A 72,089-nucleotide genomic window follows, 5' to 3' on the forward strand; every position below is an offset into this window, starting at 1 on the left:
GTCTGTGCTGCCACCAGAGACCATGCTAAGGCCCATGGTACGCACTGAAGCTAGAGACCGAGTGTCGGGTCATGATCTGTGTTCCTGCTGACTGTAAAGGCAAGGGAGCTACGTTTGCAGTGATTTTTGAAGGCTGCACACTCACAGTTGAGAAAGAGGGACATGGAAAGCTTTTGTGACAACCCCTACCCTTGTCCCCACCTTGCTTCCAAAAAGTAACAGCCTAGACAGAGGCATGAAAGAGAACTCGGAAAGAGTGATAGGGATGCTGGCGTGTAGTTGTACACGACTGAGGGCTTCTGACTGGGGTGCTGGTGAGAAAGAACTCAGTTTACTTAAGGGGCTGGCCACTGTATGTATATGGCAACACAAATTGGGCTTATGGACTTTTTTGTTTGTCTTCTTTTCCTTTTCTTCTTCTTCTTCCTCCTCCTTCTTCTGGGGGAGAAGGATACAAAAGTTGCGGGGAGAGGGGTAGACCTGGAAGCACTGGGAAGTGAGCGTTATTGAATTGCATGGTAAGAAATTACCAAATAATCAATAAAAGTATTACATTGGGGGAAAAAAGTGGGAACCAAGAAACATGCTTAGGTCCACATTAAGGTTGCCAGCGTTCTCAGAACCTTGATGATAACAGATTAGCTATGCGTGCTAATGCTACACTGACCACGTGTGCCATGGCTTTCCCAAAGACCACTGCACGGAGGGCTCTGCCATGCTTGACATCAGGAGAAATGAAGGCTGGAGAGGCAATGGGTCTATGAACTATCCCATGAATGTCTTTCTGACCAAAATGCAGTTTGGTAGGAGACACTGACCCCTCTATAGTATGTGTATAGCATGCGCACACACACATGCTCACACACACACACACACACACACACACGCACACGCCCATGCACACACGCCTACATGAGCATGTATATGGCCACACCCTCCCCAAAGTAACAAAAACGCAAGTGTGGAAGAAAGGAAATAAGGCCAGTAGACATTAATGTGATTAGCTGGAAAGAATTTATCCCAGTGGCAGCCTGTTTAGAACTATAAAGAGAAACAAGAAAAAACCAACAATAATGATATTGTCTGACTTCTGTCTTTGACAGATCAATAGAAGAAAAAATGAGAAACTGTGAATATGGTGTTTTATTCCACACAGAAAACAGTTTCCTAACATCCCTGTGAAATTTATTACAGGTTGATTTATGTGAGTCAACAGAAAATATCAACAAAACTCATAAAATACCCAGAAATGCGTCTTTTGTACCTAACCAAAATATAAAGTAATAATGGCAAATAGTTTAAAAAAAACAATAACTATTAGCAAGCTAAGCAACACTCAGTATCTGTCAAGTAGAAATTCAAATTTTAATTGTATACTTATACAAAAATAGCATGTAAAATTATTAAATCTCGGCAACAGTTTCTCTCACCAAACAGTTTACAATATTGCATATTCCATGATGCAACAAAACTTTAATGAGTTAGGTATTAAACCAAGGACTTAGATATACAACTACAATATAGTGCCCAGAGATGGTTGGCACATGCCTGTCCTCTCATCACTTGAGAAACTGAGGCAGGAAACAAAGGGATTAACCCTAACCTGGGCTACAAATTGAAACTCTGTTTCAAAAACAACAGGAGACCAAGCCTGTTAGTATTGTTATTATTTGTATTATTATTATTACCTACCAAACACTTGTGTTCACAGACTAAGACATGCTCTGAATGTTTTCGTCATGGTTTTGCCCCCGATGTCCCTGGAATGGTGATATGAGGAGACAGAAGGCCAGAAATGGTGACAGGATTAACTAGGTCTGCAATTTGTATCCCGCTAAGGGCTAAGGCACTTACTTTCCCCAAGCTGAGAAGCCTTCAGCCCTGATTGTAAATAAGACATTAATGAGAACATCAAAGACAACATTGAGATTGCATAAAAAATGAGCAGTTCACACCTATTTTTTTCCCAAGTTAACTTTGTTTCGGCTTAAAAACCTGATAAATGTTTTCAATTAACAGTTACAGAAAAAGAAAATTATATTGCAAATTCATGCAAAATCTTCCTTCAAAAAAAAAAAATCACTTGCCTAATTGCACAAATCAATTCTTCAGACTGAGAAATCGGCTCCAAAATAGAACGTACAGATGTTTCCTAAATTGTGATGTAGGTGAGTTGGGGTCCTCGGTGTGTTCGGCCCTGCGTTCTGTTTCGTGAGGATAAAATGAAGTAAGTGTCATTGATTCCCAGTCTTCCAGGACCCCGTGTTGCTGCACAAAGCGCTCAGCCTGGTGCAGAGGACATCTGCGCATTAAGGACGCGCCCTCGTATTTATAGTGCTTCCGCCTCTCTTGCAAAACGAATAAGAAACCCCTTCGTCGGGGAGAGTGTGAGCTGGGGCTAGGTTGGTAGAAATCCAGAACTGCTGCTGAAGAGATGGATGAGCAGCTAAGAACACGGTTGCTCTTGCAGAGGAGCCTGGTTTGCTTCCCAGCACCAATGTGATGGTTCACAATTATCTGTAACTCCAAATCCAGGGGTCGTGGAAACGCTCTTCATCATCACCGTCATCATCGTCGGCGTCATTTGCATCACATCTAGGAAGATCTCAGTGTGGGACTGTAGGGCCTGGATGCTAAGCTGCCTGACTGTAGAGGCCATTGGACGTTGGTAGATTGTGTCTCTGTTTGGGACCCCCTCCTATGTGTGTGGTGTTGAGTTAGTGAGCTTAGTCTGACCTCTTCCTAGCAGTACCTAGTTGATAAGCTTGCCACACTATCACAAGTTTATGACTCTCATGAGTAGTTGAGGGCAAAAAATCTATCACAAAGCTTCATGTAAGACATTAAATTTTCAAATTATTGGAGGAGAATGTAAGAGAAACACTTCACAATATATTCATAGGGAAGGGCTTTCTGAATGGGACTCTGATAATTCAGGAAATAAGGACAAGGTTGGCTCAGTTCTCAAAGAGGACTGCATCAAATTAAAATACTTCTGGGTGGGCTGTGGTAGCTCATGCTTATGCTGTCAGCATTTGGGGGCGGGGAGTAGAAGGATCAGAAGGACTTGGGGCCATTGTTGGCTATAATGTGTTTGAGACTAGCCTGGGCTACATGAAACCCTGCTTTGAAAAGTCTTTTTTATAAGTTTCTATACAACAAAACAAATAATCAACAAAACAAGGGGAGAGTCTGAAGGATAGGAGAAATATGTCAAGTGTCCATCTAATAGAGGAGTGATACACGGGACATATAAAGAGCTCAAAGGGTTAAACAGTGGAAAGGGATTCATCCAGTTCATGGATGGTCTGGGAATATGAACAGAGTGTTTGCAGATGAAGATGTACAAATGGCCAGCACAAACAGGAAAAATATATGTTCAACCCTCAGCCATCAAGGATATAAATGAGAGTACAGAGACTATGAGATAAATGAGTACACAGAGTCCGTCTAACCCAGGGAGAATGAACACATCCAATGCCAGGGGACGGCAGAGAGAAGACGATTCTTTCGATGGTTCTATGTTCCCTGCTGGTGGCAAAAACAAACCAGCCAGTAAGGAAATCAGTATGAAGGTTCCTGCCCCAATCAGGCATAGATCTTCCACATAATTCTGCCATGGCACGTCTAGGTACACATCCAAAATAATCAGTCAGCTCTCTGTAGAGACGGATGCATAGTCCTGTTTATTGTGGCTCTGTTCATTCACAAAAACCAAAATGTACAATCACTCTGGGGGCTTACCAACAGAAAATGTGGAGTATGTGTCCAATGGCATTGCATTCATTCATTTACGCACAAAGGGGTTTCTTCCAACCATTAAGAAAAATGGGATCATGCTGCTTTTTGGAGAATAGGTACAATAGGACAGTAAGTGAAATATGTCCGTCCCCAGAAAGCAGGTGGTGAATGTTTTCTCTAATCCATAAAAGCTAAGGAGAAAATAAGGCATGAAAAAAGGGGGACTACTAAGGATGGGAGTAGAATGATAAAGCAAAAAAGGTGATGGATGTGAGTTGGGTATCACACGCACGCATGGAAGGTCATAACAAAACACTTAATGCACATGGAGACATTCAGGGCTGAGAATGATAACCTACTTTTACATTTTCTGTTCTGTCTATAGGTCATCTGGATAGTCCAGAGATCTGGGTAAGGATTGACAAAGCTCCGCAGCCATCATTCGAGCTTCCCTAGTCTGTGGTGGTCTCTGCTTCTCCAGTTCCGTGTGACCTCTCAGCCTCTGCCAGGTGACTCCCAGTCTGATCACATGGAAACAGAGTTCCAAAGAGAATAGACTCACAACTGTCACAATGGCACCTCCACACTCATCTCTTGGCCAAAGTGAGTCACAGAATCAGGCCAGGGGGAGTTTCTGAGTTACATTTTGGGGCTTTTGCGTGTGAGTAGGAGGATGGGAGCCAATTCTGAATGCCAAGCCTCTGTCCAGTCGTTCCCCATCTAAAATGGTATACACCCTCATAAACACACATACACACACACACACAGGCACACACACACACACACTCCCCTTTTCTGTGCTGGAATTTGGCCTAGTTTGAACCTGTACAAGTCTGGTGCATGATGTCGTGATCTCCGTGAGTCCAGAAGTGCACCTGCCCGGTTGTGTCTGGAAGACACCTTTTCTCTGGAGTTGTCCGTCACCTCTGGCTCGCACACTCACTCCTTTGTTGCACATATCCCTGAAGCGTGAAGGGAGGGCCCGATAAGGACACCCCATTGGAGTGAGAGGGCGCCACAGTCTCTCATTCTCTGCATACGTGAGTCTCTGTGTTAATTACCTTCTACTGCAAAAAAGAACTTCTCTGATTAGAGTTGAGTGACACACAGGGTACAGCATAAAGAAAATGGGTTCATTGGCTTATGACTGAAGACCAGGGAAGTTCAGAGTCCGGGGGCAGGTACAGGGTGTTGGGTGCAGTGAGGGTTTTTGTCTTGTTAGGTGGGAAGACAAAGGGGCATATGAACACAATCAGGAGAAATGAGTCAAGAGTGAGGGACTTTGTTTATAAGCACCGCTGTGTAGGTACGCCATGATGAAATTCATCTGTGCATGAAGGACTGCCTTTATGATCCAATAGTCACTTCCTTCTAGGCTTTAGTTTCCAGGAAATGAATTTTGGGAACACAGTCAAATGATAGCAATAGGGGAACCATTCGGTTACTATCAAGAATATTTCTTTAAAGCAACAACTCTTTGATTTTCATTGGTGAACAGGACTCCACCGAATGGACACACTGCAGTGTATAGTAGCAGTTGCCCACTGAAGGATACTTAAGCTTCCAGTGGACAGCAGTCATGAGTAGAACTCATTTGTGCACAGGCTTTACTGACAAAGGTTTAGTAGACCCAGTGAGTTTTAAAAGTTCTAGTTTTCAGCACCCATATCAGATAATTCACCAATAAGCTCTAACTCCAAGGGACACAGTGCCCTAATTTGGCCTACATGTTCATCTGAACTCACATATGCTTATACACACATACATGCACACAAAAAAATAAAATATCTTTAAATGTCTTCAGGGTAAATATCTGCGAGTGAAATTATTGGGATATAGGGAAAGGCTTCATCTACCTTTATAAGAAGTGAAACACACTCTTCCATAATAATTTACCAGTTTAGATTTCCATTGGTTATTGTGAAAATTCTGGTCCCCATTCATCTTCAGTAATGCCTACTATTGCCAGTATTTTTAATCTCATCCAGTGTCACGGGTGAGTAGATATGCGTGTTAGCTTTAACTTGTATTTCCCTGGTGAAGAAATGTTTTCTCTGGCCTGTTGCTGTCTGTATTTTATCACCAATGAAGTGTTTGTGTTCTTTCTGTTTTCTTGTTAGATTTCTTGCTTTTCTTTTGAGGCTTGAGTTGTGTATATATGTGACTAGGAATCTTTAGCTGCATATGTTGTTCGAAAACATTTCCCATTTCTGTAGCTTTCCCTTCATTTTCATGACAAGATCTTACATGAGGCCAAAACATTAAATCTTTGTGAAATTCAACTTATTGATTTTCTCCTTAATGGATTATATAGTTTTGAAGACTTACACGTCTTTATTTTTGAAGTAGAATAATTTTATATTTAAATAATGATCAATTTTGAATTAATATTGTGAAAACTGAAATGCTTTGATAGATGGATGACTAATGGACGGTTGGTGTTGTTGAATGTATGATGATGGATGTATTGATAGTGACAGATGGGTGGATGTATAGACAGATGAACGGATGATGGATGGGTGATAGATGAGTGTATGATGGATGGATAGATGATGGTGGATTGATGGTTATGAATAGGTGAATGTATAGATTGACAGATTAGTGTATGGATACCTATATGATGGATGGATTGATATGAATGTGGGTATATGGTTTATAGGAACATTTATTCATCCAATTGCTTTTGTATCTTCTTCAAAAATCAACTGGCTGTGGGCTGGATAAATATGACTGATTTGCTAAGAGCATTTGCTGGCGTTCAGTTCCCAGCACCCATGTCAGTGGACTCAACATAATCAGTTGTACCTTGTGCTTTAAAGGACCTGATACTGTATTTTGTCTGTCTTTCTAAGGAGCACCTGAACTCATATGCACAAACCTAAATGCACACACACACACACACACACACACACACACAATTAAGTAAATCTAAAAAAATCTATTGACTGTACTTGTGAGTGACTATCTCTGGATTTCTCCCCTGTATTACAGTTGTATCCTTGTGTTTCTACATTAATGTCCTGCAGTAGTGATTCTTATAATTACTAGTAAATCCTAAAGCCAAGGACAGTAGCTTCTTCAACTTTATTTTTCTCTTTCAGAGTTCTTTTTGCTACGGTTAGTTTTTTCATTCTCAGATATATTTTAGACTAATCTTGTCTATAATTTTCTATTTCCACATTCCCAAAGATACAATTGATTTTTAAATACGTTTTTCTGTATATTATAAACTTTTCTGAGCTCACATTTCTAAGTCATTTTTATGGATTCTATAGTTTCTAGATCAAAATAGTATCTGAAGTAAATCTCCTTCATCTAGTCTGTTGTTCCACAAGTTAATGTAAAGACTCTGACTCTCTTTGGTTATTACTGTAGTAGTCTTTTTTTTCATCCATTTTCTTTCAAATTATTTGCAGACAGCAGATAGTTTGGTTAATTTCCCTCTTAAATTCATTCTGTCAATCTTTGCCTTTTAATTGAGACCTTAATCCATTTATATTTAATGCAACTACTGGTAAGTAGGATTTATGTCTGTCATTCAGCTACTTGTTTTCCATATATATCTTCTATTTTTGTTCCTTAATTCCTTTATTATATTTCTTAAACACATCAATATTCTTATATACCACTTCAATGCCATTGTCTTTTCTGTTACCGTATATTCTAGTTATTTCCATAGTGACTTTGCAGGAATTGTCATGTAAAGTCACACCAGTCCTTTTAGGTTTAGGTTTAAATATGTAAATTTAGTTCAACTAGTACACAAAAATTCTTTTTCCTATGATTTTCCATTCCCCTTCCTTTATACTACTATGATAAAAAGTTACATCATTATACATGACATAAGCAGCCACATAAAATATTAATTATCATTTTGTATATCTACCTTTTTAATCAAATCAGGAAAAAAAGAACTGCAATAAAAATATTTATATGAGATTTTATATTTACCCAAGTAGTTACCTTAACCAGTGGCTTTAATACTGCTTGTATATTTAACTTACTATCTAGTACCCTGTCATTTTAGTCTGAGCTCCTCCCTTTAATATCTTTATAGCGTTGGCCTGTAACAGTAAACTTCTCATTTTAGTTATCTGAGAATATCTTATTTTCTGTTTTTGTGGAGGATCGCTCTCTCTCCTCTCTTTCTTCCCCTTACTATTTCTGTCTTTCTCTCTGTCAATTTCTCTTTCATAAATAAAATTTTTCTTGATAGTTTTTTCTTTGTGATCTCACTGTCTTCTAAACATATGGTTCACAATAGGAGATCATCCACTAGAGACCAGAGAGATAGCTCAGCCATTAAGAGCATTGGCTGCTCTTCCAGAGGACCTGAGTTTGGTTCCCAATACCCACATGACAGCTCACAACCATCTGTAACTCCCATCTCAGGGAATCGAACTCCATCTTCTGGCCCCTATGAACACTGCACACATGTGGTGTACATACAGACAAGCAGGCACATGCAACACACAAAACAAAAACGGATAAGAAAAATGAAAATCTATTAGGTATGATTTACAACTCCTGAAATCATACTCCTTCCTCTTACCTAGATTGGTGGATTTCGCTGCTGATCATAGTTGTTTAGTGATTTTCTCCCTCTTTTGTAAAGTAAATTTGTAAAGTCAGCAATATTTATTATGTACCTACTTAGGTTTCAATTCAGTTAGTTTATTGGTCAGCTATACAGTTAGATAGAACTTTCCCTAAACGTTTGAATCAATAATCTTTGTTTACGGGTTCTGTGTGGATGTTGAAGTATGTCTTCAATGTCTTCAACATACAGCCCAGCAAAACGACATCTTGACCTCATTTCCTTCCTGTGCAGAGTCACAGTTCCCATAGGTGAGAGTGTAGGGCCTCCACGGGTCTTTACTGAGTATACAGAGTGCCATGTGTCTGTTTGGATTTCAAAGTCTGCAATGTCAGAACTTCTCCAAAATCCTTATAGATGGCCTGTTTCTTTTATATTGCTCAGTGTTAATTCTGTCCATTGCCTCAGACACTTACAATATTAAAACACTTGCCTATAAATGTGTATGACAAATTTCTCCTCAAAAAATACGTTTAGCATTCATGAATCTTAAATCAGTCAAATGAAAATAAGATTTTACCCAGGCAGGATGATGAACAGTTGTAGCCTCAGCACTCAGGGGTTGAATCAGGGAGATTGCTGGCCCTTCTAAGCTACATCACAAGACTGTCCCTGCCAAAAGCCAGGGGAGGGCAATCCACTGGCTAACTTAGTGGTATAGTACTTGTCCAGCCTACCCAAGGCTCCAAGTTTTCCTTTAACCTCGTGCCAAAAGGAAAAAAAATAGGTATACAACTCTGAGATGGGGGGTTAGAGGGCAGCATTTGGTGGGTCCAATGATGATGTCTCATTGATTGCTGGTTCCCGTTGGTATCAGCAGTGTGGGCTGGTATTTCTCAACACTTCTAAACTGAAGAATAAAGCTGAAGTAAGTTACAGAACCCCAAAGCTTGCTGGTCTCACACTAGGTTGTTGAAAGCCCTTGACTCATTTCCAAAGTTCAGAACATGTTGATTTTGACTGATCCTCTTCCCCCTTGGGTTTTATGCATTGGCTGAAGACTCCACAAAACTCCTGACCACACCCGTTTGTGTCAGTTCTTGCTCCACATGTGTGTTGTCTCAGTTGCTTCCTGCATATTTAGAATTGCTATGAGTTTTAGGTAGAATAAATTTTACTCACACGGTAATCACTTTGTCTGATATAAACAAATCAGCTTCTCTAAAGACAAAATAATGTTGGGCCTGGTATCCCAGGCCCAGTGAATACATCAACAGCACAACTCCTACACTTAAAGCTCAGAGAGGATTTGGAAGGGAGGGGGATAAAAACTGGAAGAGTCAGAGGAGCCGGAGTTCACTGTAAAAAAAAAAAAAAAAAAAAACAAAAAACAAAAACAATCCTCCTAGAAATGTCAGAAACTACAGCCATAAAGTCTCACCAACATGACTGCCGGAGCATAAGCTGAACAAAGATGATACCAAAAGCAGAAAGCTTATGAGACCTCAACACTGCACGAAGAAGTACAGGCAATTAAGGGATGCTGAGAGTGTGAGAAACATTCTTCCTTAGGGAAGAGAACACCAATAGGTTATCCAATACTAAATAGTCAGCCCTGAAAGCATATATATAAGTAGCATTATAAGCACTGAACATATTGTATTTATATATTTAGGAATATATGTGTATATATAAACACATATACATATATGTGTAATAATTTAAACAAAAGAAGCCATGAATTTGATAGAGAGCAAGAATGGAAACATGGGAGGTTTTGAAGAGGGAAAGAGAAGGAAAAAATAATAAAACTATAATCTTAAAAATATTTTCATGGTGTGTTAGTTACTTTTCTCATAGCCAGGACAAAATACCGATAGAAGCAACTTAAGAGAGGAAGGACTTGCTTTGGCATCTGGTTCTAGGAACATCAGTCCATTCTAAAAGAGAAGGCATGTCTCCATTTTCGTCAGCAGGAGTGGAAGGCAACTGTGGTTGGCAAAGATACAGAAAATGGGGCCCCATTTGAGGCTAAGCTTCAGAGACCCATGTCTAGTGGTTGTTTTTTTTTTTTTTTTTTTTTTTTGCCTGCCAGCTAGTACTGTGCCACATGGTTCTACAATCTCCCAAAACGGAGTTCAGCTAGGGACCAAATGTTCAAAGGTGTGAACCTGTGGGGGACATTACATTTTCAATCCATATCATATGATATGTATTTCCTGCGTCCTTTATTTTAAATCTGTACCTATTGTAGTATGTTGAAAGCATAATCAACTAAGCATAGGGGCCCATGCCTATAATGCTAGCACTCCAGAAGCCAAGGCAGAAGAGCAGTGCTTTTGAGGCCAATCAGAGTCACATAAAGAAACTCTGATTCCCCCAAAAGCAGACATTAAAAGTAGATGGAAACAGAAAGATGACAAGCTTCCTGTATAAAACACAGTTTAAAAATTCACTCTGACAATGTCTGTCTTTGGAAAGTCAGTTTTAGACTATTATTATGTGGTATAAGTGTTGATATGTTAATTTTAAGTATGTTATTTCATCATCAGACCATCTTTCATTTATTCTTTTTTTGTTGTTGTTGACTTTGATATTTTCGAGACAGGGTCTCTCTGTGTAGCCGCGGCTGTCCTGGAACTCCCTCTGTAGATCAGGCTGGCCTCGAACTCACAGATCCGCCTGCCTCTGCCTCTGCAAGTGCTGTGGTTAAAGGTGTGCACCACCACCACCTGGCTTTATATTTATTATTTCTAGTTTATTTAATTTTTCTTTTCGTCACTGTACTTTTTACGGTCTCTCTGTAGAGTCTTTTAACTTTTTTCTTTTAGCTTTTTTCCCCCCATTTTGATCAACCACAATGGTTCTCAACCTGTGGGTTATGGCCCCCAATGACTCTTTCACAGGGATTACCTATGCCCGTCAGAAAACACAGTTATTCACGTTGCAATTCACAACAGTAGCAAAATTACAATTTTGAAGAAGCAACGAACACGATTTTATCAATGGGGGCCACCACAGCATGAGGAGCTGTATTAAAGCGGAGCTGCATTAGGAAGACTGAGAACCACTGCTCTAGCGAGTATTTGACAAGTAGCCTTCTTCATGGTTGTGCTCAGTGTGTACTCTTTATCCTGAAGTCTATCCGTGTTCTAGTTTGCTGTCCGTTGCTGTGAAAACCGTGACCAAAGCAGCTGAGGGGAGAAAAGGGCTTATTTTATCCTGCCCGTCTAGGTCACAGTCCATCATGGAGGGAAATCAGGGCAGAAAGGAAAGAGAAACCGTGCAGGAACGCTGCCTACTGCCCCCTCACTGGTTTCTGCTCAGCTAGCTTTCGAATACAGCCAAGGCCATCTGCCTAGGAATAGCGCCGCCCACCGTCGGTAGTGGGCTGGGCCAGCCCTCCCACATCAATCATCCGTCAAGACAGTCTCTCACACATCCCTCACAGGCGGGTGTGAGCTGGGCAGTTCCTCAGCTGATGTTTCTTCTTCCCAGGGAGCTCCATGCCGTGCAACATTGACAATGAAAAGGAAGCAGGACATCTGTATCTGCGTGTTGCCAGCTAACACAAAGCGTAGAAATCTTACAGTTTATTTCCCTTTTTTAATTCAGTAGTTACAGTGGCCATAAACATTGTTTGCATACATTGGCAAGCCCGTCACACTGTGGAACACAACTTGATCGACCTTAGGTTACCCTTTGGAGAGGTAAGAACACTGTATTGCTCCACATTTTTGCCTTGCCCATGCTTTCCCAGTTTTCCCTTTGTTTTGAGATGCCTTCTTCCACTGTTTTCTTTCCATTTAGTGAATTTATTTCTAGGGTGACCTTCGCAGTGGCAAAGCCCCTTAGTTCCCTCATCTATTTTTTTTTATTTCTTCCTTGTTACTAAAGGATTTCTTTGTTCGATGTATATTTTAAGGACTGGCAGTGATTTTACTCTTTGAAGAGTATTGCGTCACCTCCCTCTGACCTTTCTGCTTTCCAAAGAGAGATCTGCTGTCTTTTGAGTTTTTAAAACTCATTTTATTACCATGAGCAATATATTTATTTCTCTGGCTTGGTTCAAATTTTAAGTCTGTTTAATTTTCAGACGCTTAATTATAATGCGTCTTGGCATAGATTTTGTTGTTTTTCTTTTTCTCCCCTTGCCCCTTGTTTTGGGTTTGTTTAGCTTTGAAGTTTATGCTGGTTGTCAATTTGGAAAGTTTTCAGCAATTATTTCTTCTCATTCTTCTGTAGGACCTGCCTCTTTCTCCTCTCTTCCCGAGGCTCTGATTAACAAAACAACATCCTTTGTGATGGCCCCCTCAGGACCCTGCGGGAAAGGGCCTTGACCTCTGGTCTTCTTCCTCATCTTTCAACATTTGCCTTCAGAGTTTTGACCTGGCTCTTCCATGCATTCTTGCCGAGACTTCTCTCATGTTTGTAGGAAGTAGAAAAGACAGGGAAAAGGTGCTTGCTCATCTCACACAGAACCAGGAGCAGAGACACCTCGTATTTAGGGACTATTTCTCCTATCAGGGAGGCTAGAGATAAAAGACTTATCTCTGAATCCGACTAGTTCACCAGCCTCTAAAATCTACAAAAATCTGCACTGTGGTCTGGTCACTGTTTTCTTTAATATTTATTTTTATCTTTCCAAATTTTTACCATATGCCCCCCAGGCAGAATAAGATCCCCTTTTCAAAACTGCCTGGAAACTCTCTTTCCAACTCTTCAAGTAGATCAGGGTATATTTGATTTTTCTTGTTACCACAAATGTATTTTTTTTACAGTTGGTCATTTATTAACAAAAATGGCTATTTCTCTCCCTCCTTGAATCATTTCCCTAAACACTTTTTCTGTTTTTATTGTTTCCTGGATGTTTGTCCAACACTATAGTCCACCCAGTCCCAAAGACAGTGCTTCTCAATTTCACATGCCAGTTTCTGTGTTTGTAAGCTCTCAAGGTATAGCCATTCCTAGTGGGAAGTTTTAATGGCCATAACAACCTGAAATTCCTCATGTGTCCAGGGCTCAGATGGGTGGCTTTGCTCAGGTGGGGTGGGGTGACCAGGAGGCTGGCCAATAGTCCATAGCGGCTTCTGACTGAAAGGGCTTCATCTACTTGGCTCCATCCTGAGCATTCTCTTATCTTCTACTAAAAGAGCCTAGGATTGTGTCTCAAGGGATCTTGAAAGCTGAGCTGGAGAGATGACTCAGTTGCTAAGAGCAATAGTGGTTCTTTTTCAGGATCCAGGCTTGATTCTCATCACCCACATGATGGATCATAACCTTGTGTAGCTCCACTTCTAGGGAATATGACACCCTCTCTGGACTCTGTAGATGCCAGGCATGCATGTGGTATATAGACATACAAGTAGGCAGAACACCTATACACATAAAATAGCAAGAAGAGGAGGAGAAAGAGGGAAAGGAAGAGGATTAGAAGGAAGATGAAGAGGAGGAGGAGGAAGAGGAGGAGGAGGAAGAGGAGGAGGAGGAAGAGGAGGAGGAGGAAGAGGAGGAGGAGAAAGACGAGGAGGAGGAGGAGGAGGAGGAGGAGGAGAAGGAGAAGGAGAAGGAGAAGGAGAAGGAGAAGAAGAAGAAGAAGAAGAAGAAGAAGAAGAAGAAGAAGAAGAAGAAGAAGAAGAAGAAGAAGAAGAAGAAGAAGAAGAAGAAGAAGAAGAAGCTGCTTAAAGTTACTGAAAGGATATGAGCTCCCTTGAAGCCTGTCCCTGGAACTCACACATCCTCTAATCTATTCTGTTATTTGAACTATGACACACACAGTTTATCCACATCCAAAGGGAAAGAGAATAGGCTTGGTCTCTTACTGGAAGAAACCCAGAACTGCATTCTAGGATTACAGACACAAAGAAAACTGGGGCAACTTTTGGAACTGGTCCATACTAACAATAACAGTTTCACACAATAAAGGAAGGAAGGAATGAAAAAGAGGGAGAAAGAAAAAAGAAGAAATAAAATGAAGCAAAAGATGGTCAGAGGCTTCTCCATGAAGCTGGATCCCAGAAAGACTTAGAAGCCCAATACATAGCTCAGAATCTAGAAAAAAACAATCAATGGACTCTAAAGATGGCATGGACATTAGCAATGTTCCTTTGAAGAGCATGGGAGACCTGGAAACTCCAGTGTTGGGGAGACTTCTGATCTAGATTTCTACTAGTTTATTCAATCCAAGCTTTAAAACCTAGAGTATTGGGGCTGGAGAGATGGCTCAGCCATTAAGAGCACTGCCTGCACTTCCAAAGGTCCTGAGTTCAATTCCCAGCAACCACCTGGTTACTCATAACCATCTTTAGTGAGGTCTGGTGCCCTCTTCTGGCCTTCAGGCATACACACAGACAGAATATTGTATACATAATAAATTAACAAATAAATATTTTTAAAAAACCTAGAGTATTGCTAGTATTGAGATTTCAGCCTGATCTCTCATTGAGGCTCAGAGAGCATGCTGGGAAGGAATATCCTAACTCGGGAGTCAGAATAAAAAAAAGGAACAAGAAAGTGGAAAGGGGGGATTGAAAACCTATGGATGTAGGCCTGGTAGCTGAAGCCCAAGTAGTGTCCTGATGTGTAGTGAGGAGCTTCGGGCTGCATTCCCACCTGGCTCTGGGCCGCCTGGCTAGCTTATGCTCCGAAATAACAACACACAAACTGTATTCATTTAAACACTGCTTGGCCCATTAGTTTCAGCCTCTTATTCACATCTTGACTAACCCATATCTAATAATCTGTATGCCACCACGAGATTGTGGCTTACTGGGAAAGATTCAGCATGTCTGACCTGGCAGCTGGCTCTATGGCATCTGTCTCGCTGAGGAGAGGCATGGCTTCTGATGATTAACTTCCCTCTTCCTCTCAGCATTCTGTTCTGTCTACTCCACCCACCTAAGGGCTGGCCTATCAAATGGGCCAAGGCAGTTTCTTTATTAACCAATGAGAGTCCTCCATCACTGATGAAATGTGTGGCTGCCATGGTTTCATCATGAACTTCATCCTTCAGGACCATGGATGACTGGGGTGCACTTGGAGAGCTCCTGCAATGTGCTTTAAAATCTGCTGTACCATCTTCTGGTGGGAGCCGAGAGCTTTCTCAGGAGACATCACAACAATTGATGATCCCAACAGGTTTCTTGTCATAACACGAGTCCAGAGGAGACGTAAATGGAATTCCATTAAAGCCAGATGTGAGGCATGCCTGTAGCCTTGGCACTTGGGAGGAGGAGGCAGGAAGAGTCCAGGGTTGGAAGCCAGATTCTGTTGCCCAGGAAGCTTCAGGTTAGCCCAGGCTACGTGACAATGTGTTGCAATAAAACAAACAAACAAAAAAGAGAATGTCATTGGCTTTTGTCGGCAATAGAAGAACACCTTTATTAGAGGGCTTACAAAGAAAATATGAATGTTACTTTGTCAATAGAAACCATGTAATCATGGATGTTGAAGTGCCATCTGTCCCCAGAAAATCCTTAAATATCAAATGTCTTCTTACTCTTTCTTAGAATCCATCCCAGACCCCTTTAGACCTCTCTGTGTCTCTGAGACATCCTAGCTGGAGGGTAGAGTCTATTCATCCCGGGACTACCTAGATCCTACCCCAAAACTGAATATGAGCTTTCCTATGCCTGCATCTCAGTGAGCTCCTCGAAGTCTTCTCCACTGGATTGAGTTTGAAAGCTTCATGGAATGGTCCTAGACACACTAGGGTGTATACAAATCCTCCAGGCATTAGTCACAGACAGAAATGACAGACACATTCATGTTGGGGCTTTTGGTGTCAGAACACGCTTGTGGGTGGTCTGGAGAGATGGACCACTGATTAGAGCATTCAAGCGGGCGTGGGTTCAGCTCCCAACACCCACATGGTGGTTCACAACCATCTGACACCCTCTTCTGACCTGCATGGGTACCAAGCACATGATGTACAGAAATACATGTGAGCAAAGCATTCATTATGGTGGATTGAAAAAAAATGGCCCCCAGCGGGAGGTGTGGCTTTGTTGGAATGGGTGTGCTTTTGTTGGAGGAAATATGTCTCTGTGGAGGCGGGTTTTGAGGTTTCCTATGCTCAGGATACTGCCCAGTGTTTCAATCAACATCCTTTTGCCTGCCTATGAAGATGTAAGGGCTCTCAGCTCCAACACTACAACTGCCCGCACGATGTCATGCTTCCTGCCCTGATGATAATGGACTAAACTTCTGAACTATAAGCCACTACAACTAAGTGTTTTCCTTTATAAGAGTTGCCACGGTCACGGTGTCCCTTCACAGCAATAAACACCCTAACTGAGACACAAAAGCAAATAGAATAAAACAAACAAACAAATAAATAAAATTAAAAAAAAATTCTTGGGGTTGGTGTGGGGAGGTCACCCCCAGGCACTAGGCTCAACTACCATGGCATTCTGCAAGTGGGGATTACATCGTGTGTCTTGGGACTTCTTTAATTTTCCTTTATTTTTTTAAAAACTGAAAACTGTGAGATTAGGTCATTGCCTCTGTGCTTCTTTCTGGAGAGCTGACACCCCCAGTGTGAATGAAGCTAATGATGAGAGACAGCATTTTAATGTTAATTAGAGAGTCCATGTGTCTTCCTTCAACAGAGAACCATTGCTCTTTTATGTACCAGATGAAAGCAGAGCCCTCGCTTGGAGGAAAACAGGGTACACAGTCAGAAGAGAAAGTCGTTTCCATTTCGTAATTATGCCGATAATTGTGGCTTTTTGTGGAAGGGAAGGATCTTGAGAGGGCAGGGTACTTGAGGCTAGCACAACTGCCTGGCAGGAAGCCTCTGAAGAGTCGCTAAGACCCTCTTTTCTGTCATTTAGTAAACACTGTTAGAAACTGTAATCTCAATTATCAAACAGACTCTCCACGACGTTCTCTGTGGCCTCATTAGATAACCAAGAGGTTAGGTAAGATGGATCTGCCTAGGCAGAAAGGGCAGAAAGCTAAGAGGAACACTGTCCCTTCTCCCAGGGTTCCCTACACCTTGCCAAGCCCCAGGCTGGAAACAGTGCACACGGGTGGTAGACCAGAGTCTTCCTGTTTGGACTTGAGATGTCCCCACTGGCTCATATTTTGAGCACCTGACCCCCCAGCTTGTGGTAGAGTGGACTCCCTTGCCTTTCCCGTGGTGATGGTCTGACATCCCTCCGAAGTCATGAGCCAGCATCAGCCTCTCCCAGCTTGACGGTTTCTGCCAGGCATTTTCGTTGCAGCAACGTGAACACAACTAACGTGACTCTCAGGCCACTTAAAAGTAAACATGAAGGGGGGAAATGTAGACAGCGTCATTGTCTATAGAAACCCAGTTTTCACATCCACGTGAATGGGTAGAATTACCTCGGGGGTCTGCGAATTGATTGCATGCATTTATTTCAGGTGTGTGTGTGTGTGTGTGTGTGTGGTCAGTGTAGAACTTACAGAAGTCAGTTTTCTCCTTCCTTCCATCATGGGGGGGTCTTGGGACTTGAACTCAAGTCATCAGGCTTGGTAACAAGTGCCTTTACCTGCTGAGCCATCTTGTCTACCCCGTGCTCAGGCATCTATATAAAGCTTCCAAGGCTCCCTCTTCCCATACTTTCCAGGGGGTAGAGTAGAGTCACGGGGTGTTATGAGGTTAGGCCAGGGATAACCTCTGTAACTGCTAGGAATGCATCTTGGTAGGATGAGGCAGAGAAAGGCGGAAAAGTCGTGGCCTAGGGTGTTTCATTGATCATGTACTCCTTACTTTTTAACCAATGAATGGGTAAAGGAAAACCAATCATGAGTAAGATGTCAACATACCATTTTCTTTGGGTTAAGTTCAAACTTTAAAAAATTTGTACTACTTCTAGATGTACAGAAATGGCACCAAAAGAACTTTCATCCTCCATCCCCACAGTCACACCTCATGTTTGCATCTTGTAGCCATGGTCCATGTATAAATCTTCCAAGTTTTACAAGGATTTCACCAACATTCTCACTAATTCCCCATTTCTGTCCACAGGTACAGTTCAGAATACTAAGCTGCATTCCATGTTTGTTCATTCTGGCATATGAATTTCCACATTGCTTGCTGACTGGGGAGATTATTAGTCAAAGATTGAGTCACAGTTCTTTGGGATTCGGAAGGTAAAGAGTGTGTGAGAACACACTCTACATGCCGGAAAGTTCATGCAGCCTCGTTCTGAGATTTTAAAAATATAGCCTGTTATGGTGGTACACCCTTTTAATTCCAGAGTGTGGAAGGCAGAGGCAGGTCAGTCTCTTTGAGATTGAGGCTAGCTGGGTGTTCATGATGAGTACACCAAGCCAGTCATAGCTACAAGGCCCTGCCTCAAACACAAACACACATGCACAAGACTGGAGATGCCTAGACAGTGGGAAAGACTTTGAAATCCATACCTGATTTATGACTAGACAGTCCATATGGGTGACACTCATCAGACAGCAGCTAAGCTATATCCCATGTGCTGGCAGGGATCTTCTGGGATGCTCTGGCCAAAATCAATAGCAGATTAGGCCAGTCAAGCAGAAGACTGACAAGGAGAATCAGGGAGTTATCTTTTCTCATAGACCCAATTTTAATTCTCTTTGTTATTGTGCAGATTCAGCCTTGGGGAATGCAGATCATACATACGTACAATCCAAAATCAGGAAGAATGATCTAAATAAAATCAAAACTGTTTTTAAGCATTTACCAATGGCTATAACAAGAGCATGGAGAAATGAATTGATGAAGGAGTTCAGGATTTGTATTTCCGGCTGTCGAAGCATGTATATTGATGGTCCAGTTAGCTCAAATGTTCAACACAGTGTTGTTAACAGCTAATTAGAAACAACATGATATTTGGCCAGGATTGCTTAGACAGATAAAGGAACATTATATATATATATATATATATGTGTGTGTGTGTGTGTGTGTGTGTGTGTGTGTGTGTGTGTGTGTGTGTGCGCGCGCGCGCGCGCGCGCATGTGTGTTATGTATAGTGTTCAGTATCTGTTATAGAAGACCCTTTAGTGACATGTCACTCCACATAGAAATGATAACAGCCAATCACATTTCTGTTGTGTATATAAACATATACTTGTGTGTCTTAAAAATTATTTGTCCTAAGTCTATTTTCTAAGTGGAAATTTTTATTGATATAACTTAGATACCATACAGTTTACCTATTTAAGCTATTTACTTGCTGAGGGTGGTGGCCCTCTTCAATCCCAGTACTGGGGAAGCAGAAGGAGGTGGAACTCTGTGATATTAGAGACCAGTTTGGTCTATATAGTCTATATAATAGTCTATATAGTCTATATAGTCTATGTAGTCTATACAGTCTATATAGTCTATATAGTCGTCAATATGGTCTATATAGTAAACTCCAGGTAAGACTCTGTCTCAAAAATATTTTTAAATAAATAAATAAATACTTATTCTTTACATCTCATATAAAGTGTGTTATGTAATATCTGATGTCTTTTTTAATTGCAGTCTCTTGACATAAAACACCTCTTTTTCTCCCCAAGGCCTAGCCAGATTGGAGTATGTGTCAGTCAGCACTTTCTGCCTTTTTATGACTGAACTGGAATATTTTACTCTTTGGACATGCTGGGTTTTATGTGTCCACTCACCACTGGATGGGCATTTCCTGTTTCCCCTCCATGGCTATCATGAATACTGCCACTATAACATTTGTGCACACATGTTTTTGTTGACCTAAATTTGTAAGTTTGGGGAACTGATTTGGGAATAGAATTGCAAGGTCCTGAAGTAATTCTCTACTAATAGGGACATTACTGAGCAACATAGCTCCAGTGTTTGCGTTTTTTTTTTTCAGAGACCACACCCTTAAATAAAACTGACTCTCTTTCTCGGCAGCTGTCAATCACCAACAGCTCCTGGTCTAAGGGTGGGGCTTTGTGCCCGCCTCCCCTCTCCATGCTGAACTTGTGTCTGGCTTGAGTTGTTCAGATCTTCCGTCACAACTGCTGACTTCCTTTGTTCAATTTTTAATTGGTTCCTTTTTATGATATGAGTTCTTTGCAGATGCTGTGTGGAAGTCCCAAATGAGATGTATGTTTTTCAAATATATTTTTTTCTACTTTCACATTCTTTTTCTCCATTTAGTAATTTATTTATTCGTGTGTGTTTGTTTGTGTTTCGGTGGGGATTGCATGTGTACGTGTGTGTGGTCTTTAAAAGCTTAGACAGACATGACAGCACCATCTGCAAGTCGTGGTATTTGTACTTATTCGTTGTTCTCACTCCCATTCTCCCCACCTGGATGTCCTGGCTGGAACACTTAGTGTGATGGGCTAGAGCAGTAGTGTGAGCAGATAGAGTCCTATGTATTTTATTATTTATTTTTGTCTTGGAGAAATGTGTGCATGCTAGGTGGTTTCTCTACCCTAAGCTATATTCCCATTCCTTTTACCACACTTATTATTTTGAGGATGATCTCACTAAGTGATGCAGGCTGGCTTTGAACTCATACTGCAGTCCAGGCTAACCCTGTTCTCATGATTTTCCTGCCTCAGCCTCCCAAGAATCTGGGATCACTAGAAGCTGGGATGTACCAAAAGGCCTAGCCTTCTCTATCTTCCTCTGACCTAAAATTCTTAAAATGAAAGTCTCTCTCTCTATATATATATATATAATATTTATATATAATATATATATATAATATTTAACTAAAAATCATGAAAGACCACCTATAAATATCTGTGTATTAGTCTATTAGCTACTTGATTATCTATATGCCTGTCCATCTATCATCTATCTGTCTATCTATCTATCTATCTATCTATCTATCTATCTATCATCTGTCTATCTATCTATCTATCTTATCATCTATCTATCTATCTATATATCTATCTATCATCTATCTGTCTATCTATCTATCATCTATCTCTATCTATCTGTCTGTCTGTCGGTCTGTCTGTCGGTCTGTCTGTCTGTCTGTCTGTCTGTCTGTCTATCTATCTTCATCATCATCACCTATCATATTGAGAAACAAAATTACAAATTTAGTTCAAAAATTTAATTGGCTTTATTTGTAACTCTGGAATCAAACAACACTCCCACAAAATGGAGTAAGTGTTCTGATTAGGTGAACATGAAAGGCATATTAAATTAAAATATATTTATGTAATTCCCTAATTCCCTTGCTTTCCCTTCAATTCTCCCCATTCCCTCATCCTTGCTCCCTCTCAAGTTTCTGGTCCCATTTTCTTTAATTATTAAATTGTTATACATATATATATATATATATATATATAGTATATATTACATATAACACATTATATATAAGTGTGTGTATATAAATATATACACACATGTTTGTGTTACGTGTGTGTGTGTGTGTATGTGTGTGTGTGAAGTCAGGGCTTTTTGTGAACACAAACCAAATCCATATTCAAATAAAAAAGACAAGATGTTGGTTCACTTTTATTTGGAACACTTAAGGCAGCAGATCTGTGGGTCATGACCCTCACAGGGGTCACATATCAGATCTTTTGAACGTCAGATATTTAAATTACCATTCATAACAGTAGAAAATTATGAAGTTATGAAGTAACAATGGAACAATTGTATAGTTGTACAAGATGAGGAGGTGTTTTAAAGAGTCCCAGCATTGGGAAGACTGAGAATCATTGGCATAAGGGTAGCCTTCAGAGTCCCAGGGTCACTAAGATCCAGCCCTCATTTCCCAATTCCACTCCCTCTGAAGTGGCTCCTTTCTTCTCAGGCAGAATTGCCTCCTGTGGCATCTCTGACAAGTCTGGAGTTATAAGCTGCAAATCTACAAACCCCAATGAAAGAAGAGCTTTCCTAAGTAATCTAACAGTCCAGGGCTGAGTCCCCTAGCTATGTCTCAAACCATGTACCTTTCCTAACCCAACAATTACAAAGAGGGGCCTGCGGCCCGATGCTACAGGCCAAGGTCACATGCCTATTCCTACAGTGAAGAAATAACATTAGCCTTACCTTAATCACAGGATCCAAGGATAGGAGAATAGGCCACTCTATAGGATAATTGGAATGTTGTTGTCACATGCAAGGTTGACACTAATGACTAGGCCCTCCCAGATGCGATGACATGGGTTTGTGATGTCAGAACTTGGGAGGATGAGAAAGAAAGATCATGAATTGTAGGCCAGCCTGAGCCATGGGCTGAAATGGTCACAAACAAACAAACAAACAAACAAAAAACCTGAAACAATAAAACAAACAAACAAAAAAATCCTAGGGCTTTGTTATCTCAGACTTAGGAGTTTTCTACCTGGGCACACTCTTCTGTCTTTAGGGTTCATTAGCTCATGTCTTCCTTACTCCCCATCCCCCCACACACCTGTTATGCACAAAGCACTTGCTGAACCAGCCAGAAAGCTGTCAGTCAATCACAAGACTGCCTACACATTTAAATTCAAGCCACGTGTAAAGACTAGACAGCTAGCCCAATGATGCATCACCGAGACTCTCTTCTGGCCTTGTAATGAGCCAGCTGATCCTACTGCCCTGACTCCACGGACAGGGCTTGCACTCGCCACTCTTTGTGGCTGTGGTGAAGCACTGGCCAAAAGCAGCTTAGGGAAGAAAGCGCTCATTTTGGCTTGTGGTTCCAGAGGGAGAAGCCCTACAGTAGGTGTCTTAGTTCCCTTTCTATTGCTGTGATAAAAACCCATGGACAAGGCAACCTGTAAAAGAGTTTATTTGGAGCTTACAGTTCCTGGAGGTTTAAGTCCATGATGTCAGAGTGGAGGTAGCAGGCAGCAGGTGACTGGAGCTGCTGCTGCAAGCTCGCATAGCACCCCCCCAAAAAAAAACAGGAAGCAGAGCGCTCTGTCTGTCTGTCTGTCTGTCTGTCTATCATCTATCTATCTATCCATCCATCCATCCATCCATCTATCTATTATCTATCTATCTATCTATCTATCCATCCATCCATCCATCTATCATCTATCTATCTATCTATCTATCTCTCTCTCTATATATATATATCTTTCTACCTCTCTATATTTATCTGTCTATCTATCTATCTATCTATCTATCTATCTATCTATCTATCTATCTATCTATGTCATTATCCATCAATCTACCACACTGACAGACAAAATGACAAATTTAGCTTAAAATTTAATTGGCACTCAAAATGGAACTGATCTTTTGAAGCCTCACCCCCCCCCCCCAGTGACGCATCATCTTTTCTAGAAAAGTTACATCTCTGGATCCTCCCCCAAACCATTTGGGAACCAAACATATGGGGGAAGCAGGGTAGCATGTGACTGGAGCAAGAAGCTGAGAGATCACAGCTTTAATAACCAGTGAGGGGCAGAGAGAGTGAACTGAAAGTGGAGCCAGGCTATCAACCTCCAAAGCCAACCATAGGGACATATTTCCCAAGCTTCCACAACCTCCTCAAACAGCACCACCAACCAGGGACTAAATACATGAACCTGTTCCTTTAAACCGCCACAAGTACTCAAACTTAACTTCCCATGAGCCAGAGTGCCGTGGGGCTCTCTGGTGAGACAACTAGAATTTCGTAGCAACTGCCCCCAAAATAAATGTGTAAAAGGAGTTTTACAGGAGATTGATACTGAGTGCAATGTTCAATGATGACAAAGGAATGAAAAACAGTAAGGATTTAATTATTTAATCACAGCTGATGCTTTCCCATCGGGCAAATACACAGAGAACCCTCAGCCAACCATTCTAGAAAGCACAAGGCTGTCAACATATGTGAAAGAGAACCAAAATGACCTCATTTCAGCCCAAGAGGATATCTCAAAACATGCCGTGGGCTTCATTCTCAGAAAGATCAATTTTTTTTACTAGAAGGCAATCTGTTTTTAAAAAAGTAATAAAATAAGGTTTAATTAAATAAAATATCCTATAATTAGAGATAAAAATTCATATTTCTAAATTATATATGTATACACACATAAAATTGTGACAGAGGGAAAAAATCTAAAAATTAATAGCTAAGCACCACATTGAGAAAGATAAAAATGAAGAGAGTGAATCAAAGAATATAGAAAAGGAAGCAATACAGATAACAAGAAAGTCAGAAAACAGAAAACAAAGAATCAACAACAACAACAAAGAAAACACCCTAAAATGTGCCTCTTCTCCCTTCCCCTCCCCCTCCCCATTTTCTCTCTCCCTTCCTTCCTTCCTTCCTTTCTTTCTCTAACTAAAATGGAGAAGCCTCTGACAAGAATGAACAAGGCAGGACAAGACGACACACAGTTTCAGGACTGGAAAAGTAGACACAACTGTAATATTTGTTCCCTTTAAGACAGGGTCTCCCTACTGTCACCCTGACTGTCCTGGAACTCACTATGTAGACCAGGCTGGCCTTGAACTCACAGAGATCTGTCTGCCTCTGCCTCCTGAGTGCTGTGATTAATGGCATGCACCAACACACCTCTTACTACAGGTTTTGTGCAGATATAAACATAAAACTTCCAGTTATTTTTATGTAAGCAATGGAAAACACTTGGAAGCTTACAGTTTTAAATTTGAAAACATAACAAAGGGGAATGTTTTCAGAAGTAAAATGATGACTGAAGACTGACTCCTATATTAAAAAATAATCATATATTTATATGAACAATGGATGCCAATGGAGTTGCATACATAATACATAAAGAATCTCTACAACATCCTCATCAGTAACAACATTTTAGGGATTAACACTAAACATGCACACAATATAAATGTCAAGTTATAGTATCATTAATCATAATAATTAAAAGAAGACAACCGGGCAAAAGACATAGACAAGACATGTCACACAGAAATACTCATCTAAAAACAGTTGCAATAATAGTAATCATTGTTAAAATGAAAGTAAATGTCAAAATGAAATCTAATTCTGCAGCCTGTAGAATGACTAGCGTCAACATTCAAAGGATACCAGATGTAGGGTATAATGCCAAGAAACGATCTCTTCAGACATTGCTGGCAGAATCTCTAACAGTAAACCACCTCGAAAAGACTTCAACTCAGAGCAGTAATTGTTTACATATTAAAAGACAGGGATTCTGACCTAAAACGTTTCTAGCAGAAGTACTTACAATTGCCCCAAACAGGGGACAACTTCATACCATCAAGACTAAAATGGTTAAACTAATTTTCTACATTCATATAATATCATATTATCTGCTGATTTCCAAATAAGATACCAAGAGACAAGTCAGTGTTGACAATTCTCAACAAATATTGCTACTTTACGTGAAAGAAGCTAGCACTAGTTAATGAATATTATGTGACTCCATTTAAATTAATGTTAGGAAAAGCAAAACTAATCCATGATGACAGAAATCACAGCAAGAGTTGCCCGAGGAGAGGGTGAGTGGCCATTGGCTGGAAGGTATACATGAAGGATTTTTTCTGACTAAAATAATGAGAGCATCCTGAGTTTTCCTAGGTCTCAATATTAGCTATACTTGTCAAAACTCATCACATCAAACATTTAATGGCTATGCGTACATTTTTTTCCTCAATGACAGTATCTTTCTAACCGGTCCTGTAAATGATCAGAGAAACAATTTGGTAGTTAGGTTTCCATGTACACCCACACATAAAAGCACATTTAGAAAATTAACCATTAGTCTTTAGCGGTTCTTGAATTCTGCTCATCAGGCACCGGACCTGTCTTGATAATTCTGCATTTTTCCACACTTGGATTATGAGTTGTTTTGGTTCTATACTGTGAATCGGATCCTTGGCTTGCAGCGCTGTATTGTGTGATTAGGGGACTTGGAAGGTCTAGCCTGTCTGGAGAAAGAAGTGCATAGGTAGCAGGTCTTTGGGGGGCTGCTGTTCCTGGCTTTTTCCTGCGTGTCCTTTCACACCGTATCTTGTGCAGCAAGAGGCACAGCCACCATCACATTCATCCCATAGCTTTGATGGTCCTCCCAAGCACATGGGCCCCGTAACTGGGATGGAGCCCTTTGAAGCCGCGAGCTGAGCTAAATCGCTCCTCTTTTAACCTTTCTTAGGTATTTTTGTCATGGCTAAACAATAGTCTTTGCTATAGACACTCACCTTCACCTTAATGTATGGGCCGGTGAGAAGTAAAGCAACCACTGTGAGGGGGGAGGCAGTGGGTACCTGGCAGGTCCTAGAGCCCACGCAGCAGACACTGTGGCACCTCCCGGGAGATCTTCAAATCCCTGATTTTGTTCTACTAAGCCTAATCTTAAGACTGTGGGAGAATTGGACTCTATCCTAATCCCAGGAGATTCGTTTTCCTTTCGTCTGAACAATGGAAATGTATCCTTGCTGTGTTGGTTTGGGTAGCAGTCAGGTGACACCCTGCTGCCCATACATATGTAAGAGCCTGCTTATAGCAGGGCAGGACTGGGCAGAGAAACTTCCAGAATTATCTCCTAGGTTTTAAGAAGGAACAAAGAAAGAGACTTTCTGGGGGGTTGGGGAGCAGGCTATGAGCGTTGCTGAGTGCAAAGACAATACCCGGGTTTTCTACAGATATCGCCCATCCTGGAAGCCCAGTCCAGAGGGAAAAGTCAGCTTCAGCAACAGTGCCAGCCCTTGGAAAGGAAAGTATGTCTTTGATAAAACTATCCAATCAACAAACTAGCCACGCATGAGCATCTTATATTCTAGCTTTCTATGTGAGATCATGAATGCTCTCTTCCCACACAATCTTAGCTTGTGTCAGTTTGGTTACTCTAGCACTGTCTGTCCCCAAATATGTCAACTCCTCTCTCATATAAAGGATCTGATAGTCCTGTCTAGGGCCACGAGAAGATACTGGAAAATGCTAAATGAGTGGTGCTTGAGTTCTGCCCTGAAGTGTCCTCCTTGCTTGTAGTGTCAATAGTGGGTTCAGAAAAGGCCATGCCATCTGAGGGAGGTAATGTCACCCAGGTCTCTTGGCAGCTGTAACAACACAAAGAAGGGAGTCACTCCACATAAATTTAGAAACACCAATCTACAAAGTCCCCTTTCTGGATAGCCTTCACTGGTTTTCCCAACTGAACTCTGGTCTTCTTCTTGAGTCATATAGCCCCGTTGGTCTGGAGACAGACATCATTTTACTGTTGTCTCATGGTGAGCAGCTAAGATTTCCCTTCAGTCCTCACCCACCCACCCATCCATCTGCACCCACCTGTAGAGAACCAGGCACTATGAGGCACAGAAACCACCCAGGAGGGGGGTACCCTGAGAGAATGGGAAGTTTCCAATGCACAGGTGCACATAGGGAGATTATCTGGGCCCCAATTTCTTGGGAAACTTCATCTTCTAGACTCTGTCTCCCTTTTTGTAATGGGGTGGAGATGAGGGAGTGACTGAATCCCCAGGGCTGACCCTGCATAGCAGCTAAGGCTTGCCTGCCTCGGAAGATGCCCAGCCCCTCCCTTTCTTCTTTGGAATTGAGTTGCATTGCAGGTGGCTGGGAAGAGTGAAGCAAGGAGCCTACAAGGCTTATAAGGAAGCCAGCTCTGCATAGGATTTCTTTTTCTCTATGAATTCAGGGTGTTTTGTGTGTGTGTGTGTGTGTGTGTGTGTGTGTGTGTGTGTGTGTTTCCAATAGAAAGGGCTGTTGGCTTTTGAAGGTTGTTTATTTCAACGATACAGGGAGGCAATAGGGATGGGAGTGCAGCCATTCTCAGACAATAGGCATTGTCTGTGCCCATACTATGAGGCCTGACACCACCCTGGTCCTTGGCCTCCTTCTGGGTCTCTCTGCACCTGGGGAGATGAAGTGGACAGATCCCTTGCAGGTTGTACAGCTCCAAGACTGGCAGAAGGACATAAATAATCAGTTTTCGGTCTCTAGCTTGACTATAAAAAGCGTGCATATGTTGTGTGCAGGTTTTCTTAAGGTAAGGGACAGAGCTGGGCAAGGCGACTTCTGGAACTGCCCATATGGGGAGGCGTCTTTCGCTGGTGGCTCTGCAGACAGAAATTGCCCATCTGCGCTGTTTGCAGGTGTTTTGAATGATTATATTATTAGCTTTGTCTCTTCAACTCTGCTTTTTTATGGTGGCTTTAGTATTGCAGGGAAAAAAAGAAGAAGAAGAAGAAAGAAAAAGAAACATAAAGCAGCCATCTGGCTCCCGATTTGTGATCATATTCTCTGTCAGGAGAGAGGAGAGAGGCAGCCCCTGCTCTTCAGGGGTGGAGTAGACCGTGGGCAGCTCTCGATTCTATTCTGCCTTTAGTGCAGGGAACAGGTTTGGGGTAAGTAAAATTTTTCATGTCACAGGGGAAGCTGGCTCATCTCCTCGTTTCTCCACCCCCGCTCCACCTGGATGCTTTGCCTTGGCACTCACCTGGGTAGTAAGATTGCCAATCAATATCATGTCTCTCAAAGCTAGCGTGGCTGGAAGAACAGACTGTGCATGTGGTTGTGGCCCTGGAGAATGGGTCCTGAGTTGTCCCTGCCACCCATGCTTCTGGGCCTTAATTTGATCTCTGCTGCGATTTGAGTAACTTTGCAGGGCATCCTGACTGCAGGTTGCAAGACAGAGATGTATGTGATTATCTGTGCATGGGCAATTCACCTGGGAAATGCTCTCTGTGTCAGATGGTGCACAAGCGGGGTTATTTAGGGCTGTAAAGTAGTCTCAGGGCTGGGAGGATGCCAGGAATCACCAAGGGAGCAAGGTCACGAAACCTCCACACCACAAGGGACACCAGGTGGGTCCCAAGTCACATTTCAGCCAGAGGGTGTCATCTGCATTGTCATTGCTTGGGACAAAGGGAAGAGAATTTTTTTAGGCATTTTTTTTCCTTTTTCTTTCCATAAAAGAGAGCCGGAGTGGGGATTTGAAGACTCAGCCAAGCCTCTCACACTCCCTCTTTCTCTTCTCTCCAGGTAGGTTACAATGGGACAGACAACCATGGTAGCCAGAGCTGTTGGCCGCTGGTAGCCACGGGGAGAGGGAGAGACTGTTTTCTTTAGGTTTCTTTAAGGGTGCAGTCTCGGGTAGTTTAGTCGTTCTCCATTGAACTCCCACCTATCCGAAAGTACATGGGTAACAAATTGGACTTCATGAGTTCAAAACAGGGGCTGGACAAGATTGAGTAGATAAAGAGAGATAGCTCTAGGAGGAGTTGGAGGGAAGTGGTAAATATGATCCAAACATGGTATGAAATCCCTAATGGACTAATAAAAAGGTATCACACATGTGTTTTATATGTGATTTACAACATGCAATGTGTATGGTGTCGGTATTATGTTATTTACTATGGCATGTCTATTATAAACACTGTCCTGTTGCCTGTCCTCAATACATATTGTCATGGCCACAGCTGTATTCATTTGCCAGGTGACTGGTGGGGACAAAATCTGCCATGGGCATCTTAGAGACCCATGTCTGTCAGGAAGCTTCTATATGAAAGGGAAGAATTACGAAAATGGCACCTCATTCACTATAGTCCAGGCTTCTTTGCTTAGATTTTTGTTATTGTATGTTGACTGTATAAAGAGACGGGTCTCATAAAGAATTTTTCTCTGAAGTATTCCATGCGCTTTGACTGTGTTCACCCCACTCTCCTGTCCCCTGAACCCCGACTCGTTATTTCATTTCCTCACCTCACTTCTGCTTTCTATTGTCAGGTCACACACACAACACACATGCACACAAAGTCACACACTCGTGCACTCAATGTACATCACACACGCAAGTATTCACATATGTGGAAAAACACAAAGTATTCGTCTGAATCCGGCGCATCTCACCAAACATGGTTGCTTTCCAGTTTCATCCACTTTCCCTCACAGGATAGGATTTTGTTCTTCTTTGCATTGCTTATGCGTTCCATGTTCTCCCCAACCATCCATCTGGCTGTTGTGAATAGGGTAGCCTTGTTCGGGATCTGTACTTCGTGTAGCTAGGGGGAACCTGCCAGGGCGCCACCTTTCAGGAGATTTTCTGCTGTCTTGTTCCCTTTTGCTGTGGCAAATTTCAAGAAGTGATCTGGACAGTGTTTTCCTTTTTGTGGGTGCAAAGAAGCCTAGGATTGGGGGAACCCTCTTCCATTGTCTTCTGAGAGCCCAGGCAGCTGCAGGGTTCCTGGAGAGATGCAGGAATGTTGGAAGGTGCTTAGTGAGAACTGGCAATGCCACGGGCTGGTAACTCTGGACAGAAACACTCCACGGTGCAGGGGGCATGCAGACACCCGAATCTTATGGCCTCAGCTTCGACAATGGGCCAGTGGGCAGAAGTAGGGGTTATCAAGGATTATGTAAATGTGAACCAGTATTATCTTACTCAGAGAACAGAGGAGACCCCTGCTTAGCCACTTCCCTCTGCGTAACGTCTCATAGGCTTTGCCAAAAGGAATGATCTTATTAGGACTCCAATGGCACCTTCATGTTGGACAAAGCGATGGCAAGCTAAGCCTCTACTTCGACAGAGTAATGGTAAAAGCTCGTTGAGAGTCATTGAGCTTGGAGCCTCAAGGTCACATCCTCATAAGGGTTTCTCCAATGTCAGAAAAAGTGCTGGAAAACATAAATAAGGGATCTAGAAGAGCAGAGAACTCAAAGGTATACCAGATCCTCCCTTCTCAGTCATGGCAGGAGGAGCTGGGAGCTTGGCTCTGATCCATTCTTCTTACAGGAGCCATACAAGATTGATCTTGGAGGGACCCTGATCTCTTAGGTTACAAAACCCAAACCTTAAGCTTGAAGCTGTTCACCTTCAGAGAAGAAAGCTCACTCTGAGCTTCCAGACTGCCCAGGTTTGAATTTTGTCGCTATTTATTAGCTGTGCAACCATAAATAAAATTTTAATCTGCCCTTTCCCCTTTCTTGCTCCCTTCTTCCTTCTTCTTCCCTTTCTCCCATCCCTCCTCCTCTACTCCGCCATCCCTCCTTTACTTCCTTCTTTCCTTGCTCTATTCTTGCCTCTGTTTCCTTCCCTGCTAATCAGTTTTATCATAAGAGTCTGTAGCACAGTAGTCCTGTTGCTATGATGACAGCACATCCTCCTATCAAGTTATATTATTATATTATATTATATTATTCATGTCCAGCAAACTTTAGCCATAACTATTCTGCTTTTTGTTACTCTAATTATGCCTGCTTCCCGACCTCCTCTCTCTGGACCTAGGGGCAATATGATGTAGATTTAAGAAAACCAATTTGAAGCCATGCAACCAAGGTACAAAATGTTCACTGTCCAGTGTGACTCATATCATTCTTACTAATATCCTTTGATCTGGTCTCCATCCTCACTTTTGTCTGAGCTCAGCTTCCCAGTGGCATGTCATGGTTCCCTTCTCACCCTCTGGTTCACTTTGGTCCCTGGCACCATCATGGCTGATGCTTATTACTTTTCTCTTTTCCCAGCAGGGCCCACCTCTCTGGTATTAAGAAAGCATGGAGATAACATTCTTCCATCTTCATTGACCCAGAGCCCAACAGAGAAGTCCCCACCCCTGGCAAGAGAGATGTGCCTAAGAGATGTACCACATCTTCCAAGCAGACCAGAAGTGCAAAAGGCCTGCCTTTGGCGCAGAGAGCCCATCTGACACTTCCAGTGATTCTCAAATTCCTCTCAATGACTTCATGCCCCATATGCATGCCTCCAGTCCCACATCCAGATTCCAAGCATCCATTCCCAATAGGTAGACCTGTAGTTTCGAGTACCTTTCCCTTTGTATAGGGGCTTGCTACATAGTGTGGACTCAAACCGGGTCACCATCATGGCTGATTCTGTGCAATATGCATAGGACAAGCCTAGGTGGTCCTGGTGCTAACTGCTCACTCATGTTCTGCCCTTGGCTTGCTTTTGGCTCACTATACTGACTATGGGGAATATACATGGTGCATCTTCCCCTTTCTTATATGTTCTCTTTCTCCACCTCTATTCTGCAGGGACCTGTCCCTATTCGCTGATTTCAATTATAATTAGCACTTAAAACTGCTTTCTAATCTATTTTACTTCAGAACTCTCCCTCTGAACATTCTAGACACTCAGCATTTTTTCAGCTTTTTTTTTTTTTTTTTACTTCCTATTCCAAAGGTGGAAACTCAGATTGATACAACTCAATGTATTCAGAAGATGCTGGCTCCTGGTCTCTCAGTGCCTCCAGGAAAGGGCAGAGCTCCATGAAACCTCCTGGGAGTGCGGAGTCAGCAGGAAAGAACAGGGGAAAGCCCATGTCAGGTGTGCACATGGATTCCTGCATCCTGTGGCCAGCCTGGCCTTAACATTTAGCTCTGTTCTCTAGGGGATAAAGGAAACAAAGTGTTACTTTACAAAGGCCTGAGGGAGGGAGGGCTGGACCCTGCAAGCTCACACACCTGGAGACAGAACTAGCTCCGAATCCCACTCAGTCCTCCACGCTCCCCACGTTGACACCTTGCTAAGTCTGCAGGGCACCGTGAAGTCCTAGAGCTTTCAAATGCTGTGTGTCAGTCGAAACGGTTGTGACAAATGCAAAAGAACCATCCATATCATGTGTTGTTGCCTAGAGGCCGTCTGAGTTCTGAGAAGGTGGGTGAGCCTGAGAATGGCTGTCCCTGAGCACTGGGCCCACAGAGCAGCAGCATGACGGCAAAGTCAAGTTGACTCCCCTCTCACCTTCCTTGCAATTGCCCTGACGTCTGAGGAACTAGACAAAAAGGCTAAGCTTCTGAAGCAGCATTCCCTTAACCTTGAGCTATAGAAGGGTGCACCAGGCTAGGAAAAGCACACTGGGGGTGGGGGATGCTGCTGGAAGTGTTGCTCAGTGGTAGAACACTCGCCTAGCAGGACTAAGTCCTGGCTTCCAAACCCTACACAGCAAAATAGAAAATCGCTGGTCTTGAACCAAGTCTTCTGGTTCCTGCCTGTGAGTGGCACAATTTCTCTGTGTAGTGGGAAATCCTATTACCCCTCTCTCAACCCTCAGTACGGGGGCTAAAACCATAATTCAATTTCTGTAGATGAGAAAAACAAGGCAATTAGAAAAGGCACATATGTCTCTAAGTTTGCTGTAGGTTATAAAGCACCGAGCAAGAGAGTCTATGACACATAATTGTCAATTTCACCGAAGTAAAATGCCAATGTCAAGTGCTGGGCATGCTTAGCTGGTGATCGTGAGCACGCGGGCCCCATGAGAAGTCTTGGTTTGCACTTTGTTCTGCAGCATGAAGAAGCCACCATACAGGTGAAAAGAACTGAGTGGCCTCCAAAATAACTTCCCGGTGTTGCTAGACTTGATCACTACTAAGAATCTGCAGCCAAGGATGCTATTTCAGTTGTCAGAGCTCTAGGCTCCAGGGCTTCCCTGTCCACAAGCACCCACAAGAGCCATCCTACAGACTGGATGGTTTGGTAAATGAGTCGGGTATGACTAGACCGCAATGCCAGTGTCCAGCATTAGCTCACCTATGGGTTTCTGCCTGATCATGCTCAATGCATTTCAGTGCATATCAAGCGCACTGAAAAAAATTATCAATCACTTATTTGGAATGCTGGGAACTGGATATCAGCAGTTAAGAGCGTTTATTGCTCTTCTACAAGATGCAAGTTCATTTCCCAGGCCCCACGTCTAAGCACTCACAACAACCTGTAACTCAAGCAACTTTGAGAGATCCAGTGTCCTCTTCTCACCTCCATGGCCACCATGCTCATGTGCATACCTACACAGGGACACACACACACACACACACACACACCACACACACACACACACACACACACACACACACACACACAATGAAAATAAATGATGAGGATTCTGAATCTACCATTGAACACTAGCCTCTGTGGAAGATTCTGGGGGCATCATTGTAAAAAATGTATACTGAACAATTTGAAGTAGTTGAGATATGGCATTTGGCATTTTCTTTTGTGTTTTTGACGAATAGAAGAGGAATCTAGTGCTAGACACTTTCCCTGGAAGCTCTATCCCCAGGAAACTGACTGTTCCCAATTAGATGAGAACTGGATCTCAGAAGCTAACCTTTACAGCAAGGTTCGTATCTAAGACTAATTCATTTACTGCTTCCCTTTGTCCTGGGATTCCCTCACTCAGTGCTGTAAAGGTCCCTCCTGTAGGGGACACTTAAACCCTGTCACCATGTCTGTGCAAGTGAACGTCCCCACACAGACCAAATGCCTCCTGGGGAACACAATTGATTATGATGATGCTGCCATTGGTCCTCCCCACCGCTTGCAATGCCCATGGCTCCAGAAAGAGGGGAGTCCTACACTGTCTTTACAGCTACCCTCTGTAATGGGCGTTTCTACGGTGCTGATGGAAAATGTCAAGACACCAGAAACAGCAGGGGAGATGGTTCAGTAGGTAGTGTCTGCTGGTTAACCCCATGGACCTCACTTTGGATCCTCAGATCCATGTAAAAGTCAGACACATCTGTAACCCAGTGCTGGGGGTCAGAAGTAGGGATAAACAGATCCTGGGAGCTGGAGAGTGGTTCCTTGATCAACCAGTCTAGCCAATAGGTGAACTCAGGTTCAGAAAGATAACTGCCTCATAATAAATAAGCAAACAAACAAACAAACAAATAAATAAATAGGTGTCACGTAATAGAGGAAGGCATCCAACCTGCACCTGTGTGCGAGCTTGTGAGCAAACACACCTACACAGACGTGTGTACACACAGGTGCACGCGCACCCACACAAGCAAATTCCAAGTCTTCTTTTCTGTATGTGGTCCTTAAGGTTGAAAGTGGAGTTGTGAGTCCAAGCCTCCATTAGTGCCAGAATGGTCCTCAAGGCAATTATCAAAAGCTGATAAGTCACTTCCAAAGCACAGCCTGTCACAGAAGCGGTGGCTTTCGATAGGAAACAAAATAGAAGGCATGTCCTAGCTACCCATGTGCGCACGTGGTCAGCACACTGGCTGCGGTGTGGAAATCACCATGGAAAACAGAGAGAAAGGAGCCAGCCTGAAGAAGCCACAGCCGCGTGCTCACCCGCCCACCACAACTCAAGGTGGGGAGAGGAGAGGGAGCAACAGAGAAGCACAGGGAAATTTGCTGTTCCAATTAACAGAATTATTTGTATATATCCATTTCATTTAGCAGGATAAACTCAGCTGTGACTGTTTGGAAAGTTTGGGAGTCATCCAGTGCGCACCATGCAGCTCTGACATAAGACTCGTTTCTCCTCCAAGTATCCTTTCCTGTCTGCCTGGCGGGAGGCTGCAAGTGCAGAGTCAGCCTGGGTCTGTCACTCTGACTGGACCTTGTCCGGCACCGCAAGTGCTTCACCTGACCAGAAAGACCAGGCATGATTTCAGCATGGAAGTTAGCTCACCGCATTGTGAGAGGGGCCTCGAGGATGGTCTGTGGCAGAAATTCCATTCCTCGGTGTCTGTCAGTAAATTAAGACGAGGAAGGACAAACCCGCAGCTTTCACAGGGCAGAGGGCCCTCAGCACTGCCTGTACTCCGATTCTCGTGGCCTTGTCTGAACCTTCTGAGAATCTTGATTGACAGTCTAAGAGGTGCTCCTATGAGCTCAAGTCAAGTTTAATAAGGCTGTAGCTTAGGATACAGGCTGGGAGTGGGGTTCATTGTCCTGTATAAAAACATTAAGAAAGGAAACCCAGATTAAAGGGCTTGGTGGTTTATGTTAAAATTGTTGAACTGAAGCCATGAGACAGGCATTGTCTAGCAAGCAGACTTTTTGGGTCTGCCTTAAATTACACAACCTAATGTCCTAAAAATAAGCCCAGATTTGGGATTCTACACCACGGTCTATCTCTCACTCTGTTCCCTCTTCCTTCTTGTTGCTTGTTCCCTTTTTATTGAAGTATAAACTCAGAGGGAAGGCTATATAAACTTCGGATAAGGCAATAAGAATGATTCTGGCCTTTTTGAAATATGCAATGAGGTATTTGTGTAATTTGTCTGTTATCTGAGGTTCTGGGAATGGAGTTCCGGCTTAGTCCGGGTAGCAGACTAGTATCAAATATAGAGACTATGTAACCAGCTGTGTTAGTCTGTCCCGTGTCACTGTAACAAAATCTCTGAAACAGGTTACTTTGAATGTTTTAGAAGCTAGAAATCAAGATAACAACTTTCCGGCTTTGGTGAGTACTTTCATGGTCTTTGCTGTCTCGGGGTAGAGAGCAAGGGCAAGCGCCTGTGGGAAGGGAAGCATCTCAGCTGGATTCAGGAAGCAGGAGCACCCTGGGTGAGGATGAACACAGGCTTTCATGAAAACCTCTCCACTATGACCTACCACCAGGTGAAGTGGGGAAAGCAATACCTTCAGCGGGCCTAAGGGTCTTCCGCTGGGCCTAGCTGAAGGTCCCCTGTGCTCCATACTCCCACTCCAAGGGATGACACGCCCTATACACACTGAGGGACCATTTGAAAGCTTGCAGTTTCCTGCCTCCCCTGAGTCTGTTCAAGCTGCAGAGTTTAACTACACGGCACTTTTTAAGTGGTGGAGGGGTGAGAACTCAGGAAAAGGGTCCTGCTGCGGGTGGACTGTGGTGTGTAGTCACAGGGATTGTTGGGACAATTTCTCTTCCCTACTTCTATCCCCCTCCCCTTCCCTTCCACCTTCCCTTCCACCTTCCCTCCCTCCCTCCCTCCATTCCTTCCATCCTACAGAACCCCAGAGGGAACCTCAGATTAAAGAGGCTCCATCTCAGCGGAGGGAGATCACGTGGTCACCCTTACACATGCGAGCGCCAGCTCAGGACTCCAGCTATGGACTGCATCCTTACCAACCTTCACTCCTCACTACTGCCCTTACAGCTGAGTAAATTCTTTCACAGTCAAGTATATTCTTGGTGGCTGAAAAGGATAAATTTGACATTCTTTTTTTTTTTGTGTGTGTGTGTGTGTGTGTGTGTGTGTGCTGTGATCTGGGATGAATGTGTCTGCCTGTGTGGGTGTGTACAGCTTCACAGGGGACTCTGGAGTTCACACTTGGAGATCCTTCTGTTGAGTCCACCCTTCTTAAAACTGACCTGTGTGCAAAGGGTGTGTTTCACTGTGAGACTAGCTTACAGCACACAAAGTACTCTGGTCATAGCCACCTCTCTCACTCTTTCTTGTCTCCCTTTGCTTCTGCCGTTCCCTCCCCAACATCCATGTTATTTGTCTCAGATTCCACAGAGGGTGAAATACAGTACTCGTAGCTGAGCTGATGTGTTGACATCTGGAGGATGCTTTGTGATCATTGGGATGGTGGGGGAGAAATAAAAAGAGATGTTTGCGGGTCTAGTAGCTGTTGGCGTGCAATGAGGAGAGCCCGTTTTCTTTATTTTCACGCGTGAACGTAATGTTTTAGGATGCTAGGAGGAAAGCTACCCAAACAACCTGTGTGTCCCTAACAGCTGGGTTCTGTGTTCAGGAGAGCCGCGCTGTGAACATGGGTGGCCGTCATATCTTCGAGAGTTTCCCGCAGTGTCTTACTTCACCACAGTTAAGTTTGAATCGCAGAGGTCTTTTCCCTTGGTTGGGTTTATTCCTTTTGTATTTTATCCCTGGGAGGCTGCTGTGAAGGGATTATTTATCCAGTTTCGTTGTCAGAAAGTTTCTTGTTTGTGCATAGCCAAACAAAAAGGCTACAGGTTTTCCGATTACCAACCCACTGTGCAGTTAAAAAACAATCCATAGAGTGTAAATGACTGCTTCCAGAACAGGAGAAAGCTTCTGCCAAATATTTATCCAGCAGAGAAATACTATCTAGGATATATAACTAAGTGAAACATTACACAACAAGAGAGCAAATGATATGAATAGTCACATTCAAATGAAGGAGCACGGGCCAAGAAACACAGGACAAAGTGCTCACCCTCCTTAACCATCAGGGAGAAGCAAACCCAATCCATGTTGATACTCCATTGCACCCGACTAGGAATGGCTGTCAACAAAAAGAAAAGCAAATACAGGCAAGGATGCGGAGGGAAAATTGTTTCTCTACCCCTTGATGGGAATGCTAGAATAGCCAGTATAGAAATCATTATAGAGAGGCCGGGCGGTGGTGGCGCACGCCTTTAATCCCAGCACACGGGAGGCAGAGGCAGGCGGATCTCTGAGTTCGAGGCCAGCCTGGTCTACAAGAGCTAGCTCCAGGACAGGCTCTAGAAACTACAGGGAAACCCTGTCTCGAAAAACCAAAAAAAAAAAAAAAAAGAAATCATTATAGAGGACCCACAGAAATTAAAAATCGAATTCTTCATACAGTAGAGACACCTGCATATCTATGTTTATTTATAACAATAGTCATAAGAACCAATGTACAGAATGTGCCTAGGTGTCCGTCAACAGGATAAAGGGACTGTGGCCTAAAAGAAGTTTTACTCAGCCACGACGAATGGAGGGATGCTGTCTGCAGGAAAAGGAAGAGAAAAGAGGAAGATGGTGGTGCTGTACAAAATAAGCCAGGCTCACAAAGACAAAAGCTACCTGATATCTGCCCTCTGTGGAATCTGGTGCAAAGGGCATGAAGGGAGCAAAAGGCAGAAGCAAAGAAGGATGAGAAAGCGTGACAGAGGCGGATATGATCGGAGTACTTCCTGGGTCCATGCAGATGTCAGGATGAAATGCTCCCTTTGTGCATAGTGTTTAAGAAGAACCTACTAAATATACGGATGTCAGCACTAAGTTAAGAGTCATCTCTTTATAAGTCATCACACCGGTGCCGGTAGATACAAGTGAGCACGGATTTCACAGGTTAGAAGATATGACTGGCAATTAATTGCAGCTTCAAATGGTTCCCAGTGAGAAGCTCCATCAAGGCAGCCCTAGTCCAGCACAAAGAGATGCCTGCCCATCACGGCTGCTGTAATGTGACTCCCACCAGCCGACTTATGAAACTAAACTAAATGGCTATTGACAGGTTATAGACAAAAACAACGTGGTCCACTCCACGTTATCAGACCCATACATCCAGACCCACAGAACAATGAAATTATGCCATGTTCCAGAAAAAAAGTAGAACTAGAGCAAAAATAATCCAGACTCCAAGTTATCTCTCATCTGCAGCATCTAGATTTTAAGAGAAAGAAGATGGGTAAGAAAGGGGTAGTTGGGAAGACCAGTGGGCAGTGGGGGGGTCTTCGGGTAAGAAAGGCAATAAGTAATACAATATACTATCTACATGTGTGGAAGCATACCTAAACCAGTCCATTTCCACAACTACCCTACGGCAATTTAAAAAGGAACAACGATAAGGCTGGACAGACAGCTCCGTGGTTAAGAGCCCTTGACACTCTTTTGGAGGATCTAGGTTCAATTTCCAGCACTCGTGTGGCAGCTCACAGCCACGTGCACCCATCTCTCTCTTCCGGACTCCACAGGCACTGTAGGCACATGGTGTGCACACACACAAGCAGGTGCGCGCGCGCACACACACATACAATAAAAATAATATTATTTCTTAAAAAGTAGAAGGAAAAGTTTGATTCAAACAACAGTAAGAATAAAGGACATATTTATATAAAAGAATGTTTCTCAAAGATACAGTATTGATTTTAAAAATACAACCAGGGTCTCGAAAAGAAAAAAAAAAAACAAAGATAAAGAAAACAATGAAATGGCAATTTCTTAGTATCAAGCAAGATTTCCCAATGCAGGCACGCAGAAAACTGAATACACCATCATGCAATGAATTGTAGGCAGCTCGCTAGAAACGTGAAGTGACTGAGGGCCACACATGGCGCTGTGTGGCCACATCGCTTAACATTTTCTTCCTCATTATGCTTCTATTTTAATCAAATTAGTTCTCTAAAAGGTCCCATTGACTGTGGAGGAAACTGAGGCCCCAGGGGGTTTAAATGACTGTGCCCAGCGTCTCAGAGCAAGACACTGACCCAGGACAGGGATGGGGCCCAGATGTTTGGCAAGACCAAGCCTTCCAGGCCCTGTGCAGGGGGAGTGCCTATTGTGCACTTCCGCGGACCCATCCCAGGGTCATCGGGGATGCCCTCTACACATTACGCTTCCTGTTTATCTTCCCGCTAGGCAGCGCACACCGCTGGGAGAAAGGTTCAGAGGGTTTCCTGACACACAAAGCCCCTAAAAGGCAATATTTTGATGATTTAAGTGTAAGTGATCAGGAACATGTGGGTTTCATTTCCTGTGGAATACACTTGGGTCTGAAAATGAGGGGGAAGCATGCTTGGCAAAGCACAGCCCAGCTTTCTTGAGCCCCCTGAAGTGGTGTAAGTGAATGTGAAAGAGGCTAAGCCACCCCCATCCTCCCTGGCTCCCACTGAACTCCCACTGGTGTGCAGAACGTGCAGAACGGGGCTACCGCTGCACCCTTGACCTTGCGGAGAAGGGGCTGAACAGAAGGCAGGGGCCAGGCAAGGATGATTAAGAGCTCCTTAACTGCTCGTGCCTGCACGAGAAGGAGGTCCTTGTCCCAGCAAGGCCTACAAAGTCCCACCTGTCCTCAGAAGTCTGGCCAAGCTTTGGTGGTCCACTTGGCTGTCAACTTGACACCTTGGGCAGAGAGAACCTTGGGGGTGGCATTGCCTTTATCGGATTGTTCTATGAGCATATCCGTGATGTCATTTTGCTGGTTGTTACTTGCTGTAGGAAGGCCCAGTTCAGTGTGGGTAGCACCATCCCAGGCACATCCTGGGCTGAATTAAAAGCCTGGCTGGGCTGGAGCCAAGGAGCAAAGCAGTAAGTGTCACACCTTCCTGGATTCTGCTTCAGTTCCTACCTCCAGGTTTTTGCCTTGAGTTCTCCTGGTTTCTCTCGGTGATGCACACTCACCTATAAGCTGAACTACACCCATGTTGATTGATTTTATATCAACTTGACACAAGCTACAGTCACTTGAGGAGAGGGACTCCCAGTTGAGAAAATGCTGCCGTAAGATTTGCCTGTAGGCTAGTGTGTAGTAGTTTCTTGATTGAGGGTTAGTGTAGGAAGGCCATACCATCCTCATGCAGGAGCTCTTGGGCTGTATAAGAAAACAGACTGAGATGTGAAGAGTAAGCAAGTAACCCTTGATAAACCCTTTTATTCCCACATTGCTTTTGGTCATGGTGTTCATCACAACAACAGAAAGGCAAAATCATTTGAATTTGATAGTTATACTTCAGCAGGAGAACTTAAAGCCGTCGTGATGGGAAGTTATAGGATTCAATGGGAACGGCCACTCAGTGGCTGTGACTTAGGCTTTACTGTGATTAATATAGCTTACATAAACTTGTTGTGAGTCATTTTTCTGTCCTGCCAGCCAGGTCCCAAATCATGACCATGGAAACATTATTAACTGTGAAAGCTCTGCCGATAGCTTAGGCTTGTTTTTAGCCAGCCTTTATAACTTAAGTTAACCCATTTCTATTAATCTATGCGCTGCCCCCAGGTTCCTTTACCTCATCTACTTATGTCCATCCTGTTTTCCTGCTTCCTCTGTCTCCTCCTGTCCCCCACCCCTTTTTCTTCCCAATGTCCTCGCTGCTTGGAAATCCTCCCTAACTATTGGCCATTCCGTTTTTTATTAAATCAATCAGAGTGACACTTCTTTACTGTGCACAAAAAAGATTATTCCACAACATAAACAACTCAAGGGAAAAACAACAGTTTGTTTTGTAGAGGACATTGGTCCATCATAAGGGGATGCCAGTGAGCCTTGGTCCACAGTGATGGAACATTCAGTAGAGAACAGTAGCTCATACCACAGCAGAGCAGGGACTGGAGACTAGGAACCAGACTATAAGCTCCCAAGTTCCACCCCTAGAGACCTGTTTGGACCAGTCAGGCTCTATTGTCCACAAGGTTCCAAAACTTCCCAAACTAAGACCACCAACTGGAAATTAATAATCTAAAGCTGGGGAACAGGCTGGAAATCTCAGTGGCTACAGGCATTAGGTTTAAAGCTGTGTGACCCGAGTTCTATTCCCGGAATCCACAGTGGAAGGAGAGAACCTGATACCAATAAGCTGTCCTCCCATTTCCTTGTGTACACAGTGGTATATATATACACACACACACAGAGAGAGAGAGAGAGAGAGAGAGAGAGAGAGAGAGAGAGAGAGAGAGAGAGAGAGAGAGAGAGAGAGAGAGAGAGAAAGAGAGAGACAGAGACAGAGAGACAGAGATAGACACTCTGGGGAGGGAGAGAGATCTTCAAGATTAAATAAATAAGTAAAAAAAAAAACCTAAAACATGGAGCTGGGGAGACGGCTCCGGCCCCGTGGGTAAACCACCTGCTGTGCAATCCTGAGGAACAGAGAATCTGGACTCCCAAGAACTGATGTAAAACAAACCCCAGAGAGATGGCAGTTTGCCCACCGTCCTTGCATGCAGGAGTAAGAGACAGTGCATCCTTTGAGTTGAACTACAGTGCTCCAGGCTTAGTGAGAGACCCTATCTCAGTATGGAAGGTGGAGCGTGATCAAGGAAGACACTTGACATCAGTCTTTCTCCATATGCATGCCTACACATGCACTTGAACTCCAAAGTAGGCTCAGTGGAACACAGACAGGGCTTTTACCCTTACCCAAACTGGGAAGCAAACACCAATGCTTTGCCTAGACAAACAGACTGAAGCCCAGTGGATAGAGGTGGACGGGTGGATATCAAGGTGCTTCCTCTGGAAAGGAGGAGAAAGAAACTTGAGTGGTCCAGCCCTGCATGAGGCCACCTCTGGTGGCCTCAGCTCTCCCAACTACGGCTTCTCTCTTCCACACTGAGCAAGACGCAAAGCGCGGAAGTAGACGTTGGGATTTGGACTGGGACCTGGCTGAAGTTCACTGTTAATTAGAAGTCAATGCAGAACAGTTTTGAGTGACCACGTTCACCATAGGAAATGAGTACATCTTCTTTTAATAGCGTTTTAATGAACAAATGCCACAGGGCTTATTATTTATCTCATTTCAATTGCAGTGAATAATTTCAATGACAATATCAAATTTCTGTATTTACAGAAGGCTAACACATGTGTGGATAACGATGCGATCTGGTATTTATTTACTGAGTTGTTTTTCTTTAATATAGGGATTTGGTAATTATTACTCTAACGATTCATGAAAATGTAAACTGTAAACGTAGATACATAATGAATGGATAGGCCGCTTTGTTTGTGTTTCCAGAAGAAGCAGTCTCTTCAGGACTCCTAACCGGATGCTTCAGAAAATTTGGCCTCTCTCATGGAGGAAATCTCATGGCAGACGACTGGCAAATTTGCCCTGATGGGGTTGGAGAGATGGCTCAGTGGTTGGGTGCACATTGCTTTTCTAGAGGACACCAGTTCAATTCCTAGCATCTGCCCGGCAGCTCACAACCACCTGTAACTCCATTTCTAGATCTAATGTAATGCCTTGCTTTGGCCTCTGTGGGCACCTGCATACAAGCCACACACACACATCCAAACGCACACAGGCAGACACACATCCATGTAGATAAATGAACAGAGAAGTCAATCTTTAAAAGTTACCTTGGTCATGTTTATTGGTTTAAAAAGCTACCGAGAAGGGGCTGATGTCACTCAGTCATCAGCACACTGTTGAAGTCACCAGGTGAAAGAAGCCATGTAGGAATTACTCGATTCCATCTTGAACTTGGCAATAGCCGTGAACGGAATTGTTGCGGAGAAGTAAGGGGGGGCGCTAATAAATGCGCAGCTATCCCAAGCTGGCTGAACATCTCTTTGGGTCAGTCTCCTCACAGCTGTGACAACGTGCCTGAGGCTGTGTTCTTACGGAGGAAAGAGGTTTATTTAACTCACAGTTTGAGAGGCTGGGAGTTCAAGATCTATGCAGAGTGTAACGAATGATGAATAATACGACAGTGGGCGGGCATTCGAGAGAGACGGGGGGGAGGGGGAGCAATTGTTTGGGGAGACAGGCCACACTGTGTGGGAAGAACAAAAATCTTTTTACCAAAACATTTGAGAAGGAACTAACTACCTTATATCAATGTTGCAGCCAGTGACTGCCCACTAGGATCCATCTTCCTTGAGATCGAACTTCTCACACACAAACCTTTGAGGGACGCATTTGAACCAGACTCAAACCACAGCAGGGCCCCAGATCCCTTACCAGGAGGGTATCTGTACCGCTCTCTCTTCATATAGCTCTGCGGATGGTGCCTACAAGTCAGAGAAGCTGCACTGACTGGAGAGGCTGCAGAAAAGAAACCCGAAACACAGCGCTGTTCCTGAGAAGCTGCGGGCTCAGCCAGGGCACGGTGCCACAAAGGAGTATCAGGATGGAAAGTGCTCAGGGCCACAGATTCGGAGCAGGGCTCTTGCAGCCCAGCAAAGGAAAGGGAAGTGAGAGGCGCAAGGTGCTGTCTTGTGAACTGGGTGTCCCTACTATGATGGATCTGTGTTTGCTAAGCATAGTCCCACATGAGGGGACCCAGACGGATGCCAAAGTGACCTGTGTTGTTAAATGGTTATCTTGGCCTCCTGACTCCCAGCTTCCAAAGCCTGTTTATAGCCACACTCTCTCCTACTTTACAGCAAAGGGACAGGGAAAACACAGCCTGTGAAGTTCCATATTCAGGACTGTGTGAGTTCAGTTTCTCACATTTGTAAACACTGCTTAGGAGGGAAGAAGGAAGTTAGAAAGAACAAGGAAGCAGGGGAAGGAAGGAGGAATTTAGGAGAGAAGAAAGGAAGTTAGATAGAGAGGAAATTAAAGGGAAATTGAGGGAGGGAAGACAAAAAGGCAAGAGGAAGGAAGAAACAAATTTATTTTTACCAAGCCGGGTGGTAAAACATACCTTTAATCCCAGCACGTGGAAGGGATGAAGCAGGTGGAAGATCTCTGTGAGTTCGAGGCCAGCCTGGTCTATGGAGTGAGTTCCAGGACAGCCAGGACTGTCACACAGAGAAATCCTGTCTTGAAAAAACAAACAAAACAAACAAACAAACAAAAATTATCCTTACCAGGCAGAGAGAATGAGACCTTCTGAATTACTGCCATATCCTCATCTCCCGCCTCCCCCAAATGCCTTCAGTTTTTCCTGCCTTAAGGGAACAAAGTACTACACACTAACAAATAAAATAAAGAAAAGATCCAAACACAGACCAGGAGTGGAGAGACAGCACCAGCATGCAGTTACATCTCTGGAAACCGCATACTCTTGACATCTGGCTTGAGACGCACACAGCCACAGTCCTTGGAAGCCAGGTTCCGTCCTCTTCATCCTGCACAAACTGCAGAGCACCCTGGGGTAGGAGCCCAGACGAGACCACAGACCTAAGGGACCCGTGCCTGTGCTCTGAGCCCCACTTTGAACCTGTTCTAAGACCTCGTCCCTGCCCCGCCCCCTCTCTGTGCGCAGCTGCTCTCAATGGCTTCTCCAGTTTTGCTCCCCTTCCCGGTATCTGCCGTTCCGAAGCACTCTGAAAACCAATTTTACACTTAATAAAGTTTAACTATTCAATATTTTTCATTTTAAAACTAAATAACAGACATTTAAAAGAATATTTCTTCTTTAATGACACTCATGCCACTATTTTCGAACGCCAAATGACATCCGTGGTGCACGCCTGTCTCCCCGAGTGCCAAACACTCTATTAGTCAAGTTTGTTCATATTTACAAGAATTTTTGGGATTGTTTTTCTGCTATCAGAAGATCCAACATCTGTTTCTCCCGGGACCCTCCATGTGTTCTGCAGTTTACAACCATTGAAACCGCTGTTTTCAAAATAGATTTGGATTAAACTCGGTGCACTAAGACTGGGTATCACCAGGAACCCTGCGCACACATCTGGGCTTTTCTTACAAGGAATTTTTTCCAAATGGCGGAACATTTTCTTTGGTAGGTGGGTGTCATGTAATAAGCATAGAACCCAATGGACACGTCAAAACAAGGCCGCAGGTGCATCGTCGGGGAGATAATTTGTGCTTCCGTGTAGAGCGGGGAAGGAGGTATGGGGAAGGGTGGTTCTTCGACTCTGGCTCTCTGTGGGAGGCAGGGTGTGGGGAAGGATGGTCTCTCAGCTCTGGCCCCCTAGAACCATGGCAACCAGGGTCCATTCAGCCTGTGTCCTTGCATCCTGGCAGGAGACTTTGTTTGACCATTTGTTCTCCATCAGCACAGTACAGCAGGAACTCTCCAAGCCCAGAGAAATCGTCCACCCCCACGCCGTCGATGTCATTTTTCCATTAGTCCCACAGCAGCTGTTATGGGTTTAAGGGTGTGGCCGGGGGGACTGAGGAACTGGGAATTTTTTCTAAATGTATTTTTTAATTTTACTTTAATATCAATTGGACAATGGGGACCAGATAACCCAGAACTGCCCCCCCCCCCCGCAGTCTTGTTGTCTTTGAACAATACATGCCCCGAGGTTTCTCAAAAATCAGGGATTTCTCTTGTCAATGTTCTCTCTCTCTCTCTCTCTCTCTCTCTCTCTCTCTCTCTCTCTGTCTCTCTCTGTCTCTCTCTGTCTCTCTCTCTCTCTCTGTCTCTCTCTCTCTCCTCTCTCTCTCGTTTGTCTTTACTTTTTATGCATATAGATATTTTGCCTGTGTGCATGTCTGTGCAGCACATGCATGCAGTGCCCACAAAGGCCAAAAGGGGGAGCCAGGCCATTGGGACTGGAATTCCAGATGGCTGTGAGCAGCTAGCTATGAGGTGCTGCAAACTGACCTGGATCCTATTCAAGAGCACTGGCTTAGGGTTTCTATTGCTGTGAAGAGACACCTCAGTGACTCTTACAGAGGAAAACATTTCATTGGGGTTAGCTTATAGTTTCAGAGTTTTAGTCCATTATCATCGCAGAGGAACATGGTGGCATGCAGGCAGACATGATGCTGAAGAAGGACCCAAGAGTTCTACATCTTGATCTGCAGGCAGCAGCAAGAGACTGCATTTCATATTGGGTGTAGCTTGAGCATAGGAGACCTCAAAATCTACTCCCATGGGGACATACCTCCAATAAGGCCATACCTCCTAATAGTGACACACCCTATAGGAGGGATTTTCTTTCAAACTACCGCAAGCACTAAGCGTTCTTAACTGCTGTGGCATCTCTCCACACATACTCCCACGGCCTCTGGTGCTCAGAGGCTAAAAAACACCGCTGTCCCTGAGTTTGTGACTCCTGTGCCCAGAAACAATCCACACATCAGGGCTGGGCAGATCAGCAAATGACTTTTTCTAAAGATGCCTCTCCCTCACGTATCTGAAAGTCACATAACAATATATAAGCCTATCATAGCAATAAGATGACAGAGAACACACATAGTTGCTCAAGTAACTGCGGATAGAAGGATCCTTCAGTATCCATAAGGATTTGACCTTAGGGCTTTCTAAGGTCAAAATCCACATATGTTCCAGTCCTTTCCATAGACTGGTACAGTTCCTGCTTGCAATCTGCCAACCTCCTCCTGTATGCTTTAACTCAGTGCTAGATCACTGACCCTATAGTGTAATGTATATTACTCTATACATATACAGACAGTACATAATAATCACCAATACCATAATGAGCTCACACCCTGAGAAGCAACTGTTGTGTTTTGTATCATATAGTGAATATTGCAGGTTCAACACAGATGCAAATATTTCTGAATATCTTTTATTCCAAATTGATTGAATCTGTGGACACAGAGTCTTGGGTACAAGCTTAGCATGCAACTTCCAGGGTTGTAGGGGGCCTCCTCACACACACACACACACACACACACACACACACACACACACACACACACGCGCGCGCCATAGCAACTGGAGGGATCTAGACATGCCTCAGAGGCTTGGTGACAATTCACACTCTATCTGCCTTTTGACACAGCCATCATTTCTGGTGGTCTCATTCTGTGGGAATGTGCTGCCACCTACTCCTTCATGGAGGCTGTTGTTGGTCCTTTCAGGTCCTGGGAATGAGTCTGCAGCTTGACTTTAGTCTCTACTCTCTGGAGCAAGAGTCCTGAAGGACCCAATGATCTTCCTCCAGTAGGCTGGGCTTGTCGTGTTCTCCTGGTAGAAGCCAAGGCCAAAGATGGCAAGCCAAAACACAGAAGTTGTGTGGAGATTCAGCCTAGATCACCCAGCACCATTTACCTTCTTTTCCCTCCAAAGCTAGCTGCTGTACAGTAAGGCCATCGGAGACCTACGCAGACACTCTTAAAACTGAAAAGGAAGCTTTTATTGCCAGCTGACAGCAGCTGCACAGGGAAACCAAATCACGCAGCCCTGGGCCTCACAGCCCTTTGACTTTTATGCCCTAAAAAACATATCGTGATTCCCAAGCTTCAGTTAGCAAGAGCTAAAGAAGCCAAAAAGCAAAGTTAGTACCTTTAGGGCCTTTCCTAGAAGGATGGATTAGTTCTTTGCTGGGTTAAGTCTTTGTTCCGTTTTGGGAGGTGTTGGGGCCTATGTGCTAGGTTTTAAGGTCAGAATGGCTCCTCCAACATTGGCATCAGTTGTGCTAAGATTTTGGGGCCTGTTGCATAGCCACATGGGACATGGGAGGGAATTTCTGCTTGAGGAGAGGAACTTGGCTACAGAAAAAGAGCAATAGGAACAAGAAGCTGGGAGGTGGAGGTCCTGGTCCTTTAATGCAGCCTGTATCTTAAGAACTCTAGTATCATATACACCAAGGGACTGGGAAAATGATGGGTAACAACACTTGCCATGCAAGCAAGAGGTTCTGGCTTGGATCCCAAACATTAAAATAGAACTAGTCATGGCTACATATGCCAGTAACCCCAGTGCCTGGGACAGGGAAGAGGAGAGATGCAGACGTTAAGATTGCTGGGTCCTACTGGCTCACCAGCCCTGCTGAAAAACAGGTTAAGAGAAGGACGCTGTCTCAAGCGGATATGGCAGAGAGTGACAGAGAATGACACCTGGTATTCTCTGGCCTCCTCGCAACCATGCATGAACACACACTACCCACAACATGCTCATGTAAGTTTGTAACACCCCCCCCCCCACACACACAACTTCTCATTCTTCTCTTCCTTCTCCTTTTGCCCCTCCTCTTCCTTCTTCTTCTTCTCCTTTATTATGCCATAATAATAAACGGTATAATCCAAAGTGTAAATAATAGAACTCTCTCTGCAATGAGAACATGGAGGAGTTTTCTTTGTCTATTTTGTCTTTATAGCCCTGCTCCCTTTCATATTTTCCAGTTATTAAAAACCTGTATTTCACTAGGTGGTGGTGGCACATGCCTTTAATCCCGGCACTTGGGAGGCAGAGGCAGGTGGATCTCTGTGAGTTCGAGGCCAACCTGGTCTACAAGAGCTAGTTCCAGGACAGGCTCCAAAGCTACAGAGAAAGCCTGTCTTGAAAAAAACCAAATTAAATAAATAAATAAATAAATAATAAAAATAAAATCCCGTATTTCAAGGTTGATAGGGAGTAGACTCTTGGAAGCAGCTTGAAAAATGTAGAATGGTATAAAGGAGTGAAAAGAAAAACATATGCCTGTGCTGTTTTTTTTTTTTTTCCAGGAACGACAGTTGAGTTGTGAGAGTCACTTCTTCCTTGCAGGTGACAGTCACCTGCAAAGGCTTCCATCTGTGTCTCTGAAGTAACTGGTGCCATCATGATGGATGGCTTCCGGTCACCCTGGCAGGTGGTCACTCTGCAGCATCCCTCGGCCTCCTTCCAGCACTGAGGAACACTGAGAGCCCCATGGAGCCTTCTGGGGTGTCACCCTCCGTGGCTCATGTATTTGCAACCTTCATTCTTTCCTTCCTTTCTATCATTTTAAACGTCCACTTGTCATTTTACTGCTGACTATCAACAGGCACGCTCTGCAGATTTTGAACATGGAATATACCTTTATGGAAAAGTTAACTCAGTGTGAGAATAGTCCTAGTGCCACCTGAATGTTCGTTCCAGAGTCATCACTCCTTTAACGAGGTTTTAAAATAGGTACCCAATTAGCTGCAAATCCAGTGCCTTCCTCAAGACACTTTGTGGGTTTCTCGGGGGTGAGGAAGAGGGCTGCTTTCTCCACGTCACCATGGCTACCCACTTCCCTGACTCTCCACCCAAGTCCCAGCACCTCTGCCGCCTTTCCATAGCCCTCCTCCGTTCCAGCCGCTCTCCACACACACTCCTTGTCTCTCCACTCCTTTCTCAAGGCGCTCATTGGTGATAGGTGTCAACAGATTGGTGGTGATGGGAGGTTGAATACTGTATGGGCTGGGAACTACTTCCGTGTGCTTGTGCATTGCAACTGGGGAAGCTCACTGGCCGTTAGTGTTATCACACACACACTGAGGAAGCTCACTGGCCATTCGTGTGCTCATACCTACTGGGAAAGTTCACTGGCTGTTAGTGTTCTCACACACACTGAGGAAGCTCACTGGCTGTTAGTGTTCTCACACACACTAAGGGGAAGCTCACTGGCCGTTAGTGTTTTTACACCTACTGGGAAAACTTACTGGCCGTTAGTGTTCTCACACCTACTGGGAAAGCTCACTGGTCATTCGTGGGCTCACACCTACTGGGAGAGTTCACTGACTGTTAGTGTTCTCACACACACACATTCTGGAAAAATTCACTGGCTGTTAGCATTCCAGCACAAACTAGGGGCTCAAGAAATCTTTAATTACAGCCTTCGTGCCTGAACGTGTTGGCCCAGTTGGGATTCAGGCACGTGACCCGGCAAGTTTACTAGAGTACATGGCTTGAGTCCCTAGGCACACTTCAGCCGTCTGGCTCATTCCTGTCCAGTTGAGACCTTGCCGATTCTTACTCAGCCACATGAACACAAAGCCGTGGCTCAGGAGAGTCTGGTGACAGGATCACCTGAGGACTGCTCCTTTAATGAGTCAATCCAACAGATGAGAATATGGACCTTCTCTTTCTTGAACAGGAAACTTACAGGGATACATGGTGTCTCCTTTCATGGCAAGGTTTGGCCGGGGCCTGTATCTGAGTTGCCATCTCCTCCTGTCTTTCCTCAAGGTCCCACGAATATGACTCCTTTCTTTGCTGTGGCTACAAAGAAAATTCAAACACCTTTCTTTGCAAGCATCCTCTCGCTTGGTCTTGAGTTACTGCTACTTAGAGAAATCCTTGTTTATTTAGATTTTTTTAACGGTGTTTGTGGTCCACCGTCCAGAATAGAGGCACTCCCTCAAAATGGGGGGCCTGCGGGAGCCACACGGCCTTCTGCCAACTTCCCTTTCCCATTCTCACGGGCGCCTGTTAGAATAGAAGATGCTGCCCACATCCAGAGCAAGCCTTGCCCTTCCTCGTCATTGTCGGCCCACATATCAGTCAGTATACCTGGGAAGCTCCGCCCATGAACATGCGGGTGTGTTCCACAGCTTCCGATAGACCCTAACCCCATCTGATCAGCAATCAAGACCGACCCTCCCACGTCATGTTTAAATATATGTATTTTCTTCTGTGTGCATTTTCATGGGGACCACATATTCTGGCTAGAATATCCTGGCTAATCATGGATGTTGCTAATGTTAACACAACCACTTTCTGGCTTTGCTACTGAGCCCTGCCTCTATACGGAGCGCCGCATTTTTAATGTGATAAAATGTATCAATCTGTTTCTTTTTTATTATATTATTATAGTTTGTATCCGATTCAGAGAGATTTTCCCACAGCGAAACTTGCACATATGTTCCTGCATTCTTCTCTGAGCGCTTCATGGTTTTGCTGTTCATATTTAGCTCTATAATCCACCTAAAGTTGGTGTCTGGGGGTGGAAAGATAGATGTGGGGATCAAATTGTAATTTTTGTTTCTACATGAATATCACTTTTGGTCTAGAACTATTTATTTAAAAAATCTGCTCCTCTCCATCGCTCTGCAATAATAGATTTATTTGTGGATTTTTCTATTCTAGTCTGTTGAGCTTTCAGATTTCAGAGTTATTAGGATCCGGGGCGATGCTGGCTGCAGACAGGAGGATGGGAGAGTCATTCCAGCCAAGAGTGACAGCCATGCTTGGCACTCTCCTCTTCCAGAAACCTTGTCAAAGTGATAAAGTCTGTGCCCACCCATTTGGACATCTTTGGAGGGTATTGCATTAAATGTATAGATCAATTTGGGGAAAAGGTAGCAACTTTTTTAAAATGAAGATTTTGAAAGACATGCACACAGTTTCTATGTTTTCAGTTTTTTATTGTTGTGTTCGGTGATTTTGCAAAGAACCCGCGAATGGACTTCATCGCTTGACCATGAGAGTTGCCAGTCTGCAGCTTAGTAGATCCACTCACCTGCACCAGGGAACTATAAAAGCACATGGCTTCCATCACCTCGTGACTGGGGTCCCTGCCCGTTGCCCTTCTCGTTTCCTTACATTGCTGCTTGATCACGGTGCTTTCTGCTCTACTCTTAAGATGTTTCTTGGCATGGGGTCAGTTTCCTTTCCCACTTCCCTTTGTCAACACACCCATCTCTACCTTCGTTGTTTCCAGCTCAGAGATCTTCAGCTAGAGGTGTGAGGCCATGCCACTCACCCGTCTCTGCTGTCCTCTGGGCTCTTCTGGCTTCTTCCCTAAGCTGTGACATGCTTTCTGACCCTCCTCGACACAACCACCAGTAGAGTGGACTTAAACAATTTTATTTACTTGAACATCCATTGCTTTCTGTGGTTTTCATGACACCTTTTTTTTTTTTTTTTTTTTTTTTTTACAAAATACAGCTCACAAGAAAGACCAGGAAAAGGAAGCTGGGATGCTTTCTAAATCCTTTCCCCTCTTCGATGCATGATTTCTATGCTGGTCGTAGACACTTTAGAGGCAAATGTTTCCTTGGACTGACCTGGAGAGCCAGCTTCCAGGATTGTGGAAGTTGAGTCTGGCGCCAGCAGCCCTCACCTCCCCCTTGTGAGACCTATAAGTCTTCCCTTGGGCTCTGGACGTGTGTTTGTGTGTTGTGTGATATTTTGATTGTATTCTAACAAATAAAGCTTGCTCAGAATTAGAAGGTGGAGCTAGCCATTGGCTGACCTAAATTAACCATAGAGATTTGAAGGGTTGTAGACGGAGCTGAAAGGAAGGAGTAAGGCAGGATTGAGAGAGGATCTGGGCCCCCTTTGGAGAGAGGAACAGAAGAGGCGGGAAGCAACTGGCAGCTGTTCCCTGTTCTCTAATCTTTCAAGCTTCTTACCCCAATATTTGGCTCCCGATTTTTACTGATAAAAATTAATTAGATTAATGTTTCATTTGTGAGAATGCAAAGTCTTTCATTAACTTAGTACAACTTGTTTGAGCAGCTGAGTTTGCAGATTTTTGCCAGCACGAGGACCCATGTCCTTTGTTAGACTGGCATTTGATAATCGCTTGCTGTATATCGCTTTTCCTTTTTCCGTACTGTCCGTCACCAACCCGCCCATCTTCTGGATTGATCCCTTGAGCTTCTTCTTATTGCATCTATGATCTTTCAAGAATGTCTTCCCTTTTCTTTCAAATATTTACTTTTCTTAGTCTATGGCAGCATGGATTAAACTGTAGCAGTGATTATTCCCTTGATGTGTTTGCCATGGTTTGGTTCAAGATTATGCTTAACCACATCTATTAGAATCACTAATATTAAAAATGAATACAACATTTCATCAGTGAAGATAGGGCCACCTAAAGTTCCTTTCCATTGTGGTTAGTTTTTAGAAGGATAAAAAAACGACTCCAACAAGACTTTGTATATAGTCTATTCCATACTTGGAAATGCACTTACCAGGTTTGCTTTTACTTTTAGCTATGTATCTGTGAGTGGGCTTGTGTACATGAGTACAGATGCCGGTGGAGGCCAGAGGTATTAGATTCCCTGGAGCTGGACATACAGGCAATGACAAGCAGCCTGATGTGCTTGCTAGACTCGGGTCGTATTGCAGGAGTAGTATGTGCTTTTAAATCCTGAGCCATCGTCTAGTCCCCAAATACACTCCAAACATAGCCTATAAATGTCACTACTAAGTCTTTACTGAAAAGAAGTAAAATTTGCACACAGGTGTTATAAAATAAACAATGTGTAATCATCCGAAAGTGAAAACCAGTGAGATGCCACCCCCTTTGTGAAGGTACAAACCAACTCTGGTGCAGCCACACAATGGAATACGAGTCAGCAATGAACAAAAAGCATCACTGAATCTTGCAAAAACTCGAATGGCCTTCGTAATCCTGAATGAAAGAAGTCGATCTCACAAAGAATATATAATAATCTTTCTGAAAGACACGTTCAGCTACATGAAAGCTGTAGTAATAGAGAGGCGATCTGTAGCTTCCGGGGGCGGGGGGGGGGGGGAAGATGCGGGCATATTTGACTATAAAGCACTAACAAGCCATAAGAATGCCCATGCTAAGGCACCGCTCTGTGCATGTATTGTGGTAAGTCCATATTACATGTTCATTTTAGCGTGGAAATAATGCACACAGAAAAATTAATTTAACTCTAAATTGATTTCACAAGGAGAGGACGGAAAAGGAAAGGCCAGTGAACCTGCCTGAGGTCTTCCTTCTGGCTGTTAAGAATTTTAGAGGTGAAGAATAATAAAAATAGAAGAAATCAGATTAAAATCTGTAGCACTAACTGTTCCCGTTTGAAGTGTTCTTTCTAGATAAAGGGAAAGATCAGGACATGCCATGTCAGCATCCTTGGGAAGCTGAGCTCTAAAACCTCTACAGACAGAAACAAGATAGGCCTAAAAAGAACAAGCCCCAGACAATCATCATACACGTGGTCATGTGATGGAGGAGAGTTATCTGTCTGTGTTTCTTTCATTGGTTAATTAATAAAGAAAACTGCCTTGGCCCTTTAAGAGAGGTGGAGTAGACAGAACAGAATTGTGGGAACAAGGAAGTAGAGTTAAGGAGAGACGCTTCAGGCAGTCGCGTGGTGAGTCTCCATGCTGCTCCTCTCCGAGATGGACGCAGGTTAAGATCTCTCCTGGTAAGCCACACCTCGTGGTGCTACCCAGATTACTAAATATGGGTTAAAGAAAGATGTGAGAATTAACCAATAAGAGGCTGAAACTATGGGCCAAGCAGTGTTTTAAAAGAATACAGTTTCCGTGTAATTATTTCGGGTGTAAAGCTATCCGGTTGCTGGGAACTGGGCGGCGGGAACGCAGCCCGCCGCTTCTCCCTACAGATTGGCGCTCCAACGTGGTCACTAAATCCACTTAAAAACCTTGCCCGCTTGGTATCGGAAAGAAAGTACTCTGAGACCATGCCAATGGCTCACTGCTCCCTGCCTGCACCTGGGCAGATGGCGGAATCAGGCTTAGGCGAGCGGGACAGCGTTTGCGGATTCCTGCCGCCGCCATAGAGAGAGAGGTGTTTTCAGTCTGCGCAGTGCTCTGCGCATCTGATTTGGCTGTAACTTGGATTAAAAGAGTTTTTGTGCTGCACGCTCAGTCTCAGAGTTAAAGTGCTGAGTGCGGCTCCTACCTGGCGGCCCCAGAGCTAGTAGAAAATGGTACATCCTCCATTTTGAAATTGGAGAGAGGTGGAGCCAACATCCAGAGCAGCCCGCAGCTCTGCAGCTCAGAGCTGCAACCGATTCAGAGTCACAAGCGGCTCAGCTATGTTGGACTGGGCGTGGCAAGCTCACAGGAGAGGCTACTTAGGGAGTTTGTTAGCCATTTGGGCAAGAAACTGCTCTTGCCTGGACTGTTGCATAAACTGGACACAAGGAACCCACAGAAAGAGGACTGCTAAACTTGCCTAAAGGTGAGATGGTCTCTCAGGGTTCCTGATTCGTGAAAGAGTCTGCGAGACGTTCTGCAGGACACAGCAGAAAGTGACTGAACTGTCTTTGGAATTTTTCTGCTTCATGGAAATGTCTGCTGGATACTGTGGGCCTGAAGGCTGAAGATGGATGCCCCAAAGGTACAGAGGAACTTTGGGTGACTGTCCAGGCAGCGAGTTGTCTCTGTCATTTCTAGAGTTTTATAAGTTACTTATTTCTTGTTTACTTAGGTAGCATTATATCCTTCTGGAGTCTTTGATGGAGTTGAAGAATAAATAGATAGTTATAGATTTCCTTAGTTATGATAAAAGATAAAATAGATTTAAATATTGTAACTGTAATACTTACTTGATAACTGTTTTGTTATATGTAATTTTGCTATGTTAAAGTTGAAGCCTTTCTTTTTTGTTTAAACAGAAAAAGGGGAAATGATGGAGGAGAGTTATCTGTCTGTGTTTCTTTCATTGGTTAATTAATAAAGAAAACTGCCTTGGCCCTTTAAGAGAGGTGGAGTAGACAGAACAGAATTGTGGGAACAAGGAAGTAGAGTTAAGGAGAGACGCTTCAGGCAGTCGCGTGGTGAGTCTCCATGCTGCTCCTCTCCGAGATGGACGCAGGTTAAGATCTCTCCTGGTAAGCCACACCTCGTGGTGCTACCCAGATTACTAAATATGGGTTAAAGAAAGATGTGAGAATTAACCAATAAGAGGCTGAAACTATGGGCCAAGCAGTGTTTTAAAAGAATACAGTTTCCGTGTAATTATTTCGGGTGTAAAGCTAGCCGGTTGCTGGGAACTGGGCGGCGGGAACGCAGCCCGCCGCTTCTCCCTACAGTCATGTGGGCAGGAACAGAAATTAAGTAACATTTGTAATTGAAGCAATGACCTCAAGGTTCCGTGCGCAGTTGAGAAATGACAGACACAACAGAGGTCTTTAGTGAAAATAAAACAAACTGGGTCAATTTTAAGAGAAAAAAAATACACCATGTGGACCCTGGAATTTGGCCTTATAGTTCTCCTCACCCTGGGAATTTATTGTTGATGCTAACAAGATGGAGTCAACACAGGAAGAAAAAGATGGGCGATCCCTCAACCAGCAGCAATGAACTGTTCCACAATCTGCCAACACCATGCCCATGGGTACCAGCTGGGATGCAAGAGAACTGAATAGCTCAGGGGGCAGGGAGCCTGGAGAATGATGCAGAATGGTAGGCAATGGGAAAGGCCCAAAGGATGCTAGGACCATGGTGAACTTGACTGCTTTGTTTTGAATCAGAATCAAGTTAAAATTGACTTAGGGTACAGTCTCCCTTGAGTGGCTTAGTGGCCCTGGTGTTTCTCTCCTACCATCTTATGCAGCTCTGCTCTGCACAATCAAATAACAGGCAGTGGTCATGTAGCCAGCCAGTCTCTGAGTCCTACAGTTGTCCCTCTTGTCGGCTCCTCCCCCTTTCTCTGCATTTGCCGTTGCTTCTTTTATGCTTCCTTTTTTATCCTTTCTAGGGGATAAAGACTGGGGAGGAGAAAGCTATCATCATTTAATAGACATTTTCACCAGGTGTTTCTCAATTATTACATTGGCAGCCTGCCCTTTCTTTGTAAATTGTTCCTGTATAGGAAAAAAGAAAGGAAGGAGGGAGGGAGGGAGGGAAGGAGGGACGGAGGGAGGGAAGGAAGGAAGGAGGGAGGAAAGGAGGGAGGGAGGGAGGGAAGGAAGGAAGGAAGGAAGGAAGGAAGGAAGGAAGGAAGGAAGGAAGGAAAAGCTAATCATGGAGGACCCCTCCGTGGGATGAACAACTCCGCATCTTCTCTCTGTGGAAAGACTGCCTTTTGGGGAAAGCCCCACTCAGAACTGTAAGCAAGGCCTTGACCATCACCTCCAGAGGCATGGCGATGTGAGAACACCGAAGGGCATGATTATCATTAGGTCTCACATACTCCATATCTGCTCCCTCATTCCATGTTGAGTTTTAGAAATAAACCCACAGCCCGTCTCAGGAGAGATTGATGCTCGTTCGGTGTCAGAAGCCTGGTCCCCAGACGTCCCCATAAATTTGTCTTCTGGAAGCCCATAAACATAATTCTAAGCATGGAAGTTATTTAGATTTGAATTAATTGCCTTTTCAGTTGTTTTCAAATATGCAAATCAAAAATAGCCAAAGGAACACAGCCATAAAGAGAGCAGTCCATTCTCCTGGAGAAAGTCAGGCATATCCTTTGCCAAGGTGACGTGTATCACATCTGTGCAAGGGCTAAAGTGTGCCTTGATAAAGGGTTTCATGTGGGGGCTGGGGGGGCAGCCCCTCTGCCTGACAGTTCCCTCGCAGAGTGGTCAAGTACTCAGTGTCTTCAGAGTCTCTCAGAGGTGAACACACAACCACAACTTTGAAATGGGTCCATTAAGTTCATCTTGGAGAGTGACACTCTCTTTGAAGCCCTATGAGCCTGTGGGGAAGCGATGATCAGGCTGGATGGGGATGGAGAAGATGCTCTCACTGTTGTGAACGTCACCAGATAACACAGGATGACAGACACAGTTCCCTTCCTGGGGGTCAGACGCATCTCTGATAAGAGCAGACAGACACTGTGTGGAAACCTCACTTAGATGGTGACCCCAAAAAACCCCTTGAAGGAAACGTGGGTACTCATCTGGAGACACGGTTTTCATAAACATCCCTCCTTTGGAATTTCTCTGGAAACTTCTGAGCTTGGAAAGATGCCCAGCTTGTGCCAACTCCTGTATAATAAGCTCCAGATGCTTCGAATCTGAGTGCCAGGTAGGAGTCTCTGAGACCCACCCCCACCATGTCCTCAGAGCACAAAGCAAGGGCCGTGGATGCCCTAGGTCATGTACCACACCATGTTGTGTGACCTTTACTGCGCCCTGTTGCAAGTCCCCAGGCTTCAGTCACATCTGCTCAGCCTGTCTGAAGGGCCAAGCTCCTACCTGCCTGCCTCACTGCTGGGTAATCCCCACTTGATGGGTAACATGAGCTGCCATTTATTTTTACGATTGGTTTTGTGTTCAAATCCTTTGCCAGGACATGAAGAAGCTAGAGGGAAGAACACAAACTTCACTGTTGACTTTTGTTATGTATCCTAGAAGCCAGAGCCTCAGCTGGAAAGTTGGGGCAAGGAAACCAATGACAGGAACAGGGAAGCAGCCAGGTGCAGGTTTGGCTGTGTCTTGAAACTGTACTCAGCTTAAGGACCTGGAGAGATCTGGGGAGAGCACAGTCCTTTGAGTTGCTCTGGTAGGAGATGAAGGGGGTGGATTTCCTGACCTCCGTGCCAGCCAGTCACAAAAGGGACTGGACAGCCGCCCAGCATTTTGAAAAGGGCAGCTTCGAAGCATTGACAGTCCTTTCTCAGCTTGGTGTGGGTGTCCAGGCCTGCGGAAAAACATCTGGCACAATGAGGACACAGCCATCATGGGCAACGTGGATTGGATAGGTGGTCCCAGAGGCCTTCCTAAGAACACCCCAAGCCTCAGCTGTAAGGCCACTTGAGAAGACCTTTTCTCAGCCTAGAGGAGGACAGAGTGCCTGAAGCTGAGACGGTAGAGGAGCCCTGGACCGACTGAGATGATTCGTTGCAGGGAAGGCAGGCAGGCTGCCGTAGCTCCCACCTGGTCCTGGAGCTTCATCGCCACCCATGGCCCGTGGCTGTGCTGATTCACACAGGGCGCTTACTTTCCAGCATGAGAGACATCCTGGCCTCTAAAAACATTCAAGACTGAGCTCATCATATTTATATGAAGGAGGGAGGTGGCAGATGAATGCCCATGGACAGGAAAGCTCATACATTAGAAGAAATAGTGAGGAACCCAGAGCATTGAGGCCACGGGGGTCAACGGCAGAGGAGATTCCCATAGAGGAAGGAGCAATCAGGTAGCTACTGGGTAAGACTTGTTCTCACATCTCTGTCAGCCTTGTCTATACAGTGAGACAGTCGTGGATGTAGAAAGGAAAGAGAGAAAGCTAGAAACAGGCTGGGGTGGGGCTCCGCGGTAAAGCACTCATCTGGCTGCTTTAAGTCCTGGCTTCCAATCCCAGCATAGTATTTTTAAAACTCTGAAACTTCACATCAAGAAGAAATGTGTTAGACTTGGGTACAAGTATCCCCCTCTATTCTGCACCCTTCCTGTTCTAACTTTCTTATCATCTATGGGTCTAAGTGACACTAACTCACAAACTTTAAAATGATACCAACAAAGAGAGTGGTGCCACACAGGTCACAGGTGACAGCCCTAACCTGGGGGGGGGGGGGAGAAAGAAAGAAAGAAAGAAAGAAAGAAAGAAAGAAAGAAAGAAAGAAAGTTACGAAGTAGGAAAGAGGAGTTTTCTAAACTAAAATGAAGAAGTTACGCCCTCGGCGGACAGTGGACAAAGCAGCAACAGGACTTGTCTCACCAAAGAAAGTACACCAACTTCAGCACACACGGAAGCGCACCCCACCTCATTAGCAATTAAACCCATTAAACACAAATAAAAATGACTCATCCTTTTCACCCATCATATTGGAAAGGATGAAGAGTTTGACAAAATGAAAAGTCCCAAAATAGCAGGGATGCCGGGAAAGTTGACGTCCCCACACACGTCATGGCAATGTAAATTGGCACTCCTTTCTGGAGGGCACTTTGTCAACTGAAATTAATTTCTTCAAGAAGCATGTCTTCGGCCCAGCAACCATTTTGTTCTTGGAGGAATTTTTTTTCTGTGATGATAATTGCTACAATATGTAAATAAAAGGCAATGGTGACATTCAGAACAGTGTGAGAGCGCAATGCCGGGAAAATTCTGGAGACCTGGCAATAGGTCACACACTTCATCACGGTACATATCAAAAGAGCGCCTTTGAAGTAGTGTACGGACACCCAGAGTTTCAATTTCTGGGAACATTCCCTTCCTCATTTCCTTCTTTTGGGTATACCCCCTTCTCCTTGACTGTCATTCTCTCCAGCTCCATGCTTGTGTTACCTCGATTCTTCCCAAGCCATACATGGTCCCCCTGTTTTCTGAGAAGTGATTCTTCTTGCCCTCTAAACAAATATATATATACATATATATATGTATATATATATATATATATATATATATATATATATATATAGTACTTGGATCATTTACACTGCCCCAGACAACCCTCTCTTGACCTCTTCTCTGTGCTACATAAGTAGCTACTGTGTCTTCAAACTCAAGAACATTGTTCCTGTTTCCATGATGATGTTTGTTCAGATTCATTCAACAGGTACTTTTAGAATAATGTTTAAAAATTCTCTCTCTCTCTCTCTCTCTCTCTCTCTCTCTCTCTCTCTCTCTCTCTCTCTCTCTCTCTCCCTGTATCTGTCTCTCTCTCTTTCTGTGTGTAGCGTATGTTTGTATGAGTGTGCATAGTGTACGTGTGTTTTTATGTGTAAGGTGTGTGTACTATATGTGTTTGCATGTGTGTGTGCAGTGTACGTATGTGTGTCTGTGTATAGTACAGATGTGTAGCTTATGTGTTTATGTGTAGTGTATGTGTCTGTGTGTATGTCCTGCTTATCTGTGTTTGTGTGCATAACATGTGGTGTGGTGTGTGTGTGTGTGTGTAGCACATGTGTTTGCGTGCATATAGGTTGACATTGGGCATCTTCCTCTATTGCTCTCAACCTTAGTTCTCAGTGTGAACCCAGAACTCACCAGTTAGCTAAACTCGATGGGATGTAAACTCCCACATCATTCCCCTGTCTCCACCCACTTGCAATAGGACTATGGAAGACTGATACTGCCAAACCTGGCTTTTTACATCAGTGCTTGAGTTCTGGTTACTGGGTCATCTCCTGAGGTCTGTACAACTGTGTTTTCTGAGCTCCAACTCTATTCTAGGCTCTCGGATCTCATCACCCTCTAAGGTGGTGGAGTTTATACGGGGCATCTCTTCCACTGGATTATAAGCTCCTCCGAAGGCCAGATGTAACTGACACCAAATTCCACCCTGAAGCCAAGCATGTGAGCAATGCATGTTTGTTAGAGAGTGGGAGAAGAATGGGAGGAAAGAAGTTTGGATAAAATAATAGATGAATAGAAACATATATGGGTGAACGTATAGATAGATGGAGGATGGATAGACAGACAGAATGAGGAACCAAGTGACAGTAGATTAGCGGGTAGATGTGGAAGAACTGGATTGTTGGAATGGACTAGATACGAAGCTTAGCAGACATGTGAGATGCTAAGAGGGGGCAAAAGTGGTGCAGTGTCCCTCTGTCCACACGCTAGTTGTCCTGCCTCAGGTCACCCACTCTTCAGCACCATGGCACAGAGACGCATGGGTTTGCACAGTTGTTCAAAGAGTCAGAGTTGAGATAATCAGCTCCCACATAAAGGAAAGTAAAGCACAGGCCCACCAAGGTCAAAGACTTTGTTTCATGGACCCTGAAAATAAGAGACAACACGAGAAAGTGGCTAGACCAGAGATGCCAGATATAAGAACCCCTCAGCATCCCTGGGCCAACAGAAAGGAAGAGATACTGCTTAACCCAAGAGATGGGCTTTTCTAATCAGGGTTATCATTGCAAAGCAAGCTGGATAAGAAGGGCTTATTTGCCTTACGTTTCCACATCACCGTCTACCATCGAAGACAGTCAGGGATGCAACTCAAACAGGACAGGAACCTGGAGGCAGGAGACCATGCAGAGGCCATGGACGCATGCTGCTTACTGGCTTCTTCCACATGGCTTGTTCAGCCTGACTGCTTTCTTATAGAACCCAGGACTACCAGCCCAGAGATGGTGCCACCCACAATGAGCTGGGCCCTCTCACATCAGTCACTGATTAAGAAAATGCCCTACAGGCTTGCCTACAGCCTGATCCTAAGGAGGTATTTTTTTTTTTTTTCAAGACAAGGTACTCCCTGCTCCTGTTTGGCCCGCTTACTGCTCTGGAACTCACTCTGTAGACCAAGCTAGTCTCAAACTCACAGAGACTCACCTGCCTCTGCCTCCTGAGTGCTGGGATTAAAGGTGCTTGCCTTTAATGGTTGGAGGTATTTTCTTCATAAAGGTTTCTTCCTCTCAGATGACTTTAGCTTGGGTCAAGTTGACATAAAACTACCCAGTACATGGGCCAATGGGCACCCTAAGACCGCAAGATGGGCTCCACCAGTTAGAGCCCTCACAGGAGGTGTGACAAGCATATCTGTGAGGGACAAAGCCTGCATTCCTCTGCTCTTCCTTCTCCTGCTCTCTACCCAGGCCTCCCACTATCCAAACCCACTAGGAAACTGGCCAAGGCGGGAATCCTGGGAAGGCGGAGCACAGGTAACAATGCAGAACGGAAGGGTGAGAAACGGATTTGAGGACAAGCAACCCAACAACCTGCATACCCCGCACAATCAAAATCAATAAATATTTAAATGTCTCCACAATGTCACATTCTTTGCCAGCCAAGCAACTGCAAATGAACTTTTACTTAGGCTATGAATAAATTATGTGGGGCGTGTGTACATTTGCGTGCGCCTGTTGGGGGGTGGGTGGGAAGGAGAGGATGCCTGGGGACAATGAAGTCCTAAAGCGGCTAGTTTCTGCCACTGAACAAGTTTCAAAGCCCAGCTTCTTCTCTTAGGAGGAAACTTTGCAGAAACCCCTGGGTTTCCTCCTTTTTTAAAAAACTTATGATTTTCCCAGGATAGCTTTGATGTGAAAACCCAAGGCAGATTCGCAGAAGAGTTTTGAAAAGCCCTCCCGTGTGGTGGAAGCTGGGGTTGTTTCTAAGGGGCACTGAATGTTCCAGAAGAGGTGAGCACAGGTGTGCTTTCCGCAGAGCACTTTGCCATGGGGCATCCGAAAACTTGTGCATCTCCTTGGAACTAAGAACTTCGCGTCCATCAACTCAAGTTGAAGGGAGACAGGAGGCGGTATGCAGAGATTAATGACAAGGATACTTGTCGTGGCATTTTTATATGAGTGCGTAGTTTATAATCGTCAATGTTCAGTAAGTAGGTCTAAGTTAAATTGGGTGCATCAATGCAACGGATAAAGGCATGCGTGCCGCTCTGCATGCAAATACACACCCCATTGTTTTCCATTGTAATCACTAAAACGAAGTTGCATGCAATATTTTTCCTTCTTATGTGTTAATAGTTCTATTAGTGACAGCACCTCTGGCCCAGGCCCAAGAGTGCTAATGTGGAGATGACTAGCCTGGCGGGGACTTAGGACAACTTGGGGCTGCAATCCTTCTCATTGTGAGCTGTGGGATGAATTAGATGCTACTTCTCTCTTTACTGGCAGCTCAGCCTGGCTGCAAAGGTGGGTCATGGCTCCCATGTGGCTATCCTCTGGAGACACGGGTATGATGATGCTGGCTACACCAGGACCTTAGGCCCCAGCATCAGTACCACTCACTGCAAATCCCACGGAACCAGAGGAAACACAGGTCGGCAACCACTTTGAGTTTGATTAAATTTTTCAATTTGTGACAGATTCAGTGTGTCCCTGGGGACTGGCGCTAACTTAAACGATGGGAAGTGAAGCAGCAGGTGGAAGGTAACACTTGGGGAGCCTCGACCAGGCAGGTTCCATAGGCTCAGTATGGCCATTGGGGGCATACCTACACACACCAGGTTCCCTCTGGTCCTCTGAAAGACAGGGAAGGAAGGGACAGATGCCCTGGAGAGCCACCCCTGCTATAGCCCGACTTACAGCTTTCCTCGAGATTGTGCAACGCGGTGTAATGTGGGGGCGGCAAGCTTCTTCCCGGAAAGGGTCAGCATGCTAAGCTGGCCCAGATGGTTTCTTTTGCAACAATTCAGCTCTGCCGTTGAGCACAACATAGACAACATTGTAAGAAATGGAAGAAGTTGTATTAAAAGAAAATGTTATTTACAAATCCAGGTGGTAGGCTGCCTTTGGTCTCTGGGCGACGGTCTGTGAATTGTTCTGCAAGGACTCAACTGGTGACAGTGACAAAGATGATGGGAATGTCTCAGGGCTGGAGAGGTGGCGCTATGGTTAAGAACGCTCGCTGTTCTTCTAGAGGACCTGAGTTCACTTCCCAGTACTTACATTGGGCTACTCACACCTTCCTGCAACTCCAGCTCTGGGCTACCTGACACCCTCTTCTGGCCTTGGTGGGTAGTACATTCACATGAATACACTCACATCGGGACACACATGCATTCCCCATGCATACAAAGGTTTAAGAGAAAATGTCCCTGGTGGTAACTCTCATGGCTCAACCCGAACTGTCCGCCACAGACTTCCGTTTTGGAACACTTGATACCCTAAGTCCATGCGGTGCTTGGAGAGACTAGGAAACATTGGGGACCTAAGGCCTACTCTGTGGGCAGAGCTTCTGGTTCTGGCTGACTTTTTTCCCTTTTAGCCTGTCAGGATATGAACACACTATTCCCTCAGACTCCCACTGCCACTCACCAGGCTTTGCTTACTGTACTGGACTGAACCCCTCTGAGGTTTCAAGCCTTCCTTACAGAAGTTGCTTCTATCAGATATTTGGTGATGACAACCAGTCAAGTAATTCAGTATGGCAGCAATGAAGATGAACATAATACATACAGGTCTGTTTGCATCATTTAATACAAAGCGTGTTCCAGATATGAAATTAACCAGCTTTAGTAAGCAAAATAGTGTCTTCCCAACCCATAATCCCAGAACTTCATTTTATATTATTCACATTATATTAGGGGACTCCACCTAGACATCACGGTCCTTACAAGAGTTTCTCTGGGTGTATCAAAGAGAGATTTGAGGACAGATCAAGGGTCAAGAAGATATGCCACAAGAAAAATTATGCTTGCCTACTGTTGGCTTTGAACACCAAGGACAATGCTTGCCGACAGAGCCAAGGGGTACAGGCAACTGTTAGGAATGGATCTAGTCTCTCCTGGGGGACTCTGGGATGGACTGCACCCCCACGAGACCCACACAACTCTAGAACAGCAAAGAGTTTAATCTACTAGATTTGTGATCATGTGTTGTAAAACCAATAGAAGACGAATACAGAAGCTTCCTGGGAATAATTTAGATAATACAAAACCTAATATCACCCAGAGTGCCACCATCTGCTTATATATACTTAGATTTTTCTGTATGCCTGTATACTTCCACATATACATAGAGAGAAATCATTAGATAGAGATATAGAAATAGAAAATGCACCATTTATACCAAGTGTAACGCAAATCTTCTGTTATTGTACTTAAGATTTTGAGAGTTCTCCAGTGCCAATACATTTTCTGCAAAAACATGTTTTCTAGTATAGATGAGTCATGATTTATTCACTTCCCCTGCTTTAATTGTTTCTGATCTCTTCACTGGGATAAATTCTCACACATGTTGAAGTGTTATGATGCTAAAAGATGGTTGTCACAAAAATTGAGGCTATTTCTTCCCAGATTTGTTTGTTTTTAATTGGTTCAAGGACACTTTTGCTGGACAGTAATTTTACATTTTAATCCAGTAGATCAGAATTCACACACCATTTTTTTCCATGATTGGAGAGGCAAATTCCACTGTATGATGTGTTTTCTTCCAGTTCTTTGGAAGGTCCTTGCTTTCACCTTTGGTCTAGATGGTGTGTATTTAATTTCCCAAGACACTAAGCTGGGTTTCCATCACTATTCACTATGCATCCTTCATGTCCAGCCACAGATGTTTGATACCCATTCCCAGATTTCATTCTTTGGGAAACAGTTGAGACCTTAGCCCTTGTGATGTCTGGACCAGGCGCTACTGTCTGAGAGTTTCCTGGATAGGGCTTGAAGGTTGCAGTGATGTGAATGAACAGCATGCCCCTTAGACACATGCATTTACTTCCCAGTTGGTGGAGCTATTATGGGGAGGTTATGGAACCTAGGAAACTGAGCCTGGCTGGAGGAAGTACATCCCTGGGGCAGGCTTTAAAGGTTTACAGCCTCAGCCCACTTCCTGTTCCCTTTCTCTTTTTCCTGTGGGTCGATGAGACTGTAATCAGCCAGCTCCCTCTTCCTGCCACAATACCTTCCCCTCAACTATGGATTCTGGCCCTATGGAGACAGAAGACAAACTTCTCTGCCATTGGTAACAGTGTTTGATAACAACAACAAGAAAGTCAAGTGACGCACTAGTCCTGCCAGGGAAGACTTGTTTTTGCTTTCTCTGTAAGCACAATGGACCCTACAGTCTGAGCTTGACTTCCCTTCTAAAGTCTGAGCGTCCCCTGGGCTTCAGATTTCAACAGTTAAAGTGTTCAGCCTGGTGAGGCTCAGGGTTTTGGAGGAAACCTATTTTGCACCCCCCTTTGTCACACAGTTCTTTTCCTCTCTTTGTGTGCTGTGCTTCTTTCTCACAGATCCGTCTACCAGGGGCTAGTTCTCGGGGCCACAGGACTCCATTACCTTCCGTCTCGGGGCCTTTCTTCTGTAATTAGCTCATTGAACAAAGCCAATAGCTAATGTATGCTGCACATCTCCACAGTGAGATGTTGTCTGTAAGATGTTGGGTTCAGCTTCTGGATGCTTTCCTGTGTTGACTTTTTCCACGTCTCACTGGTTTCTTCCACATCATGGTGCCTTCTGGAATTTTAGCGTGTGTTGCTTTAATATCTGGTGAGACAGATCATCTTTATAAAATGTGCCCGATGGGGAGCAGGGTCTGCATGCCTATAATGCTAACACTTGGAGGGTGGAGGCAGGAGGATCTTGTGTTTGAGGCAGTCTGGCCTACATAGAAAGACCCTGTCACAATAAAAAAAAATATTAATTAAAAATAAGTAAATAGTGTTGGCCATTGTTCTCATTTTATGTAAGTATTAGAATTAATGTCTCAAGTTCTCATTCATCACTGATATTGATAAATAATTAATGTGAAACACTGTAGGAACTTCTTTTTGTTTCCTTCATAAAAGCTATAAATGGTTTGGGGAAGAAAGGGTATAATATTTAAAAGCTAATATACTTCCTAGTCAAAGTTGATATATTTAATCATTCTAAACCTCTTTTTATATATGTTTACCATTAAATTTTACTTACATACATTAAAAAATAGTTCTAGTTAACGGAATCTTAGTGCTAGTGTAGAATAAAATTCTCCATTCCTTTTCACACTGGCGTACAGGAGAGCTGTAATGGTGTGTACACTTTGATTTCCTAGCTGGCTACTTTGTTTCCATGACTTTGGGATATTGTCCACTTTTAGACCTGTTCATAATTTTAAATACTTTACGATGACCCAAGGGATGTGTATGCCCTGACTATAAAATACATTCTGACCCTTTGGGGTCCGAATTTTAGAATGTAAAGGCATAGGCTTCACAGCAAAAAACAACGGCCTCCTTGACACATCCAGACAGGACTGCCCCGATTTCCCCGAGAGCCACCTCTTGTTTCTCCCTTACATGTTATTTTGCTGGCTAATATTTGTGATGTTGCTCTGGGTTTTAATGAGAAAGCCTCCAGTAGGACGGCTTTAATTACCTAATTTTTCTTTAGTGTGGGGAAGGTCATGGGCCTTTGGAGAATCTGATGAAAGATGCGCATTCTCTCTCTCTCCTCCAGAGAAAGGCACATGGGCAGGCACCCACACTTTGATTCCCAGGGCCGGCGTGTTCACAGTGCTCTCAGCCACCGTGTGGAGTACAATAGTCAGGCGAAATATCATTAATGCCTCCTCCTCTTTCACATGCCCGCGCGCGCGTGCGCACATACCCACCCACCCACCCACACATACACACCCACACACACATACACACACATACACACACACTCACACACACACTCACACACACACACATACACACACACACTCACACACACACATACACACACACTCACACACACACATACACACACACACATACACACACACATACACCCACACACACATACACACACACACACACTCACACACACACACACTCACACACACACTCACACACACTCACACACACACACTCACACACACACACTCACACACACATACACACACACATATACACACACACACACACTCACACACACACACACTCACACACACTCACACACACACACACACGGATAGGGAACACATGCAGAGAGCCCACAGTCACTCATTCCAGTAAATGCACCGCTTCACTGCTGGTCTATTCCATTCGACCAGGTCAGTAATAGTCAGTGTGCAAGGCCACGAAGTGTGCAAGGCTGCGTAGTGTGCAACAAAGTCACTAATAGCGTGCAAGGCCACATAGTGTGCAACAAGGTACTAATAGTCAGTGTGCAAGGCAGACAGGTGGCCATGTAGTCACAAGCAGCTACATCAGAGTGGGTTGTTCACTTAAGAGGGAATCTTCACAGGTTGTTTTTTTTTTTAAAAAAAAAAAATAGATCTCACTGTGTGTCCTCAAATTCATGATCTTCTCGTCCCTGAGTCCTAAGTTACTGTGATTATATAAATACACCCCCCCTCCATCATCTGCTCAGATTTCTTTTAAATTCTTTTTCAGAAGTATCATGCCTGGATGGATTGAGGCATGAGAGGTCAAACAGGATATCCTGCAGCCAAGAGGTGAGAGGCCAGAGGAGACCATGAGGCATGGGAGAGGGAAGAGTAAGTCAGGCAATCGAGTGGACATGAAGGACCAGGGCCAGCGCTGTGGGGAATCTAGGCTATTGAGGAAGTTTGAGATCTACCACGGGTCCCGCTTGGGATGCCTCATATAGATGAGCACAGAGCCTTTATCTCTGCATGATGGGAGGAATGGGCAGGTTTCAAGAACGTTTGCAGTTACGTGTGGCTATTGTGAGTGTTAACTCAGGTACAGACAAGTGTATATGCGACCAGAAACATGGAGGCCGGTTGACAAACTCATGCAAAGGTGGCAGGGCCTCCAACATCCCAGGTGGTGGTGAAGATGATTCAGAGAAATGAAACTTACTGAGCAGTTACCAGGCGGATCATCTGGACAGGCAGCCCTGGTGTCTGACCTGGTGGGCAAGTGGGGCACAGGGAAGCATCTACCTGGGACGGGGAAGCATCCAACTGATCCAGGTCTGGCTGCAGGCACTAGAGCAGCTGTGTGATGCTGTCTGTATGGTAGAGATGAGGTGCTCTGGTGAGGTGTGCTGCACAATGCTTGCTGTTTATAGAGGTTATTGGCCGAACCTCTTATGGACATGTCTCGAATTTGGAAGTTTTCCATCACCTAGACAGAGACCCCCCTCAGCCGTGCCCCACCAACCCCCTCTCTGATCCACTCTACTCCACTGACTGCTTGCAACCTCTGTCCCACACTTGGTGGCACTGCGTGGCATGTGTATATAGGGGAATGAAAGGCAAAAATACCGGGATGTTACCTGAGAGTGCTCACTCGGTCCTTGATAAAGAGACCCTGGATCAAGACCTGGAGTCCTGTCTCTTGAAGAGCCCACCTCCTCAATGTATGTGTTGTGGAAAGCAGAGAGAGGAATAGCTCACAATAAGATCATACAGTGCATGGTGTAGAACTCTCTAGAAAGTCCAACTAAGAGCGACAGGGCTCTGTGTGCTGGAAGTAGCATTTCAGGGAGGAGTCAGAAGATAACTCAGTGGTCTAGGCATTGAGGGCAGAGCCGGTAAGGAGAAGCAGCAGCAGAAGACCCCTACAGTTCTCTGTCGAAGTCCCACATCAGGTGGTATGGGGAAGGTGCTGAAGCTTCTAGAGTCTATCAGCTACTCTTGTGTTACAGGGACCAAGATAACCAACTGGAACAATGTAAGGGAGGAAACACATGCCTTGGCCATGGTTTCAGAGGCTCTTGGTACATCATGGCCCGGAAGTTTGGCAGAATTGATGGTGGGGGAGGTGGTGAAGGCCCCTTATACATGATGGGCCAGACAGCTACTATGGTGCAAAAACCCTGGAGCAGGTTATAACCTTCACAGACCTGCCCCTAGGACCTACTTCAGCCAGCCTGACCTCACCTCCTAAAGGTTCTTCAGCATCCCCCCCACACATGAGCAGCACCAGCTGGGGAACAAGTGCTCAAAACAAAAGGGAGGGAGGAAAGATAATGACACTATACGGGGGGGGGGGGGTGTCTGAATGTGAGACCATAGAATGTCTTCATTTCTGTCCTTTTTTACAGTTTTTCAATTATTTAATTACACTTAAATTATTTATTTATTTAGCATGTGTGTGTGTGTGTGTGTGTGTGTGTGTGTGTGTGAGAGAGAGAGAGAGAGAGAGAGAGAGAGAGAGAGAGAGAGAGAGAGAGAGAGAGAGAGAGAGAGAGAGCACAACCACACTGGCACAAGTATGGAAGTCAGAGGGCCGTTTGCTGGAGTCTGTGCTCTCAAGTCCTGGGAATCGAACCGCACTCGGTCCAGTCTGGTTTGTTGGCAAGTACCTTTTCCAACCAGCTGTCTCAATGGTCGTTTCTTCATCTCTCTGTTAAATATTGACTGTATCTCGAAAAACCATAAACAAACAAACAAACAAACAAATAAATAAATAAATATTGACTTTAGGGCTTGAGGAGGTAAAGCAACCTGACTGGACTCCCTCAGCACACATGACTCCACTTTCAAGCCTGTCTTTGGAGTAAGTTCTATATCACACAGAACCTTCTAGAACTGCCCAAAGCCTCCGAGGTCACAGAAGCCTGCCTTTCCTGGGACCGCAAGGCCAGATTACTACTTCTTTATAAAGGTCTTTCTTGAGACCACATTTGGGAGCATGAAAACCCAAGAACTGACCATGTGCTAGAGTCCTTGTCATCTCCTTGTGTCTGAAGGACGAGACAGCTAGCCACCTGGGGCATGGTGCTCTCCCCAAACACGGGATGTGGTGATGATACCAAATCCTGGTTCCTCCCTCTGCCCTCAGATGGCCACAGAGTACAAATCTATCAGCTGCTTTCTTGGAGCGAAGGAATGCCATTGGATGAGCAGAGGGCATGGGGAGTAAGTCCAAGCAAAGCCATGCAGAGGCTGAACTGTGGCCCGTGAGCCATCGATGGAGCATGGGAGAGTCACATGGGAGACAGCAATGTCTGCCTCTCCCATTAGTCACTGCGTATGTCACCCTACTCCCCACACTGACTCAGATGGGAAGGTGACAGTGTGAGGGACACAAGGAAGCCACTCAAATCCTCCAACCACAGGAGAAACCCTGAAGCTCTGGCCGGGTCCCAATGTTGTTACGTTTTCAGTGCTATCTCTCTCCTGTCCCTGAGCACCTCCTGCATCCATTTCTCTTTCCACAGTAGGCTGTGTTGGAGAGAGGTGCTCCAGGGAAGATGGGGTGAGGACAGAGGGAGGCCAGGCTACAAGCTGAAGATGTGA

Source organism: Arvicola amphibius, chromosome 8 (genome assembly GCF_903992535.2).
Source record: "Arvicola amphibius chromosome 8, mArvAmp1.2, whole genome shotgun sequence".
Taxonomy (NCBI): Eukaryota; Metazoa; Chordata; class Mammalia; order Rodentia; family Cricetidae; genus Arvicola; species Arvicola amphibius.